The sequence below is a fragment of the Platichthys flesus genome, chromosome 2 (assembly GCF_949316205.1).
Source record: "Platichthys flesus chromosome 2, fPlaFle2.1, whole genome shotgun sequence".
Lineage (NCBI taxonomy): Eukaryota > Metazoa > Chordata > Actinopteri > Pleuronectiformes > Pleuronectidae > Platichthys > Platichthys flesus.
Window position 1 is genome coordinate 20,688,509 of NC_084946.1, and position 54,666 is coordinate 20,743,174.

General features: G+C 44.4%; 1 protein-coding gene across 1 annotated transcript; it reads right to left on the bottom strand.

Annotated features, from left to right (window-relative positions):
* Positions 1–388: 388 nt before the first annotated feature.
* On the bottom strand, positions 389–50,231 carry gli1 (GLI family zinc finger 1). The gene is made up of 13 exons (XM_062405495.1): positions 49,958–50,231; positions 13,562–13,672; positions 9,930–10,162; positions 9,595–9,696; positions 9,304–9,502; positions 8,467–8,635; positions 8,234–8,341; positions 7,721–7,861; positions 7,443–7,592; positions 7,055–7,219; positions 6,525–6,767; positions 6,071–6,377; positions 389–5,568 (listed from the first exon to the last, which is right to left on the bottom strand). The coding sequence occupies exons 2-13, from the start codon at positions 13,630–13,632 to the stop codon at positions 2,993–2,995; spliced, it is 4,464 nt and encodes a 1,487-aa protein (XP_062261479.1). The 5' UTR covers positions 13,633–13,672; positions 49,958–50,231; the 3' UTR covers positions 389–2,992.
* Between the last annotated feature and the right edge of the window lie 4,435 nt (positions 50,232–54,666).

The window sequence follows — 54,666 nt, forward strand, 5'->3', positions numbered from 1 at the left end:
CCCATCTCTTCCCCATATTTTTCAACTCACCCCACCGGTCGAGGCCGATTGCCGCCAACACTGATTCTAATTCTAGAGTTTTTTTCTTGTTTAATGGGATTTTTTTTATCCTCCACAGTTGCCAATGCTTGATCAAGGGAATTGTTGGGGTTCTCTGTAATTTTGCAAGCTCTCGACCTAAAGTGCCTTGAGAGAATGTGTGTTGTGATATGGGGCTATACAAATAAAACTAAACTGACCCGAATTGAAAAGAAACGTTGAAATTCACTATTCGCAGATATGGCTCCTGACCGAGCAGTAGCTGCAGTGACTGCTGTAATAACACCAAAAGACATCAACTTGCTTTGTGACAGAAAACATTAAAAAAAAAGACCGACAAACATTCTACATCCATCCCAAACTGAACATGTTTATTCATAGACTGGTAAAATATAGCACATTTGTATAAAAATGTAGAAAATTGTACACAAAATATAACACTTGGCTTTCGTCTATTATAGTTAATGCTACTATTATATCTTTCTGTCGCTAAAGGTTGATATTTTCTTTTGCCAGCAAAAAAGTCAGAGTGTAGGATGACAGCTATAAAAAAACAAAACGCACGCACAAACACACACACACACATAGAAGACGACATCCATCAAGTTCATTAATATAAAAGATGATTTTATACAAAACTTCTCATACATTCTAAAGAACAGCACTATCAGTCAGTGTTGCTTATTGCTAGTGTTAGTGTTGTGTTAACATCGACTATTTGTGCATCATTTTCTCAGGCATTTTAAGGTGTCTTTGGTAGAATGTACACTGTACCAACATGAATATATGTTCATTTCCTGCTAATGCTCATTAACACTTTGAAGAGACGCTACTGTTTCATTCTGATAAAGAGAGTATTTACGTGTCCTTATTGAGTCTGGCTGTGCTCGGATGTCGAATGACAATTTGTTATTCTTCTCAAAATGGGGTCCATGTGAATAGTTATGCGAGACAGAGACCTTCCCGCACTGTGCTGTAGTCAGTGCAAAGCCACAGTGTAAAATTAGTCCTCCTGCCAAGAGCTGCAGCCTTTAATTCATGTGATACAGCTCAACAGTCCCACAGAAGTACCTCGGCGTAGCCATCAAAATACGTGTTTCACTACAGTGGTAGCAACTGATTAAATTCCTCCGTCCTGATCCCACTGTCCTGAATTTTGCGATGCTGATTTTTTTTAAACTCCTCTTTGGGATTCGAGCCAAGGTGCAGCAGCACTGTACGGCGATTGGACCTCTCAGATAAAGGCATCGATTAGTGATCTGTTATCAACTACAAAATCAGCTGACTCGGGTTTCATTCCCCCAAAAAATAATCCGTCATCCTCAGCTGAGTCGTGTACGAGTCGTAGGTTTAGTTAATGTGGCGCGAAGGCAGTTCTGTTTGAGTATATCAGACATATTGTAACACAGAGGGGATTGTGGCACACATATAACATTTGAGCTTGACTCAGTAACCCCTATGTGTGCACCTTAGAAAGAGCAAGGCACTCTGTTTTTTCAGTCACATAACCACCACTGAAAAATGTACACAGCTGCTTAAGAAACACATACAGTAAACATGTGGAGTGCAAACTCTCTGTCTGGAAAAGGCAATTTACAACACAATCTGAACACTAAAGATTCAGAGTCCTGAGTGTCTGTGTGAGGGATATATTTGTGTGTGTCTGTATGTTTGCATGTGTGGGAATACGATGGCCCTGTTCAGACTTGGTACTAACATCCGCCCTGAGAGCTCTTACCCCAAGTGGATAACATTAAGTTCATCTGTTCACGACTGGTATATAACTTAGTCCTGAATGTGTCTCCTGTGACCACTTGAGATCACTCCCCCGGTCTATACACAAATGATCACGTACGTTATTTGTGCCCATGAAGACAAAATTATGACTTTTTACCCAGTGTGAGTTTACAGATGTGTCTATGTGTCTAAGCGAGCGAGATTGAAAGAGGTGATTGAAAGAGGTGTATCTCGTGATGCATTCAGGGACCTGCGCTGTCCACTCGTGATCGGATCCCTCGGTAGGGAAGTTAATACCAGGTCTGAACGGAGCCTGTGTGTGTGTGTCTGCATTTGTGCACGTGTGGGAATACTGATACGCCCCTAGTGCGTGTGAGTGTGACGTTCACGAGGAGGAAGAAATCTCTAGCAATGCGGATTAATATTTAATAGCACGGAGAAATAATTTCTCAATCACTAAAAAGTGTATCTCTCTCATCCGTCCGAACAGCTTCCTGAACGACTCCCATCTGAACGTTGGCCTTCAGAATCCAAGCAGTCCATCAGGAGACAGCAGAGGATTTATCCAAAGTCTCATTGTCATATACACAACATATATAAATGTATATAAAACCTATTTACACGTATCATTCTCTGCTCCACTGTTCGCCACAGCCCTATGTGACTGGAATGCCTGTTTGGAGAAAGTTCAGCATCAGTTTCATATCAGGCATAAAAAAAATACCAAGTACCAAGGCAGTGATGGAAGAATACAGCAAAGAGCGAAATGGACCAGGCACCTTTGGTTTTAAGGTTTAGGACGGGGATTCTTAAAAATGTTGAAACCTGTAATGGGACCACATTATTAGCTTGGTCACAACGTGTGACCAGCATGCATTACAGCATATTGTTATTCCTGTTACATTGGTATCCAGAAGCAACAGACCCCTCGACTGTTCAGGGCCCTGGATCGGAGAAGGGTTAACGTGTCGGGTTCATTTATGAAGGCTTATGGGGACGAATAAAACAGCCCAGACTGAGTCATTACATGAAATGTTCCATTCAAACGTTTGTCCGTCTCACCCCAACTGACCGTTCTCGCAACATACAAGAGAAAGTCACCATAAGCAACAGGACTTCGGAGTGTGCCACTCCAGGCCGTCTACTTTAAGACCTTGCCAAGGCCTCAGTTTGATTGTTAGTCAGAGTATATGCTGAGCTGCCAAGGAGTTGTCTTCTAAGACAGAGTGTTCAGGTATTTATTCTCCCCAGCCAGCGAGGTAAGCATGGATGTCATGTCACCAACAGCCATGTTGGACAATCCAGAGCCTGGGGCTAAGCTGACAGAAGTCTGAGGGGTGGTGAGGTGGGATGAGGCCTGAGAGGAAGATCCCAGAAGGGGATTGTTGACCGGGCTGAACGAGGAAGAGTCAGCATCATCGATGATGGAGGTGAAGTCTATGCGAGCATTGTCAAGGTCCAGGTTTTCTAAGGCATTGGAGATTGGGCCGGACTCAGTATAGGGAGCAGACTTAGTGCCACCTGTTGGATCCAGGTTGGATGTCATACTATGCTGCTGGTTGATACAAGGCCCGTTCTGGGGGTCCATGTGTTTGTCCATATCCATGTTGATCTGACCCGTGTAGTAGATGTTGTTGTTATTGGAAGGGGAGAAAATTTCGTTTTGCGGATGCTGCGGATGCTGCGGATGCTGGACTGGAGGAAGTCTGACCCCTCGTCTGGGGCTGGGAGTCGAGTGGACAGGGCTGAGGTGGGGTGGGCTGCCAAGGTATCCCACTCCTACCTGTGGCACGCTGTTCTGGCGGCTGAGGGATTTCCGTACCTGAGGCGGCCTGGGGACCACCATCTCCTGGGCATAGCACGAGCCTGGGAGACCTGTCAGCTGCTGTTCTTTAGGTGTCACAGAGCTGGGCCCTCGGCTGTGGGCTGGAGGACTCATGACCAGGTTCTGGTTGGGGTAGGAAGGATACGTCTGGTTGGAATAAAGGTTCTGGTTTTGGTGCTGTGGGCTGCGCTGCATCATCACTGCCTGGCCACTCATATCCATATTTTCGGACAGTGAAGGAGGTTTTATTCCACTCTGCTGCTGTTGTTGTTGCTGCTCTTGCTGCTGCCCCCACATGAGTGCTTGCTGGGACTCTACATAGTTCCTCACCATCATTTCCTTCACCTGCATCATGGGGGTTTCTGGCCTCTGCCCTTCCGAAAGAGCAGTTCCAGTGCAGCCCAAACTCAGGCCCCCTCTAGCGGGGTAAGAGTTTTGGGCCTGGCCTTGAAAGTCACAACTTGGATTGTTAGAGTTCCTCATCATAACCTGGGCTGTCGGTTGCGGGTAACCCTGAGACTGCTGGAGGAGCATCTGCTGCTGTTGGAGCTTCGCACTTTGACACGCATCTCTGCCTCCCATCCCAGGGTGGAACTGCTGCTCGGGCTTGATGGTGAGCTTGTGGGTTCCATCAGGGCTGTTATAGAGGCCTGTCTGATTATTGAAGTGGGCCGGTGTCTGTTGAGGCTGCAGGGTGGGGTCTGAATACTGTATTCCTCGCTGGTTCTGCAGAGGATGGCTGGAAGTTTGGACTTGGCTGTGGGCGTCACTCCAAGGGCCTCCAGCGTCACCACCCTGGCCGATGCTGGGATAATGAGGACCAGAGGGACTGAGCTGGCAAGTGCTCATACTGTACTCAGCCTGTTGGAGAAGTGCATTGGACATGCCCTCTGACTGAATCGGCCTTGCTTGGCCCATTGGATTTCCGCCAGCCCTTGAGGGGACTTCCCCTGCCGGATTTGGATAGTACCCCTGCATGTAAGCCTGGTCTGGGCAGCCCAGAGAGTCATGGCTTGGGGAGAGCTGGTTTGAAAGAGCAACTCCACCTCCAACTCCTCCAAGAGTTGGATGCTGTTGCTGGTATCCCATAAAGTTTCTTTCTCCAGGGGGCATCATCAGAGAACGATCTCTGGCATCAATAGGGGAGAGTTGGGGCTCCATACCCATAGACTCCATCATGACATTCTCGGTGATGCTTGGCGGCCGAGGGGAGTACAAGTGGCGGGAGAGACTGGTGTCAGAACCACGGTGCTGCAGTGCATTCCTTCTGCTCATCATGGCTACGTTATTAAGGCTATTGTAGCGTTTTGGTAGAGCCAGTGGATCCGCTATTGATCGAACCGGGTCACTGGCTCGTCTGTTGATGTTTCCTGGAGCCTGGTGTGGGTAGATAACACCAGTGCCATACTCTGTGTTGGCGCTGTGCCTACGTGGACCAGCTTGTTGGATGAACGGGGGCAGAGGCTGACCCTGGTACTCGCTCAAAACACCTCCTCTTCTGCCTGCAGTTACTGGCTGCTCCATGTTGGGTAAAGGAGTGGGTGGAGGTCCACCAGTCGCTGCAGCATATTTGGCCTTTAGGCTGTATTGCTGAGCGGGTGTTAAATTTGGAAGACCCGGCAATCCCCCTCCTCCACCAGGGCACGGAGCTCCCCTGCGGTTGGTCTCAGGAGAGAGGGCATCTCCCCCACTCTGCTCTTGGCCAAAGAGGTGACACTGTCCCCCTCCTGTTCCTCCCATCTGTGAGACCTCACTGGAGCGCCGGCTGGACAGGTAAGGAGACACCATGGAGGAGCGACGGCTGACAGTGTAGGCAGAGCTCAGACTGCTGGTGCCGCTTCCTCTCCTGTCGTTCGTGGGGCTTCCGATCGAAGTCCCACCTCCCAACTCGTGGTTAGACAGCTCCATGACACGTCGATTTGAAAGAAGCGGAGAAGGTGCACACATTCCTATATTCTCCCCAGGACCTGAAAATGGAGATCCAGGAGGAAAGGGCTTAGAGACAGTTCATCAATACAAACAATTTCTTTAATTTAATTTAACTTTAGTTTAATTATTAGATCCTATTGATTAAACCCTGGACCCTGTATCAGTCCGTTATTACCTCCACCAAGGAGGTTATGTTTTCATCTGCGTTTGTTTGTTTGCTATGAAAAAACGGTTACTACGAAATTTGGTGAGGGATGCAGTGTGGGTAAGGTAAGCATCCATACAATGTTAATGCAAATACAGTTCAGATTAGATCTCAGAAAAATAAGTATAGAAACCTGTAACTACTGATGTGTAACTAAGAAACGTATCATGGCCTTATTTTATTTCAGGAGACTGAGGGCCTTAGAGGAATTATGTGTCTACTGAGAGCAATTATAGTGTAAAGCAACCTTTTGCCCAGAGGAAAGATTTTAAGAAATTAACCCAAAGAATATATTCTAAAGAATACACCCACGATGGTAATATTACAAAACTGACCAGGAAGTGTTGGTAGCTTGTTGCCTGCACAGCGACTGGGAGGCGTGGGCCTGCGGATCTGCTTCAGCTTGTCAATCTTCAGGTTCTCCAGCCTCTTCAAAGCCTGCGATGACATTCCCATCGCTCCTCCCAGACCTCCTGCCTCCCCACCTCCACCTGCCACTCCGTCCTCCAGCGCTGTGAGATCCTCCAAGCTGCCGGCTGCATTCAGGTTCATCTCCACCCCGCTGTCATTGTTGTTGGCGCTCCCCAGTGGAGAACGTTCACTACTGCATGATGACTGACCTCCAGGACTTGGCTGGGATTTCTGAAATAAGTAACGTAAAGATAATTTCATTTACACTGTTTTCAATCCTTAAAATGGCAGAAATATTAAGTAAATGTGATCTGAGTCTTTTTTTAAATTTCTTATATTGAAAAAAACAGCAGGTCATTAATAAGACATTACACTGACCAGAGCCGTCTCAGGAGCCAGCAGTTTGCAGTCCTCCCTGCGTGTCTCCTCTTTCTCCAGCAGAAGTTCAGAGTTCTGGCCTCCAGGGGTCATAGCTGAGCCAGGGGGTCGAGGCCCCGTGTCTCCCCGATGCTTCTTGGTGATGTGGGCTTCGGGACCATGCACCGTCTTCACGTGTTTACGTAGAGAGCTCGGATCTGTGTACCGCTTAGTGCAGCCAGGGATTTTACATACGTACGGTTTCTGCAAGACATCAAAGTGTCAGTCAATACACAAAACTCTGCTTGTGTGAATAAATTGTAGCACACCATCATTTGTATAAATGCGTCTGAGAGTATTCATTGGACCATCAAACTATATACTGTAGCTACTAGTTCTATAGATGCTTAGTTATACCTCACATTGCGCATATGTTTGCAGCATGAATCTCACATAAAATTCGCCAGGGCAAAAACGGATATGAGCATTCAAGCTATCAGATTAAGATTCCAGATTAGTTTAAAGGTATGTGGGTTAGACTATAACTGTACCTCATTGGAGTGAGTCCGGTTCTGGTGCTTGGCGCGGTCCGAAGCGTTGGAGAAGGCCTTGTTGCAGCCTTCATGCTCACACACGTATGGTTTCTCCCCGGTGTGAGAGCGCAGGTGGGTCTTCAGATTTTCCAGGCGAGAGTAGGCCTTGTTACAGCCTTCAAACTAAAACATAAATATTACAAATAAGTTGTTTTGTAAGACAAGATGCAATAACGAAAAGAACAATAACACAACTAAGAACAACATAGACTGGTAAACTACCAATGACAGTTTCACCAAAAGGGTTTTATGTAAAGAAGATTGTTTTTCCCTCTTGCATCCCATCTTTATCATGAGTATGCGAATAACGATGCGTATCCCGATGGAAGCTAGGAGGCCGACTCACAGTGCACTTGTGTGGCTTCTCTCCCGTGTGTCTGCGCATGTGAACCACCAGCATGTACTGGGCTTTGAACGGCCTCTGTTCTCGGCTGCACTCCTGCCAGTGACACACAAACTCCTTCTTCTCGCCATGAATGTGCTCATTGTTGATGTGCTGCAGAGTAAACAGATACACAGGGAGACACGTTATTAATGATAGCGATATACATGTAACCTTGACCTCAAAGTTTTTCCCTTTGTTATTTCCCCAACCTGCAGGGCATATAGCTCCGTCTTTCTTACATGTACTAGCTGGTCTTGTGTGTCAAATTCCTTGATGCAGCTTTCCCAGTGACAGTTGGTTTCATAGATGGCCTCTGGCTCCGGTTTCCCGTCGTCTTTGTCCAAGTCATCTCTGCCGTCCAGGAGACCCATGAGCGGGTCCTGATGGGCACAAACAGAAAACAAGGGTTAAAAACAGCACTTTGCAAGCATATAACAAGTTTAACAATGTCCACACGGGGCCATATTTGCCTTATATTATATAATTCACATCAGCCAGTAGTGTTATCCGCTGCTGATGTGATGTCATGAGAGGTAATTTTCAAACTACAGCCTCTTAAACAAATGCGTCTGACCTGATCTCCTGCTGTGTTCTACAAAGTGACAGGTAAACTCTGGGAAATGTCCAGATTCAATTTGCTGCACATTTCCAACGGTTCATGTCTGAAAACAGCTTATTTGACTGATCTAAGGACAAAAGCTAAGATGTGATTGTGGGAAAACTCTTTCACAAGAGTGAGACTGTGTCTGTACCTGAGTTCCAGTGGAAGACGGACTGGCCACATCTCCCTCTGATCTCTCCTCCAGGCTCTTCATATTGATGCCATCCATCAAACTGCCCAGCCCTGGCTCCGTTTTCAGCTACAGAGCAACAAACGCATCATGTGGTTTAACATTATGCACAAATTGTTTTCGTTTGTTGAACTCACTCACTCAATGAACTGCTGTGGCTGCTGTGTGCAGGGAATGATTGAGAGCTGTCTTACGTGTCCATGCTTGGGCGTGACGTGCAGCCGAGGGTTGTGCGGAGGTAAGCGTGAAGCCTGGCAGGGACCTGGTGTGTGTCCCCCCAGATGCGTCCCCCCGCCTCCACCGTACATGCCTCCGTGTTGCCTGGATTGGCAGTTTATGTTGCTGGAATAACCCAGAGACGGACTGTGGAGGAACAGAAAAGACAAGATTAACAAAAGCTGAAGGAACCATGGAGGTATTCAAACAAATCTAAAATGTAAAAACCAGTGACCAGTTTTGCTGCCTGAGGTCGATGAGGGCATTTCTCATGATATGATGATGAATTCTTGTTTTCTAAAACTAATATTTAACTTTTAACCAACTGTTTACATGGTTTGCCTTTAGTATTTAATCAGTTTACCTCTATACATGTATTTATGTGTGTAAATACCTTCATCACCATAGTTGCTGAGCATTAAGCCAGTTAGCTACCAGCTTTCAGACTGGGACAAGCACGTTTGAAGTGGTGAATGACACAGACATTTAGATTTCTTCGTTATTTTATCTAATGCAGTTAACCTTCATTTGAAATCAGTTTTTTCTCCATCTGCGGTGGCTTAACTTATATTCACTTCTCATCAGATAATATAGAGTGTGATTGTGGATGAATGAGGCGAAAGGAGGTATCAAAAAACGCATAATGCATATTGTGAGGTTATAATAAAATCATGGATTTCGTTTTGCATCGATTAACATTCATACTAGAGCTCCTGAAGTCGAGTTGTTGATTGAGAGGATAAGAGAGAGTGATATCTGAATGACTTTTAAAATGCATTATTGAACCAAGCATACAGAATAGAGCAGTGTCTGACCTCATGGCGCTCACAGAGAGATGACCGTAGGAGCTGGCTCCGTTGGGGTTGCAGCGCGAGTTGACAAAGGCCACTAAGGAGTTGGGGGATGTCCGGATCACCGTCTGCAGGTCCACACTGGCGTCGGACAGGGGAGAGATGGACAGGGCTCTCTTTTTGCTCAGCTTCAGAATGGAGCGAGGTGTGGAGAACCTCGACCCTACAGGGCGACAAGAGCAGGACGCGTCGTTAATTTGAGAAGATGAAAAAAAAAACTTTTTACATATAAATTCAAAGAGAACGTTTCCTTACCGTCAACAGACCCAATGTGATCAGAGCCTGGCTGAACCTGGCAGAAGTTATGGTGAGAGGACATCATGTTGTTCTGGGTACAGTAGGGGGTGCTATTGCCACCTGTATGGCATTAAGGACAAGAGAGAAACAAGACAAATGGTTGCTTAGTCACAGAGCCAGTGCGCACATGTTCAAAATCTGTAAATTGATGAATGTGACGATTGGTTGAGCAGGAAAGAAGAATTGGTTAGTTTCTTCTTCTTCTCCCCCCCCCCTGTTTGGTATCTTTAAGTCCAGATCAGTAGCAGCTGTGAGGTTCACGAGGTGTAAAAGATACTCTGAGTGTGACTCACCCTCCGTGGGCGGCATGCCCCTGTGGCCCATCACGCTGTGGGGCGGTGGGGCCTGGGGGGGCCTCATGTATTGATCCATGCAGTGGCCGATCCCCTGTGCTGGTCCCGATCCATGAGTCATACTGGGAGTCATGGGATTATACATAGCTCGACAGTCCTGGGCAGGGCCGTTGTGGAGCGGAGCGCGCAGCGGAGACACATCGCTGTAGGGAGACTGGTCGGAGGGGACTAGGCTGCAAATACAAAGGAAAACACTTAAATTAGAAATTTATTCATATTGAAAAAAGAAACTTAAATCAATGTGGTAACATCATATTATTATTTATTTTAAGTGAAATTCCTTTAAAATTAACATATTTTTGACACTGACTTAAAGTTTTGGTTTTAAACTCTTCTTTAAGAGCAGAGAATGAGAAACACTTGATAAACAGCAAAACATTTTCCAAATCTGAGGAAGATCAATTATGTGTTAGAACTCCTCACTGTTTAATTCATGAGGAGTGTATCGATATATATTGGGCTTGTGGTGTATATATGCTTTTGGATATATACTTTCATATATACATTCGTGCTCTTTTTCTCTCCAGGGCTGCAGCAGAAGCAGCAGACCTAGTGATCTGTTTCTTTAATTTTCCTTTTCTGATGTGTCCGCTGGTTCAGGCTTTCTTTCTGTTAGCTTTAGTCTTGTATGTTGGTTTAGGGTAGAGGACGATCCCCAGATCCTACGACCCTTTGTGGGTGGGTCTGTGGGGTTTTCCTTTCTTTTGTTCATGGTGGCGGGCCCATCAGCCCTTTTGTTGAATTTGGTTGTGTTTGTTAATTCCTTTTATTTGGAATTTGGAATAAATGTATCTTTTTCTGGCTGCTAACTCTGACTTTTTAGTCATGTCTGACCTCTTTGGTTGAGCCTTTTTAAGGAGTTGAAATATGTGTATAGGTTGCAATGTCTTTGTAACATCTAGGTGACTGGCCTGGGTGTTTGTAGCCTGTACTGTGGGTAAACTTTGGGTATATTAGGCAACTTTGTGCACTCAGTGTTGGCAAATTTTGTGATGTTGCTGCAGTAGTTTGGTCAGCAGGTTGCAGTTATGAGGTTGTTTGGTGCAGCACTGTGTCCTGTAGCTGAATATTGACTCTGCATATTCCTCTCTCCCTCAGGATCAAAACCTTGTACTCGTACTTTAACGTAAAAAGGGAAGAAAGTTTAAATAAAGCAGTTAAAAGTTACTAAAAGGCAGAAAACACAAGTTAAGGACATATTCAGTGATGGTGCTGACACCTGAAATACAAAAGGGAATGTCTGATATGTGTTAGATAAATATAATTTTATATGGAAAAACCAAGATCATTTTGAATGAATGTTTGATTTGATTGCAATGCATTGTGGATATCACTTTAGAGAGATGTTGTGTGAAGCTGTATTTTACAACTTTATTGTCCCCTGTGGAAATTCTTTTTCACAGCAATGCCCAACAACTAACACACAACTGTGAAGGGCAGAAATGTGTAAATACGACACAATACCAGCTTCTGTAAATGCTGTTTAATTACTATTAAGTATTTGTAGGAGCAGGAACAGGTTTTGGAAGCAGTTTACCACCTGGGAAAAACCGCCCAGCCCAGAGGAGCTGGGGGGGGGGGGGGGGGGGTCTCTGTTGTGATGTCTCCTCCTCACCAGTAGAGGGTGTATAGCCCTTATCTTGCTCTACACTGTGGAAACTTGCTCATCTGGGTTTTTCCCCTCCAAAGTAGAAGTGAAGCCTCATTGGAACTTTCCAGTCTCCTCATGAATCTCAATGTATTCTCTGACCTCTCCTCATTCCCACTGCTTAGTTTCAGAATGGCTCTCCCCTGTTCCCCTCCTCTTTCTCTCTCTCTGCTCCTCTTTTTAAAAGGGACAGACTTCATCCATCCTCCTCCTTTCACTTCTCTAATTCTGTCACCACGACGTGTATTCCACACAGGAGCTTAATCTGCCCTCTCTAATCCACTGTGCCGGTTCCCCCCGCCGAATTTACCTCCCTCCTTTCTCTTTTCCCAATCATCCCCTCTGTTCTTCTCCACTCTCTCTCTCTCTCTCTCTCTCTCTCTCTCTCTCTCTCTCTCTCTCTCTCTTCCCCCCCCTCTCTATCTCCTCCTCTTCTCTCTCCCTCCTCCTCCTGCTCTTCTGTCCCTCTCTCTGTCCTGCACAGGCACCTTTCTCTCTCCACCGCTCCCTCTCTCTCTCTGGGTAACCTGAGTGGGGCGCGGGGCAGTCATGCAGAGCGCAACAGGGCCTGGTCAGCCTGTAATTAGCAGCTGTCAGAGAGGCCGAGTCCACCCGCAACCTGGGTGGCATGAGGGAAGGGAGGGTGGGGGGGAGGAGTGAGGGGCTGAGCTACAGGCCTGTGTCCACAACAATTGCTCCTGCGCCCTCGTAATATCCCCTGGTGTTAAAATAGGAACGGTTTCTGAAGGTGGATATAATTTGTGCTCCCTCGAGACGGGCTGCTCGGATGTGGGCCGAAAGATTGAGATGAGAAGTGGCAAGATCAGAGAGTTCAGTCATTTAGAAAATTCTTTCTTTTCGAAGGTGCATTAAGGAGATCAGCATCCTTGTTAGGTTTAAGACGGGAAACAAGCATGAACGGCTCGACTGGCTTTGTCCTGAGTTTACAAAAAAGAACACCTTCAAACACCTTCACTTGTGCATGAACTGAAACGTAATTATTAAATGGAACTCAGTAAATATGTGTGGTTGCCAGGTTTGATTCCTTCATTCCTGTGCACAGAGCAAAACCTGCACGGGCTCAGCGACCCTACATGGCAACCTGAGCTATTGCTGGAGATGCTGCACAGCAAAGTGCTGCAGGATGAATATACTGTCCAATCTCAAGACATATAAACTCCAACACTAAAATCTGCAGGCGCCTTCAGTTTGACCTTTCACAGACATTTTCATATAGTGCACATCGGCTGATACAAGTAATACACAGTACAAATACTAAGATAGAGATAACTTGGCAACATGTGATGTCATCAGCCCTTTCTGTCTGTTTGTTTACTGGATTTTAAGCAAGATCAAACAAAAACAACTGAACAGATCAACAGAACTCGGTCAAACGATGGGACCAAAAGAAGAACCCATTCAATTTGACTGTGGCATTATTAAAGGGGGGGGGGGGGGATCTGGGAATTTATTTTCTTAACAGTGCAAGATAGGTTGTTGTGTTTGATTTGTCTTTTGATGATTTCTCAGAGAATACCTCATGGATCTTGATGTAAAACTCGGCCGTTTTAGGGGACTATTATTTCTTGCCATGTGAAATTTGCTGCAGATCAAAATAAAAATCCAGATATAGTTGATTTAAATGTGGTTCATAAAGAGACTGTTGGGCCCTGTCGGAGGTATGAAGAAAATAAAATAAAAAGGAACACACTATTTGTATGTTTAGGGATCCATATTTTCTAACTCAGGAAGGAGCCAGGCTGTTTCCCCCCGTTTCAAGTCTTTATGCTTAACTAGAATTATCCCGTCCTTATTAACTCTCTCATTTATCTCTTAAATCATACATTTCTCTCTTATAAGATAGTTTCACTGAGAAATAAGGTGGTTAAAGTGCAGAGTAATGAGTGAGGACAGTAAGTCTTACCCTCTGGAGGGCTGGCTGGGTGAGGTCTCGTAGTGGTACAGCCCCTGGTGTGGCTGCATGTCCACTGGCATTGGAGCTCCGAGACCTGCTGCTCCCCCTTACTCCCTGGACCTGGGACACAGAGACGAGGACGCGGTCAGACCCAAACAAACCCGACCACACAGAACCAAACACCATCAGAGAGAAGAACGGCTGAGTAGACAAAAACAATTGTGGTTGGGGAAGAAATAAGAAAATATTGAATGTTAACAACAAATCCATCCAAGCACAACAGTTCAAGGGAAAAATAAACTTCTGAGTCATTTTGTTGATATAAACGATTTAATCTATTATGTGATAAAAAGAAGAAAATGTAGTAACATGAAATAAATAGAAGTAATTTATTAAAATCATTACAAATAGTTTTTTGAAAGACCTGAATTCATTACATTTTACTTAGAGTAAAAAACAAAAGACGAGATGTCAAAGTAGGGATTCGTTTCGGTATACGAATCTGACTTTGAGCATAAATAGCATTTAGATAAAACATCATATGGGTCATTTCTTGGCACTCTTCTTATAGTTACGTTTTTCATGTTTTAAAATACTTAGGTTAAACCCTCTAATCTCTCTTTTAAACTGAGTCCTCTCAAAGTGGCTCAAACGCTGCTGACAGACACTAAAAACCTGCCACAGCTGCTCATCCTGGACAGACCAGGGACACAAAAAGCTGGCTGTCGCCTTGAAGCTTAAAGGGCGAGCGGTGAGGAGATGCTTGAACCAACAATATTCAAACTGAGAGTAGAACAGAGCAGCTTCTTGTGTTGGGTGACTCCAGCTGAGGGATCCCACTAACAAGCACCTGGTCATTACATCCAACCACATCAGTGCAGGTACTACCTGCTGTCTGATCTGGGGCTTGTACGTGTTAACAGAGCTAATTAAGATGATGTCACAGCAAGCACAGACGGAGACGCTTAAAAATCTTTATTGCCAAAGGTAGAATACAAACAAAAAAATGGTTCCACATCTTCCCCTCTGATGCTACATTCTTTAGCTCTGCCCTTTAGTCCTTGTCATGCATGAGGAATCAAAATATCACATTGCTGTTGTTCATGTGACAAGTGTTCGAACCCTGTCTGGGAAAGCCGCCGTCGCCCTGCGGATGAAAGCTCCGTGGTCTCAGGGTGACAGGTTGCCAGGCCTGTTATGTAGTAGCACACAAGTGTTAAAAGGGCAGTAGGGACCTATTTAAGCCCACAAGCCACCAGAGGGATTTGGCATGCAAAGTTAGCCAGTGCCTTAATGACGTGGGCGGTCTGGGGTTAATGGCACATATTCAGCACCAGCTTCAGATGTGTGTATGATAATTAGCCGGAAGTGCTAAATAGAGATCTCGACGATCACCTCAGCTGTCCAGAACCAATAAATACCAAGAGAGAGGACTCCAGACAGCCTGACACACACACACACACACACACACACACACACACACACACCTGTCAGTCTCACCAGGGGGTACCATAATATTCCAGTGGCCACCAAGTCGACAGAGAATGTGTTTGTGTGTGCGTGTGTGGTGAAAATACAAGAAGCAGTTAGTACTGTGTAAGCCCCGCGGCAGGTGTGTATGAGAAAAGAGATTTGGAAACAAGTGTACCTGCTACTGTGTGTGTGTGTGTGTGTGTGTGTGTGTGTGTGTTTGTGTGTGTGTGTGCGTGTGTGTGTGACATGATAAATGGTTGTGTGTCTCAGATTAGAATTGAATAATGTCAGCAGCATATTTTTGGATAAATATGTTTGTGCGTACATGTGCAGGTGTCTCCTGGGAGCGATGCAGCAAGAGTGTGTTTGTGTGTTTTTGTGTGCTCCTACGGTTGTAGGTCTATGTCCACACTCACTCAACTGTGTTGTGTAATCAGTTTACAATCTTGAGTAAGTCAACAACAGTAAACCTGAGCTGCTCTGCCATCTTGAAATTCATTCTCAAGCAAATATACTTGTAGAGAGAAACATAATACCACCTGCCAAGATACAAACATACACAACATTAAGACATACTTCTTTTACAAATACAAGAAGTAAAGTGTGAAAAGGACACAACTTAATCTCGTAATACCAGAAATATTTAACAGAACATAGTAAAATAATATAGAATATTGAATATATTTGATTGAACATCTATGTATTTAATATTTCATAAGACCAGGGTGGTGATTTCATCCACATATAAATATTTACCATTTGAACTAACAAATATTGGTTGTACACATATTGCACACACGAATGAAACAAATGTGTGAATGTGTAAAATGCGTATAAAGTCTATGGTATAAAACTGCCTGTGTATGTGTACATGCTCTATATGTTGGGAAAAATGACTTCACCATGATGGATGATTTCATACATCCATGCTGCTGACACAGGTGTTGTGGCATCAGGCTATTTTAGGTCAATATTTTGTGAGAAACTCAAAGGGAGTCTGGTCCCTGGTGTAATTTGTGGTGCTGGGTTCGAGAGGGATGGGGCAGCATAAAAATTAAAAAGCCCCAAGGCCATAAAATCCCACGGCAAACTAAACAAGGCTGCTCCGAGCCGGGCAGGAGCCGGGGAGCCGACAGGAAGTGCAGCCACCTTCTACGACCAAAACCTCCAGCTTCACTAACCCCACAACATCATCACCAGCCCGTACAAATGAGACACACCTAAACACATCTAATGTTATACAGGCTGGACACCATCCACAGGAATCCAGTGGGAAAAACTCAGGAATAAAGAGTGAACAGGCTGAACAGGATCCACACAACATGAAGAGTAATTTAAAATAACTTCTGATTTTTAAATATACTGTAAGTGTACTATGTTTCCGAAGGGAGACAAACTCATGAAAGTTTTTTTTTTATATTTCTGGATTGTGAAATTAGCTGAGCTCAGTTCCTGGATACTTTTAAACAAGCTTAAGTCCTGACTGTCGTTTATCATCATACATTTCCATTCCAGTTTATACTTATCTAGTTACCAAACCAACACAGCTTTCCACCAGAAAATTAAATGTGTTTTTTTTATCTCCCTGATGGACTGTTGCACATTCCCTGTCAAGAGCCAACTACTGACGCTGTAAAAAAAAAAACACCATTCAGCAAAAGCTAAAACTAAACTACAACCAAAATACTCAGGCTTTTCTCTGAGGGGGTCAATCATGTACAGATTTATGTAACCTCTAAAAGAAGATGGATCACATTCCTCTTTCGAAGAAAAAGGTTTAATCCACAAACAATAAAACGCACATTGACTCAGTTTAATAGACTCAGACAGTCTGGAGCAGTCGAACATGCTCTGGCATGAGCAGGAGCTCCTGGTGGCTTAAAGTGGATAATGACTGAACTGACATTGTACCGACTGTAGGACTTTCACACATGAAGTGTCCTGACAATTTCCAGAGGGGTTGGACAGCAGAAAGTCTGGGACGGTCCAAATGGCTCACCTCATTGGTAGCTTATGGTAGCTAATGCTAGCAAACCTGCGACTGTTTCACTACATCGTTACGATATCATTAACGATTGTAGATGCTCAATTGTAATTAAGTCCTAGCACAAGTAGAAAAGAGTCTCCAAGTCAGTGAACTGCCTCTGTCATGTTACACAGAAAAATCCATCAAATTTACCGAAGTTTTTGGACTCAAGCTAACGTTAGCTGAAATGTTCATACTACACCAAGTAGCTGCTTTCAGACAAGCACGGAACTCTGCAGATCCTCCATATTGGAGGATGTGCATGTGAAGCGCAAACATCTCCGGCCGATAAAGCAGAGACATAGACGTAGAAGCCACAGAAGAGTTAATGCATCACTTCCTAGCTCTCCCTGATGCACCCGGCTGCTCCACCTCTATCTATCTATCACCTCTCTCCCGAATAATGTGGAGGATTTGATGCTGTTGTGAACGCGTCTGTGCAGAGAACTTCCTGTTGTGATGTGCATGTGTGAAGAGCAAATTGTGGGTAAAGTCCAGACCCAATTCTCCGAACTCCGAGCACATGCTATAATATCAACATTGACCCGGACGCCTCAGTGGCTTTGATCAGACGGCATCATTCCTTCTGATGGCCTTTGCTGTGAACTAAGTTCACATCTCAGGTGATAGTTTGTGTGTGCGATACACAAAGAGGCGCATTGTTTGGTTTTTACATCCTTTTGGCCATTTTGTGACGTTCCCATAAAGTCTGGGGCCTCCTCCTCCTCCTCCTCCTCCTCCTCCTCCCTCCAGAGAGGAGAAGACTTTTCCACAGGTCACCGGTCTCGACAGACAAAAGCGCCTGATCTGATCCGGCCCCAGCTCCACTCGGCCTCTGCACTGCTTCACTCTTGGGTGTAACATTAAACTGGGACTCACACATGCCGCCCCCCCCCCCCCCCCCCCCCCCCGCTCCCTCCCTAGCCAAAGGTAAAGAAGACCCTGTATTAACTGACGACCCCTCTCCTCTTAAGCCTCAGTTCTCCTCGACTCTCAGTAGGGAATGTGCATATGTGTATAACTTTACACACTCAACGCAAAACCAGACATGCTTTGGGGTACTTTGTGTAGTGTAAACACACATCTGGAAGTATTGTGTAAAGTGTCTCTCCCCTCCAGCCTTTCCATCGTTCCTTTTCTTTCATCCTCTCGTTCTTCCTCTTCCAGTCTCTCTGCCTTTATCACTATCTCTGACTATCTTCTGCTCGCTCTTCTCCTCCCCCTCCCCCCTTCTCCCTCTCTCCCTCAGCTCATTCCAGCTCTTGCGACCTCTCCCTCGCCCCTCCCCCTGCTGGCGGAGCTGCAGTCGAGGTGGGTGTTCTCTGGCTGTTATGACTTGAGAGACGATAATGGCAGCTATAATGTAGCCAGCCGTTCCTGATGTGGCTGGGCTTGTGGGAGATTCTGTTGTGTTAGGGCTGGAGACTGAGAGAGGGAGGGAGGGGGGGAGACGAAGGCGGGGCTCAGGCCCTCAGCCAACCACAGTCCAGATTCTACTTCATTTTCTTTTTTGTACCCCCCCCACCCAACTCTCTTCTGTCTTTCTCTCCTCACCCACTGACTTTTTTCGAGCCCAGTTGTTTTCGTTCAGTGGTAAACTTTGTTTTCAAATTCTGCCTTTGCTTTTGTAACCCCCCCAACCCCCCCACCCAACACAGACTACTCTTCCCCTCCTCCCCTGCTTTGCTCCCCCACCCTCCCTCCCTCCCCTGTGTTTTTTACCCCTTTTTACCCACACTGGGTGAATTCCTTACAGCTGCTGTAATGTGATGGGGGCCAGTGGTGTGACCACTGAAAGGCCACAGGGCCGGAGACATCACTGTAATGTACAATAAGCCCTATTCACTGACCTGCTGCAGCGGAGATTAATGTCATATCTACTTATGAGCAGCCATTTTGAGTTTGATCGGAGCCGCTTTAATCTCTCTTAAGTCTAAAACTGACATTTTCAAGAGGTACTGAACAGGAATAAGTACAACAAGTGAAGAAAATCAGTTGTTTAATACTTATATTTATTGATGTTGTATTGTATAAACAGGAATTTACTAGTGTCTAATGCACCTGAGATTCATGTTCTGATACTAGCTTTGTAAATGCCTCTGATACTGAAGAAATCTCTGATCCAACACCACAATTATATAAATTTCTACCATATAAAACTATTTCTTTTCCTGGAAATCACTTCTTCTTGTTCGCTCAAAATCAGAGCTAGTTAAACTGTCAGGAGGTGGAAGTATATGTTGGAATATTAAAACGTGCAAAAAAAGATTCATTATTTTTACTATGACTAAAACTGAGATTTTTTTTTAAAGCGTTCTGCCTGGTTTACAGCAAAACAGAGGATTACAGTTTGGGAATGGAGCATCACTTTAGCTATTTAAATGTAGACTTTGCATAATTGTAAAAATGTGTACAATATCAATACAGTTGCCTACTTCATATTGTCATATATATATGTAGAAAGGATTCTGTATTCTTACTGACTAGATCAGCAAACACTTCAGGAATATATAATCATGATCCATTGCAAGTGACCAATACAAACAGAGGAGGGGGGGCTAACTGTCTAGCCGCTTGTTTTTCCTTCATGACAGTTCATCTGTACCGGAAGTTATAGCAGAGATGGGTTAAGCAGATATGATGCAGTTAAAAGAATAAAAGGAAACCTCCCACTACCCTGAATAAGAAGGGAGATTTCTCTGGGTCTGTTGTTGGAAACATTTTGGATAAACATTCAATCTTTAATAAATTTAAAAACAAAATCTCCCGGTAATTCAAGTTGATCAATGTAGCAGATAATTAAAAGGAAATGTGATTTCTAGACAGTATGTGGCTCGCTCATATGACAATGACGCTAATGATCTTGGGTTCAAGAGTGAAAACTACAAACTTCTTTAATCCAGTAGTCGTGTTGAGAGAGGAGAATCCCTCAAGCCCTAAACTAATGTTTACTAGCCTGGTGCTGTGGTTTAATACAGTCAACACTGCAGCCCTGGTTTCAACCCGCTGGTTCACACCTCACATATCCCGTTCTGTAAACTGTGGGCTGAGGAAGCCGTGGTGCTGATGTCTCACTGCTGGGGTTCTCACCTTGTCGAAACGGCAGAATGAGACGTTGATCCCTTGTTGCTACACGGACGGAGTGACTGATGACAGACAGCGGGGCACCGGAGGGCTCGAGCGCGGCACCTTCCACTGAGCCGGGAGTCGAGCTCAACCGAGCGCGTTACACAAAAGTTTAAAGTTTATGTGACTTTTTGGATTTGTACATTTGAGGGATGACAGAAACTCAGAATCTTATTCAGCCCCATGAAACTTTACGCTGAGGGCGACAGGGAGAGGAACTGTGCAACCATTAAGAGTCAGACAGCAAGTGCAGTAACAGTTTTTTTTTATATAAAAGTGAGAAGCTCTCTCATTTTACTCATGTTGCTTTTGTTGCGTGTTGGCTGCGCAGACCTGATTACTGTTTTAGCTCCTTTTTCAACTGTTGACTTGATCCGTCGGTGACTTGATAGTGTTTGTTTTAGGATTAGGAGTGGTTCACCTCGCCGTGTTTTCATTTGCCTGTACAAGCGCCGTGTTGTGCCGCCAGCCACCGAGCGGCTTACTCCGAGGCAGTTGGACGTTTTTAACATTTGTCGGCCTCACCGATGCGTCTCTCAGGCGGACAGACGTGTGTGTTCGCAGCCCATGTGAGTGTCTCTGCCTTCAGCCGAACCTGCTGTTCCCTCGCTCCTCCACACGCCCACGTTTGCTCCGTCCTCTCTCCAGGCCACCCACCCGCCACCCTGCACATACCTGTGGTTTCCTGTACCCTGCTCCCCTCCTCTCCCCCCTCCTCTTTTCTTTACCTCAACTCTCTTCTCTCCCCCTCCACACACCTTACTCTCTCCTCTGTCTTGCATGTAACATCAAACTCTTGTCTTGTCTCCTACTTCTTCGACTTCTCCTGCATGTCAGCGTATCATGTACGCAACGCCCCGACCACAAATATTTCTTTGAACTCCTTTTAAGGAGGAGAGCCGGAGGAAACAAGGGGGAGGAAAGGGAGGGAGAGAGGGATGGATGGATAAAGCAGATGAGGAGAGCTTGATTCACACAGCTGGCTCCCAGCTGTAGGCCGAGGTAGCATGTAGCACAGCGCCATCTATAAACAACAAGGAGCCCAACCCCCATTTTCAAGAAAGAACGAACAGAGCTTTGTCATCGTAAATCCAGCCCAGCGCTCCTCTAGACCTTCACCGGTGCTCCCGAACGCCACCCAGCCGCTTGTTGCTCTGTTGCTCCCCATCCTCTCTGCAGCTTTACATCATTTTCTCTCCTGGCTTTTGTCCACTCTGCTCATCAGCTCTGAGGCCGGGCTGTCAGCGAGGCAGTTACAGTACAAATCCAGGTCTTGTAAATCTTCTCCAGTCAGTCAACTCCCTGACACAGGCACAAAGAAAAGGTCCTGAGCAGAAACTCGCTGCAGCGTCCTGATCCACACTGAAACAGCGAGGGACCCGCAGCAGTGAACAAAAACCAGATAATAATCTGTTTGGTTTATAGAAAGACCACAGTGATTATAAGAAAAATAATAATCCTAACAGTCTTGGGTGGGCAGGCGATATTTATAGCCGGCCGGCTGCTACTTATATTCCTTAGCTGTATAACACAGCTGGAAGCGAGGGAGGAGAGAGAGGCGGTGGAAAACTCATGAAGAAAAAGAGACAGAGGAAAGAGAGACACAGGGGCTCCAAGGGAGAGAGGGAGACAGAGAGAGAGAGAGAGAGAGTGTGTGCGGGGGCGGACATCCAATGCACGTGTGTGGCTGAGAGTGAGACACAATGAAAGGCTGAGAGAGAGAGAGAGAGAGAGAGACATGGATGGAGAGTACACGCCTGCATTTGTGTTGATGCGCGTGCGTGTGTTTGTATTCGGCGACACAGCTGCAGACGTCCTGCAGGCCGCCAGACGAGCGCCGTGACCACAGCTCCGAGAGCCTCTCACAGGGGGGACGCCAGGAGAGGCATGACTCAGACAGCACAGAGAGCACAGACCGGTCGGATCCATCAAGAGAGCAGCCATGTTGGATTTATTTTCATTACTTGGCTTTGGTTTCAGGGTCCCTTTACTGTGCAGCTGATCACTGAGGAGAAGGATGTGGATGGAAAGTAAAGCAGTATCTGATGAATAGACTTAAAGGAAAGGTCAAAGGTCAGAAAGGTAGACAAGTGTCATTACAAATGTTTAAAAAAAAGTAAATTGATGTAGAAGAAATCAAACAGACAGAAAAAAAACATATTCTTCATCCCAAATATCAATTATTGTGTTCTCTGAGAATTACCCAGCTTAAAAATATACTTTATATGCACGTATGTCAAGTATGTCATCTTTAGTTTGGGTTTCTGTTTTTCTCCAATAGGAACACAAAAATGTAAAATATATGTCAACCTTCTTTCTATGTCAGAGTTAAATGTTGACTTAATAAAAATTGAAATTGGAGCTAAAGCCACAAAGAAAACCTGTGTACTCCTGATAAATGAAACTCAAGTGGAAATCATTAGTTTGATACAAATCTGTTTTTTCTGCCAAGCAAACCAGCCTCTGTCTCTGTGTGTGTTTTTATCTCTTCTTCTCCTCAGCATGTAAACTGTACTTAAATTTGTCCGAGCAGCTGAACACACATGTGCAGACTTGTCTCCATCACTTTACTGTTATAGGACTAAACGTGCACACCTGTGTGTGTTTGTGTGTTCCTCCTCGATAAGGTTCATTGTACTACACGGTGTTATATCATCACTTCCATGCTCGTTCTTTCTTCCAGCCTCTCTCTCTCTCTCTCTCTCTCTCTCTCTCTCTCAATCTGTTCCCATTTTCTACAATAACCTTTTCTTTCCAAATGTTTCAAGTTTTCATTTTGATGTCTTTAAACAACTTAAACATGCAAATCAAGACTTTGTTCATGCTTGAATTTGTCTCAGCCCACCACTCATCTCCCCTGTGCACCTGAGGGATCTGCAGTAAACTAGAACTCACAGCAGAACTGATGACGGCTGCGATCTGACGACAAATCTGATGATGCAACACAGCAGGGACGGAAAAATGATGTGCTCCCTTTTCATTCTGTTGCCATTCAGTTACACAAACCTCATCAATTTGCACCGCGAAACAAATTACAGAGTGTGTTTGGATCATACACACTCAGACACACTGTGAAATTTGCACTTCTCCTGTGTGGTCCGCCTCGGAGCTGCTGACTTCATAACTAATATATCGCAGGCGTTTAGTTTAATACCCAGATGTTGGTAGGGGCAAGGCATCCGGGCTGCGTTAGCTTTTAATTGGCTGGGATCCATGTGACTCAGGGACACACACACACACACACACACGCACGCACGCACGCTCGCACACACACACAGTTTCCCTAAACAATGAAAAGGTTGTCCGAGCTCTAGCAGAGCACCAGTCTCAGGGAGAGGCGAGTCGTGGCTGTCCTGAGGACTCTACAAACTAAACAAATGCAACACACACCCATGCACATACACCGAGCAGCGGCCATGATATCTGCCGAGGAGATTGTTACAGCATGGAATAAAGAGATGCACGTTGGGGAACGACAGAGTGAAACAAAGGGAGGGATGGTCGGATCTAAAGAAGACGAATCGCACAATGATAAGCTGCTATATTAAATTTCTTGGACACAACAAATTGCACAGTAAGCGAGGTAATTGTTTGTGTGTGTTTGAGTATGTGTGTGAGAGAGAGAGAGAGAGAGGGAGGGAGAGAGAGAGGGAGGGAGGGAGGGAGGGAGGGAGAGAGAGAGAGAGAGAGAGAGAGAGAGAGAGAGAGAGAGAGAGAGAGAGAGAGAGAGAGAGAGAGAGAGAGAGAGAGAGAGAGAGAGAGCGCGAGAGTGAGAGTGAGAGTGAGAGAGAGAGAGCATCTTCCCACTGGGGCTGTAATTAAGTGGCATTAACATAACTAAAAGGCAACAAATCAGCTAATCAGTGAATTGGATGGGTGAGGATCTGAAAACACACACATGCACACACACACTAAGGCTTATAATTGTCTACAGTTTTGCTCTCAAATAAACAGACGCACAAAGCAGTGAGATCAAAAACACATGAGGAATGTCAACAATCTAAACTGCGGCTCATTTAAATTGATTGTGAAAATCCTTAATTTGGGAATTTCACTAGATTTTCTCATTCCAAGCCTCGAGACCACACACACACACACACACACACACACACACACACAAAGACTCCTCCAGTTTTGTCACTTATTGTAAGTCACTGAAGTGTGAGCGCCGCACATTAGGCCCAATAACAAGACTTCAGTCTGACCTGGAGCAGTCCCTCAGACTCCTCTTTGGAGCAGCCACTTGTTGAATGCACGCGAGTCCTCCACCACTTGTTTGGAACACACAACTCGCCAGAAAAACAAAAGGAGGGAGAACATGTTTTTTTGGCTGCCATATTTCTTTCTAAGTCTTTGCTATACTTCAGCTTTTTACTGGCTCGTGTTTGTCACTAGAGTGTGCATCGGGAAAAAATGTGAACAGTGAATGATTATTTGCGTGAAAGTAAATATCATGAACAATGCAAACTGGTTTCTGAATTTTGTCATTGCAGCATATCTGGTACTCCCACACGCTCCTGGACACATGTTAGATGAAACATGTGTTTTTCTAAATGGGCCTGTTTCCTGATCAAAGATATCAAAGCTCACGCGATATGAAAATGAGGGAAATAACGGTTTAATGGGTTTCACAACTAATAGGGCAACATAGCCATGTGTTCAACTTTAGTCCACATGAGAACAAACACCAGAACCATCGATGAGCCTCCAGTAAATACATCCATATGCTGTGTATTCATAATGCATGTCAGTTTTATCAAGTATGATCCAAAGTTTCAACCCGAGGACATCTGCGATTCCGAAGTTTAGACAACAAAAGCACTTTGCTTTAAATTAGGGAAAGACCATACATGTGGTTAACCAATGTTGGCTTTGGTTTGTACATGTTGTGACTGATTTCTTTTTCTGTATAAAATCAGACCACAAGAGCTGTGAGTTCCCAAACCATAACCGTTCAAAAGTTGAATAATCTGCAGTCGCATGTGGACGCTCTACTGGGAGACTGTAAACAAATGTGTTGTTTTGCTAAATCGTTCAGACGATTTTTGCCAGATTCCTCATCACGTTGATAGAAAACTTAGTCCGGTTGTATCTGCCATTTGCCGCAACTGCACAAACATAATTCTTAGGAGAGGCTATTGCTACGTTTCTGATATAAAAGGCAAATTGACAACCTGTGGCAAATGTTTCTTAAATGGATTTGATGTGTTTTTGTAGGTCTTACGGATATGTGCAGTAATGTAGACATAACTGTGTTGGTTTACAATGAAAACTGCACAGGATACGTTTATCCTATGTGACGTTTAAAGTGAGAATCAGAGGTCAGAGTTCTCTACTTGTAATAATACGCTTTTCAGCTGGATCCAGAAATGGTTCCCACATCAGACTTTTTTTTCTTCTTCTGTGAATCATAAACCTGCTGGTCACAGCTCTGGAATAAGTGATGTAATTGGAGGGGAAGTAACAGATAAAAGCAAAGAGTTCCAGTCAAACACTTCCCACACAAAGCACATCGATTGAAAATCTTAATAAACACCAAAAGCAACGCAAAAAACTGTAGCACAGCGAAATGAGAGAACGAACTGGAGGATATCCCTACGTCTTCATGTTGGTGTATATAACATGTTTGTAACACACGAAAAGCACAGACTAAATACGTTTGGTGCCACCGATGATTACAAATGACGTAAACTGATAAACAGGCCTTTAAACTTTATTCTCATCTTGTCCTCTGACAGAAAACAATATTATAATCCTGATGAAATGGAATCACATCCTATTTGTATTCTGAAATGCATGATTTTCTTTGTTTGCAGAAAATTAAACAAACAAGCAGAAAACCACTAACTCCTCCTACTCAATATAAATGTCCACACACAATCAGTGTTAATCATTATCACTGATTTCTGTTTAAATTCAGTCACATTATCACTGATTTCCGTTTAAATTCAGTCACAGTCTGATAACGTTGTTCCAGTGTCTGTCAAACGCTGCGGTTTTCATCAGCAACTGCACGAGTTGTTTTGCAACCACAGAGGTTTTCTGCCATGTGTGCATGTAAAACACTGATCCTATCTCATGCATGAGGAAGGGGCTCCCTTTCACTGCGTCTCAGCCCCGAATTCCACTCTGTATCTCCATGCAGTGTTCAGTGATGCGCAGAGGGCACACACACACACACACACACACACACACACACACACACACACACACACACACACACACACACATACACTCACAAATAAACACTTACTCTCTCTATAAAACAGTGTCAAGCATATAAAGGGAAGTTGTACACAGTTTGCACTTATTTACATGTGAACTGTCAAATATGAACTGACCAGAGATGTAGCCAACACAAAAAGACAACACACACACACGACACACACAAGCAAAACAGACACACAGGGAAAGAGAGTGCAGACGACGGCCTGATGACCCAGAGGACCTGATGTGACATAACACAAAAGAAAAGGCACAGTTACGTCACCAGATAGTGAATGGCTCACTAAAGACACACACACACACACACACACAAACACACACACACACACACAACACATTCACAGACAGCTGTGACAGTTTTGGAACTACAACTACTAAGGACTTAACGGTCGAGCGTTACATTCTCCACTGACTTTAATGACGACAGCATATATGATTACATAACTCTGCATTGATTCCGTGTCTGAGTTACCCACATCACTACTTTCCAAGTTGTAAATACTGTTCACATTAATATCCAAATCGTCACAATCCAAAAAGTAGCTGCAAATATGCTTTTTCAGAACGTCTGGTCAGATGATTCCATTCAGAATCCCTCTCCGTCCCTATATTCCTGACGTGGGATGTGTTGCACTGAGCCTGAACATTCCTGCAACAGCGAGACCATCCGACATTCAACTATGTTCCAGGAGACTGAATGAAACGCTTATAATCTGATTTAAATTACTTTTCATCTCAAAATGAAAAAGTTGATGTTTGAGTAAATGTGTCATGGCAAACGGAAGCTTCCTCAGAAGTAGACTCCCGTATCAAATGATGTGTTTAGTTAAATATAAGAGACAATATGCCATTTTAAATGTCCTATGCTTTCTTCTCAATCAGAATTACTCGTTTCACATTTAGAATACACCTTTACCTTAATAATTATTGTTATTAAAAATAGGTTAGTACACTGTTCTCAGGTGGATGCACAATATGTTATTTTGACTAAATACACACACATAGACCCTGTCTCTCTCAATTATTGAGAACTCTTTCTAAACTTTATAAACTCTGAACTTTTCAACCTGACGTCGGGGAAATTAAAGACAAAAAAAAGTAGAGAACACACGTTTACCAGCGTTTCCTGTAGAGAGAGAGAGAGAGAGAGACTAAAGAGGTAAAGTGATTCAGATGAGATGGAAAAAATCTGGCGGCAGTAACGTTGCTGTGCAGCGAGTGACTCAGAGTCTGTGTGTGGTATTCATGCCCTCCTTTCTCTGTTACAAAGGAGGAGTGGGGGGAATGAGACGGGATAGAAAGAAAGAGAGAAAGACGGGGACGGAGAGGTGGAGAAAATGAGGGGTGACAAAGAGGAACAACGGAAGAACAAGAAGAGAGTGGATGGAAGAGGAGGACCAGAAAAAGGAGGAGAGAGAGAGAGAGAGAGAGAGAGAGAGAGAGAGAGAGAGAGAGAGAGAGAGAGAGAGAGAGAGAGAGCGCTGAGCGGTACTATGCTTGAGCAGTCCTTTTGACTGACAAGAGAAGGATTGGGGAGCCATTGTTGAGATCCCATTCCTCACTGTACCGGCCGACCTTATCAATTCAGGGTCATCCGGAACAATGCCGAACGCTCCCTTAAGTTCTCGCTCGTTCAGTGATGAGGCCGGTGTGGCACACAGAGAACACAGGTGTGAACACAGGGGTCATGAAGAAGTACGATAACCTCTGCACTCGTGTGTTAATGGAAAAAAAGAAACTGTAATTTATTGCTTAGTTCCCACTTTGGCAAAACTTTTGACCTCTTTCTTCATGGGGTTCATTAAAATGTTTCACTTCTTTTATCTATTGGATTTGGAGCCCTCTGGTTGAAGGTTAAGAACAAAGGATGTTCCACTTTGTTAAGGCCCATGAGACTAATTGTGAATTTTAAATATGGGCTTTCCAAATAACATTTCATCGATTGATTATGGAATATTGTATTATTATATTATATATTATATATTTTGTATATTGATGCAGTTTAGCCTCGTACAGTGATTAATACAATGAAAGTATTGCCAAATTAGGAAATCATCAAAATGTCATGAAACAGTGACATCACAGGTGAATAACCACCGGAATTTGAGGATTTAATCGTGAGAATAGAAACAGTCAAATCCCTGTTCATACAGTAACACGTCCCACACGTAAAATCCCCTCATGAATTTTGGATCAAACCCTGAATCTGTTATCATTCCTTCATACACTGTAAAAGATTTATCCTCCAGGCCGACTCGAGTGAAAAAGAAAAAAGTCCACCTGTGCGACGAAGAGAAAGAAAAACCCTCTTCTCGGGTCACCAGACGTTTTTTATTCATTACCAGCTATAAAGCCTGACAAAGAGAAGCCTTCTAGCCCTTCATCTGCCTCTTCACTCCCTCGCTCCCTCTCTCCCCATCGACTCTTCACAGAGAACAGAGAAGGGGGAATCATTCAGTGGCTGAAAAGGTTAAAGTCTAGCCGGGGCCTGGAGCTCCTGCGTCTGCCGGGGGCACCTGAAGAGGGGCAAACATTTACAGGCAAAGAAAAGAGAGGGAGAGGGAAAAAAATCAACAGCTTGCCCGAGAGCTGCGGGGTCCACGGTGAGTGGCGGTGTAGGGCCCTTGGAGAGTTTGTCTTGTAATTGAGTCAATTGTTGACCCCTGTGTTCGGTCGGCCTCGGCAAAACTTGGGGAGGGAAAGGCCAGGCCGAATAATTAATGTCCTCTCTCCTTCTCTCCCTCTCGCTTTCCATCTATCCATCTTCTTCTTCTCTTTACACCCCTCCCTTCACCTTCCCTTCTTCTCCGTTGTCTCTGGGGATAATTGTGCCGTGAGTCAAAGGCAGTCATTTCGGGTGGGGGGCTGTTCAGGGATCTGCTGAGGCTTACACTCTTCCTTTCACCCCAAATCTTTCTTACACTCCCCTCCCACCCCCTCCAGCACTCGCCCTCGCTTCTCTCCTGCATTCTCCTCCTTTTTCATTCCTCCTTTTGTTTGCACCGTGGGATGAATTTTAATCACTCCGCTCTCTACCTCCGATCCCAGTTCCCCCCTCAGTCTTTCCCCCAGTCTGGCCGCTCATTCCCTGTTTCCAACGTGTATACATCCCTCGGTCTCTCCTTACCACTCCTCCGCCGATCAGCCCCTGAAAACCAGATATAGCCCTTTGATGACGAGAGGAAGGGATATTTGTCACTCCAGGTTTAGCACGGGCCAAAAGTCTTTTAACGGGGACAGGGGCAGGCGAGAGAGAGAGGAGGAGAGAGAAGGCGAGAATAACAAAAAGAGGGAGTTTTAGGGAGGGAGAGGGGACGTGGCAGGACAAAGAGAGAAGGGTTGCATTCTGTTTGTGGAGAGCGATCATTTTTAAATGCCCCCTTCATTGGAGAACACTTTGTTTGCACAAGGGCTCTAGTGTGGTGCTCCTATTGTGGCGACTTATCCCGAGGGACAGTGTGAGCCAGGGACACTGTTGTCATTCACATTTCACACATTTACTAATTAGCAAGTGCCCTTAACAAGGATAGAAATGCATTAATACAACCCTAAGTGAGAGTAAATGGAAATGATCACGAGAGGAGCGAGTTTAATATCGACTGAGAGATTAGCAGGTAAAAGAATAGTCGCAGAAGCTGAAAGCCACTGCAGCCGACACAAAGGTGTCCTGAGCAGCCAGACGGGGACACCTAATGATATTTTTTATTTTTTTACAAGGTCCCACAGTCCTTCCTCATTTCCTCTCCGCAGACCACAAGCGGTCAGCAGGAACATTTGTCCCGGGCTTACTGCTCGCACCAGCTGAAAAGATTTACAACAGACACGAGAGGCTCAGACAACTCCTCAGGTCTTTATGGTGATGCCAGGCTATGGAGGCGCAATAAATTATGGAACAAGTTCATTAACACACACACGGTCGACTCGTGACCCCTGTGGCATGATCTCATGTACAGTGTGTTTGCAGTGGGGGAGAAGCAACTTAAGTCTTTTACAAATACAGGGCACTGATTTCCATTTCCCTCTGCCTCCATTTTTTAAACTTCTACTCCATTACACTTCAGAAGGATGTTTTTTTTTACTTTATCAATAATTATCCTAATATAATAGTCGATATTTGTTGAAAATGTTTGGCCTTATTGTCATTCTCTGCTCATAAAAAGCACTTCAGGAGGAGCAAATATATTTGTCTACTTTCTGGACCTTTTCGTAAACTCTGCTTTTAATTTGACAGGAACACAGCGAGTCGGGGGATGAACGGCTCAACCAGCCCAGGACTGGAAACAAGAAGAAGCTGTTCCAGGCATTTGTTCCCATGTGGTATGTGTTAAAGCCATCCAGATATCCATTTGACCTCTGTCTGTTCTTTAAGGTTAAGTGAGGATACAGTGTGTTTTGCAGATCTGTAAATAAATCATTTAAAAAAAAAACCATCTCCTAATATATTGAATTTTTTAGGATTAAAGCACTCTGCGACCGCTAATCTGATAAACCAATCCTTATAACACAATAAAGGGGAAATTTTGAAAGGCAATTGGACATAATGTGTGCTTTTATTTCTATTTTGCTGATAATACACTTGGAATTTAAAAAGCTGAACTTTTATTTATAGAACTTTTTTAATTATAGATCCTTTATAAATACTCCATTGTGGCAACTCACTGCTACTGATTCTCAAATCAAGTCTCGGAATACTTCTGTCATACTTCCGTGTGTTGTGTGTGTTTATGTGCACTAAGATATCCAGACGCAGATATCTGTTCACCTCTGTGTGGTATAACCTGGAGAGTGATAAGCACCAGACACACACACACGCACACGCCCACACAGACACACACACACACACACACAGACACACTCTCCTCTGTTGTAACGCAGTGAGAGTTGAATCCTCACTGCCTCCCTCTCTCCCCTCCTCACTATCCGCAGCCCTCCTTGTGGAGTGTTTGTTAGGAAATCCTGAACAAACCGCAGCTGTTTGTTCTCTCTTTGTCAATGACGGGTTTTTATAGACTTCTACTATTGACAATTGCGCGACTCCTGTTGGCCTCACACAAGCTGGATAACGCTGTGCAAATAGGTGTATGTACACACACACACATTCACAGTCTGTCTGAAAACACGCTCACAACCTGCGTCCGATTCACCCCCGTGCACACTGTGTGGGGAATTGATACAAAAGAGAATTATTCAATTCAATCACTGCAAATAGATGTAAAAGCTACAGTAAAACAAAAAAAGTACAAAACTATAGTTGTTGTTACGCTGCCACACAAGACAGCACGTTTCTGGTTGCACTGGAATTGCACTGCAGAGATTTTGTACCATTCAACTATAAGAGCATCTGTGAGGTTGAACACTGACTTTTGGGCGATGACGCCTGAATCACAAGCTACATCTACACTTCTATGCTTTCTTTTGAAAAAGAAAACAATCTCCATACCGCAGCAGCGTTCTGGCTCCATATCAGCTTTAATCCCCCCCCCCCCCCCATACCAACATGCCTGAAAACACAGATATTCACGGGACCACTTGTGTACACTGGATATGCTGAAGCCAGTGTACACAGGACGTTAACAGCAGTTGGTTGTTAGTTGCAGAAGGAGCTATGCAACAAATAAGTATAGACATAGTCTGCAGAGTTCAGATTTTCTCTTCTTTGTGTTTTAATTTCCAGCAGACTCGGGCACAGGAAGTGCAGTGCTGCCTCCCGCCGGCTAAAAACACATTTGGTCTTTGCCAGCAGAGACGATGTGCGTGTTTATTTGCACACGGAGCAGGGAGGTGAGATCCGACTCCACCGGTCATTCTGAGCACATGTGGAGACACATTCTGCTGCCAGGTGTGAACTGACATACTCCGAGCTTGTGATCGGCTCACCCCGGACGCATGTTAATGTCAGGTATGAACGGGGCCTCAGAGCAGAAAATAGAGCTGAAAGGGGGAGATGAAGAGACCCAGGGTGCAAGACAGCGACAGAAAGAGAGAGGGAGATGAGAATTAAAAAAACGGGAGCGGAGCAGAACCTCTCTGTCAATGGAGGAGATCATGGATGCCAGTAGGGGGCTCAGCCTTCAGCACAATGGACCTCCAGCTGAGCCAAGACCCCTAATACCCATACTCCTATTTCACACATCTTTTCAAAGCACCCACACAAGCCACATCCTCCTCCCCCTGCCCCGATACTCTGGCCGTGCAGCGTGATTGCAGCTGGGTGACAATAGCGAGAAAACTCTCAGTGGTGCAACTAGGGGCCATCCGGGGACTCACGCGGGGGCCATCAGGGGCCATCAGGACACCTTGTCTTTGTGTATTGGAAGACAATGGCAACATTTCAGGAACAGTAGTAAAAGCTTCCTCTGTCCTGGCAGGGAGCTGCTAAGAATGACAGGGGCATCAAGTGTCGGTGATAAATGGGTCATTATCATCTGATCTAAGGTGAAGTGTGGAGCTGATAATGAGTCTCTGTGTCAAAATCACAGTTGCCAGCCTGTTGTTCTGCCTCTCGAATGACTTTTGCAAGTGCCCGAGGACAATTGGTGTTAGTCAAAGTGAAGCTGCCTCCGAGCTAAAGGTGTTTCTGACGACAAACCACCCAGATCATGGAAGTAAATACAAATAAAACTGCTTCAGGCTCAACTTCTACAAGGCTAAACCATTTAGAAAGTAGTGATTACTGTAAAATAATAATCATAATTTGGGTGATTTCCTTACTATTATCAAATCTGCTACTAAAACATTAAAATAAATTATTGCTGACGGTACTTATTAGAGTTCTTTGAGTGTTCTGGGTGTGATCTGGACCGTGCAATGACAGAGACATGCAAACATTTCTCTTCTGCCAAAAAACATCTTTAAAAAAAAAAAAAATGAATCAACGGGAGTGGGGAGGAAAAATATACCTCAACATCCTGGGCAGCTCAGAGGGAATTCTGGCTCAGGACCAACAACTAGGAAACGGTTGAAGAAGGCCGGACTTTGTGGAGCACTAGTGTATGGTGCATAGTGATGGGTGTTAGGTAACCAAAAAAATGGTTTACATTGGCAGATGTGGCAAGTTTGTGAATAAAGTCTGTTTTTCTTTTACATCAAGCCGTCAGGATACCGTAAGAATTCTAATTTGATATGGGAAGGCATTTTCTTCCCCTGCAAATTGGGTTGTGTTTAATTTTGTTTGTGTGTTAATTAGCAGGATTCTGCAAAAACGACTGGACAGATTACTGCAAAGCTCTAACTTGTAATACGTTTGACATTGTTAGATAGATGGTGCAGACCCACATTCAAATCTGGGTCTAGTGATTTTTATACGTGGTTTCATAAGGGGACTGTAGGGCCTTGCGTTCTCTGACTGCCATTTTTGTTTCTAATAAAGTTAACAGTATAAAAAAAATGTCCAGTTTCATTTCCAAGGAGCTCATGGCATCAGTATCCTTAGAGCAACTCACCCTCAGTCACCTATAGCTGAGCTCCACCAGCCTATCAACCCAGCTACTGACCCCCCCCCCCCCCCCCCTCCATTTACAAGGCCCTTCAGTGGTCGGCCGGTTGCTAGACAATGTGCTTGGTTACGCGGGTTATGTAAAGACCCTCCTGCACACAAAAGCCGATGTGGGCGCCTGTTATGTGCAGCTCTTCAGAGCCCCGGGTCAGTTAGCAGAAGAGCTCTGGCGCTAACACTCCAAGTTAAAAACGTTTGCTCTTCAGCGTGTTTACTGAGAGGAGAGGAAGAGGAGAGGAGAAACCAGTGAATTATCTTCCACTTGCTAATTTTACTTCCCCCCCCCCCAGCTCCCAAACTCCACTTGGCTGAGGTTAAACCAACTCTCTTGTTGACCTGAGGGTGTAGTACAGTTTGTGTAAGGAAAAGTGAGCGTGTGAAAGTATATGCATGGGTTCCTATTGAGGTTCAACAATCCACAACTTGATTCAGACCTCGGACTTTGATTTGTGAGCCACACAGCCGACTAAAATGTTTCCACACTAACTTCAAACTTTCACTGCATGTGTGATCAGTCAATCAGGAACGGACCAGAATAGTTATGTGGCGTATGCAGATATAAGATTATAAAAATACAAGACTTAAGGAAAAAATGAAAACATATATGTTAGCAAGTTGCAGTACGCACATGGACAGTAGGGGCAGTGTAGAGGCATTTCTAGTTGGTTTTAGTTCTATAGTGGAATACTCAGACACGCGTAGTACACAACAAGTAGGTGAACAACTGCGCTTACGTCATATCAGGTCGTCCATGTGAACACGTTTTCTAATACCATAAAATATATCTACGGCCTAAGACAACACAACAATGCTGTCAGATTAGCACAAAGGGTAAAATGTTATTTTTAAGTCATATTAAAATAGCTGTAATAAATGTATTTGTTATAAGCATTTATTTTGTTTAGAAAAAATAGGATGAGTTTTATAAATAATATTTTCGGTTGTCGAGGAAAATCACCCCCTGCTCTATATATCTCTTTACCCCATAAATTATGAATCTCATGAATATCTGTTAAAATGCTTCTAGCAGGTGTAAAATAAACGTTGAATACAGTAAACCTTCAATCGGAGAAGCACAACATGTGTCTGTGTGCACATGGTGACAACAGACACCGAGAGGCCTCCAGGCATCGACATGGTGGTAAACCACACACCTCAGACGCACCACCAGTCTGCTCTGATGGTCAACCAGCAGGGGAAGACGTGCTCAGGTGAAACTGAGCCGCTGCATGTGTTAACACTTCAAAGTGGAGACACACGGAAAAACACATAGATCATGTTTTTATACCACAAACTGTGGAACAAACATGTGAACAGCCAAAGTACATTTTTAACATTTATCAGTTCATCAGGAATTGGCGGATTAAGTAGCGTAAGGTCACTTAGAAACCAACTACCATCATTTTACTATTAGCTCTAAATATTGTTTTTTCACCTCTAACAATTTTTTTTTTGCCAATAGACATTTTTTATGATTCATGTACATATTTTGATAATTTATTTACCTGTTACACCGGATCCTTTTTTTTAAATCAAAGATGTGTCATGATGTAGTTTAAACGATCTCAACACATCAAAGGCAGAACAATGACTTCACAACTCTGGGAATCGGACCTTCCGAGGAGCATGTGACTGCACAGAGAGAAAACAACTCTAATAAATATTATCTGATGGGAAAACTGCCTCTTCAGAATGTCAAGTCTTAGCAAATATAAAATCCCCATTTTCATTTCCTCTCCGTCTCCTGAAAACTCCATCTGTGAGCTGTTGTCTACTTTTTTCGAGAGAACACACACACACACTTTTCCTGTGTTTATCTCTAGCTGAATGTTTGACACTAATAAATAGCACCGGTGATTTGCAAGTATCGCGTTTACTTACAGTTTATTTGTCCTTTGCAACAAGAGATGGTGAATGTTTTGCAGAGCCTTTTACATTACGGAGACTTTCCGCTGCCATCCCCGAGACAAAGCTCAGAGGCAAAGTTGTGTTTAGGCATCCTGAGGTGAACCTGGTCGGCGGTGAACTCCTGCTAATTGAATTTTTCACCACGTCCTAGACAGCTACCTCCACCCACAGAGAGAAAGCCCTTGTATCTCTGCACATCTTAACACACACACTACCACAAACACACACACACACACACAGGAAGACGACCAATAGACACATGGGCCCTTACATGCGTGCACTCACTCTGACACCCAGTCATCCTCGCACAAACTAAGTCTGACAAGCCGGAACATGTGTGACAGAGCTCATTGGGTGGAAGCAGACATCCCTGTGCCCCGAGGCTTGGCTCTATCCCACAGGAAGCTGGAGTGTGAGCTGGGACGCACAAGACATGGTGGGGCTGGTGGGAGGGGGTCGAGGGGTGGAGGGGTGGGACTCGGCTCGCCATCAGCTGTAACTGTTATGCTCGTGTTTTCAAGTTACTTAAATACTGATTATATGAAATAGATGTGCAAAAAATGCATGAGACGGGCGTCTGACATGTAGGTCACACTATCCAGAGTTAAATTTTTTTTTTTTCCACTGAAAATCTTGAATCTTACATAATCTGAAAACCAATGGATTCCTTACGTTTGCCCCAAGGGCCAAATCACATTGAGACGTGCATTTAACAAATGAAAGAATAAATTCTTGGTGTTGCAAATCAAGCAGCTAATTGCACACCCTCATTTATATATTGGTTCTCTAAATAAGACGTTTTTCATCAAGACCCGTCCCCTGTTTCGGTTTCCATGTAATGGATTCTTCCCAAACCGATATTGTATCCGTCAGCAGTTTTTGTGTAATCTTGTATAAAAAATACCCTCCTTGGTAGAGTTAATAAAATGAAACCTTGCCTAAAAACAATATATACTTAAAATATATAGACATTTAGTGATTTACCAATGAGGTTATGTTTCATGAAATTCTTTATAGGTATAAACGAAGGAATTCCGAATTTTGGCAAGGACTAAGAAGCAGAGTCCCTTCTTAGTCCTTTTTGGCCGGAGGGGCTTCTGTTAAAAAAAGGCTCAATGAACTTGCTCTCTCAAACTTCTTCAAGCCCAACGATTCACATTTATACCAATCACATCACAGAACTCTGACACATGCAGCATAACAAGGGACCTAAAACTTTTGGTTATCATCAACAACTTACTTCCTTGCTCAACCTCCCCATCTGGGGCCGCTCGCCCACTGTAAGCCCGAGCACATGCACACAACACTTAACATTCACACGGACACATTGACATGCACTAAACGCACAAGTGCTCACCACATTTCTGCTCCACAGCTGCTCGAGAAGACAAGCGTCGATAAATAACTCCTCTGGGATCCTGTGGGTTTGCAGAGTTTGAAACTTTGAACATCCAGCGATTGTTCCCAGCAGCATAACAAATTTCCGTTCTTTTCCAAAATGAAGTGCTGCTCTGACCACACTGAGGACACAGAGACAGTATGAATCTGTCCACCTGTCAGCACACCAGGGCTCCTTAATGGACTACAGGTGCCAGCTACTAAGGGCCAATAAAGAGGTGCAGAGCAACTGCCTGTCCCGGCCTGAATGGGAAGAGCAAGAACAGAGTGATGGACAAGAGAAGGTGGAACTGCTGGGGAAATAATCAGCTGCCGGGAAAGTCCAACAAAGTCACAACCTGCTGCAGAGTCATCACATCGGGAGACGGAGTGGTTTTGTGTTCATGGAAAGGCTCCATCCCATTGAGGATCGGGGTTAGATCAATGGATGAGAACAGAGTACAAGGTCCGACCATAAATGGTGCCATATGCCAAAACATATGAGTTACATATTTGCCAATAAACTCCAAACATAAATTTAAACATCAATCTACTGATAAAATTAAACAAAAACTATAACCTAATCTTAGCCCACTTTAACCAATATGTGACCATATGCAACAGAAAACTGTAAATTCTGAATGTCTGTTAATATTTGTAAAAAAGTATATTGAGAGCTTCATGTATCATTTGTACTACAATGTAAATCAACTGTACTGCAAACACTTTTGAAGTTGTGTCCTGGTAGAATAACGTTAACTTCCTCAACTTCATCACTTGAATATTCAGAAGGATTTTTTTGTAACAGGTGGAATTGTAATTTCCACATCTTCTGCCTTAAAGCACATCAAATATAATCATAAAATTATTATAAAAGTAGAGGTCAGATATCGCAGTGTACGTGTACTGGTGTGTATTGGTTTTTGTGTTCTTACAACTAGAAATGTGCATTTCTCTAATTTCCTAATCACTTAATGCCGGCAGTTTTATCTAGGGACCCACTGGAACGAGGCCTACGAACACTTTATAAAGTCTCTTTTAATGTGTGTTTTAATCATTGGACATTTTAAACGGGTTTATAGACCTTATAAAAGTACAATAGCACTCAGTAGAATTAATACCTCCCACATGAAAATTGAAAAGATCTTGATATGAATTTGTATCTGCACCAAATTGCAAAAACACTAAATATCGGTCCCCTAAAAATTCTCTGAGAAATCAAGGGAAAGAAAAAAAATGAAGGATCTTCATGGGTTCTCCCTTTGGCCCCTGAGTAGTTTTTGCGTCACACTGCTGACTGACAATTAAAAACGCAGACAAAAACGAACCCTCTTTGGCGGAGGTAGTAAAGAAAGTACTATACACCCTGGCAGAGTTTCTCATCCATTCATTCTTACAGTTTCCCTTTTCTTGTGGTGGAACTGGGGCTTTTTTCCCATGATGCACTGTGGCAAAAGGCAGGGAACCACCCTGCATAGGTCGCCAGTCCGTCACAGAGCGAACACTCAGCGCTGGCGGCTCTGTGTGAAAAGAAGAGTGAGCGTGGATCCCTGTTGACCCTCTGTGTATTCAGCCGAGTCTGGTCCCATAAGCCGGGCATAAATGCCCAGCGTGGTACCTCCGTGCTCCCCGTGGTCCAGAGAGCGAGCGGCTCCCTCTCACAGCCTCACTCCTTTCACTGTACCCTGGCCTCTCTCACCCGCAGAAACACACTGTCTCTCCCCCGCCACTTACTCTTCCGTTGTCTCACGCTCTGCCCAAACTTCTGGGAGCAGGTGCACTACTGTCGCAGCTCCTGTCCCACAGCCCCCACGATCATGAAGACAGCGACATGGACAAGAGGAGCATCGGAAGAAAGAAGTACAGGAGGAGGAGGAGGAGGAGGAGGAGGAGGAGGAGGAGGAGGACAACAACTCCGGACCTGAAAAAACAACAGCTGCGACAGACGCATTGTCATTCCAACATTTGTTTCATGCTGAGTGCAGCAGCAGGTCAGTTCACGGCATGGGAACCGCAGAACTAATCCCGTTTTGCATCCTCGCTTGCACCGTACTGCATCCACAACGTTCAGCATGAGTAAAACCGTATTTAGAGGAGTGTTTATTTTGCAGCGCTGCAACTATTATTAGATTATTCAACAGAGTCAGCGTGCAGAAAGATAAGCAGCCGCCATTACAATAATCGAATCATGGTTCACTTTTTTCCAGCTCCTTTCAGCCTCTTAAATGTAATGATTGATAAATGAATTAAAGGTTTGTAAACTGAATATCTTTGGACTGTTGGTTGGACAGAAAGAGAGTTGAAGGTGTCACTATGGGAAATTATGATGTATTTCACTATTTTGGGGTATTTGTTCCCTCATCACTCACTTCATTTAAGGAGAGGCATCAACTTGATTTCACATTGGAGTATCTCCAACAATGTTCCACACATTTGGGTCTTGATGTTGACTGAAGAAAAAATGATCAGAGAGTTGGGGGGAGGGGTGGCGACTGGGTAGAGCAGTCAGGCAGATGGACATGATGAATGTTCAGCTGCAGAAGTCACATGTTTGACATGTGTACATCAGTGTCAGATGTCAAGTTAACATCTTCACGTCATTTCATATTTAATATTTTTATTGTTTTTTTCTGCTTTGCATCTTTCAAATGATAGATAAGCTCCAACTCGCTTGACTCAGACATTTGCCTTTTCCCATACAGCCCCTCTTGATAGTTTGAGCATAATATCAGGAGTTCAGTGTATGTCTGGAAGCAACTTCAGTTAATGTGAACCTATCTGAACTCTACGAATAAAAAAAACTGCGATCCGATCATTTGGTGTATCCAGTCTGGCTAATAGGCATTTTAAATGTGTTGACTTTCTCTCCTATGGTGCTGGGACCCAGTGGTGACCACACATTCCACAGGAACAGAAGCTCCCCTCAGCAGAGCACGCGTGGTGTGAAACTCGCCACGGCCATCGCACCTGCAGCCGTCCAGTCACAACACGTAGGTGAGCCCAACTCCTGCTCCTCTCTCCTGGGGAAATGACCAGCAGGGAGCTTTGTGTGTGGCCCAAAACACTGGCTATGCTGACAAGTGACGTGACAACAAACTGTCCTCAGTGTTTGACTGACAGCTGCTCTGCACCGTCACTTCGAGAGGAACATTTACTCAAAGGACAATCACACGTTCGTGGAAATACAAAACACTATGTGGCTTTTTCACCTTGGTCCTCTCCTATACGCAGGAGGCCATGTTTCATGTTTCACCCCACACGCTGTAATCATGCGTGTCTAAAGTCCTTCTTTTACTGGTTCTCTTTTTGTTAGTTATTCGCGAACAGGAAATGTCGCCCCTCCTCGTGTAATTAATGGGGACAATTATGTAATTGACGAGTGGTCTGCAGTTCGCTGCAAACAGGACCAGATGTCCCACGAGGTCTGCCAGTCGAGGACCTGTGTAGTCCTGATCACTTACAGTGGGGTCAGCGCCCGTACCAAGACCCGACTTGCCCCCGCGCTGGTACCCAGACCCTCTTTTCTTTCTCTTGTAAATAAAGACTTAATGGTTTACAAGCCTTCCAATAACCGTAATACCTTCAGAGGGAATTAGCCGCCAGACACACGGGCTGGAGGGAACCGAGGCTGCTGGGAAGAAGAGGAAGAGGAAGAAGAAGAGGAAGAAGCAACACACCCACATGCATTTCTCTTCTTTACATAAGTAGAGGATTTTTTTTGTCTTGAGTTTTTTCTTAAAGATACACATTTCTTGTGATTTAAGCCGTTTTCATGCAATTACTTGTTTACTGCCCTCTTCTTGTTGTAGTGTATGTGGTGTGTGTATGTGTGTGTGTGTGTGTGTGTGTGTGTGTGTGTGTGTGTGTGTGTGTGGGGATGTATCAGCACATAATCATGGTGAACCAAACTCTAAATTTCAAGTTAAGATTACTGCTCTGCTGAAAGCTGATTTACATGCTGCTGATGTCATCGCTCTCTGTGCAGTCGGGCCTGTGCTGCCGCTGCTGAGGCAGAAAGAAACCTCCCTGTCTTCAGAAGTTTGAGAAACTCAACACTACACAGGTCCTTCAGTGCAGCAGGACCCGACAGGGGGAAGAACTCAAACAGATGGAAATTGTTTAATTAAACAAGGCTAATTCAGACTTTATGTAAGAACAGTCGAGGAAGGAAGAAGATTGGGGTTAGTTGCCAAAATCTGCTGCCAACCGAGCACTGGTTCCTACACAGCCGGTATCTACTGGACTCAATCACAGTGTCTTTATTTCCTGAGCTATGTGCTGAAATAGTTGTCCGGCTTACAGGCAACACAAACATCCTCTACGTGTCTAGTTTACACATTCATACATGGCTCAGGCAGCACGTAATGTTAGCCTGCAGTAAGTCACTAGCGACCTCAAACTCAAGTCGACACAACAACAAAATGGCTCGACAACGTGGCTGTGTCAAGTGAAAGGATTCAGACACCGGGACGAGCTGCCGAAAGTTATATTATTTTGTTGCGTAAATTTGTTTGCAGAGTTTTGCGTGTATTTATATTTTTATAGTTATGTAAACTTTCAACTATTAAGAGTAAGTTTGTTAAATTTCAACTTGCATCGATAAAAAAAGTCTTTGTTATCGTCAAACATCTTTTTTGTAAGGAAAAGGTTCTGGCACCATTTAGGCACCGGTACCATTTGAAAGCATCCATTTAGCACTGATATCGGTAAAAACCCAAACGATACTAAACCCTGAAGAGGATTTTTCACATTTGCTGGGCCTCTCCGTCCTGAGCAGCTTATATATATCGAGGCCTGAATCTCCACCGTGGACAAACCGGTCTCGATGGCTGCTTGTTGAGTGAGCTGCTCTCCTTCATCCTAAACATCAGGGAATCTATTCGAAGGCTAGATGTGGGCCCGGATCTTTCTCATGCTGAGCAAAACAAACAGTCATTGCTGGCACGAAATACAGAGGAGCCAGAATTACGTCTTATCTGATCCAAGTTTTTGGGTTGAGACGTGAATTGGCTTTGTCGCTCCTCAAGTACAAACTACTTCTGAGAGGAAATCAGTTTAGCCCTGGAATTTCATCAAACTTAATATAAAGTGTCATAGTTGGAGAAAAGAAGAAAAAAGAAACTGGAAAATACCATGATAATTTCGTGCTTATGAGAACTTCTGTGTGTTGCAGCTTCCAGCCACATTCCAGTGCTAAAAAACAAGAAAGGCGTCATTAAAGTGAGAAACACTATCTCGCACGAGCGCTGAGGTTGCTCAACAGGCGAGGTTCAGTCGGCCAGGCCAGGGGCAGGCAGTCAGCGAGCCAGTCGGGAAGACTTGAGTTGTAAATGTGTTCCAGCAGGAAAAGCCAAGCTGCACAGCGAGGCGAGCAGTCTGGAGTCGGCAACTTTCCCCTGCTCCAGCTAGCGCACCGCCCTCCCTGCAGCCCACCCAAGAAGCAGCCCATGGGCATAAATTTGAGAGCCTGACTCGCTGCGGATTTAAAACAATCTGGATCTCTCTCTCCCTCCCTCTCTCTCCCTCCCTCCCTCCCTCCCTCTCTCTCTCTCTCTCTCTTACTCACTCCTCCACATACACTATGAAATGTTTCTCTCATTCACCCTTTTTACTCTCTTTTGCTCTGTTCGACTTTCCACCAAATTCCACTGTTAATGAAAATGGAAAGTTCTTTCTCATACTCTGCCAGCAATGTTATTTTTCTAACAGCTTAATTAAGTTTGCAAATATGCAGCAAATGCCGTGGAACTGCACTTTTTCTGTGAAACTGTACAGTGCTGTTCCTAAAGGATTCCCCCGGCGTCGCCACCGTAAATCAGGCAGCACAGCTTTGTCGAGCGAAGTTAATTATATCTTACATCTTCCAATAGTTTGCCGAGGGGAATTATTTTCTCGATAACAACTTTGATACAAAGACGACTTGCTAGTTTCCGTGTATGTTTTATTGCAGCGGACCACCGGGAGAACAGCTGTAAACAATATTTGATGCGGCAGAAGAAAAGACGTCCAGTTGGTTCACTTCAGTTTGGGCGATCACAAAAACCGACTAAACAAGCCAACCTCATCACTTCTGTTAATCACGTCCTGTAGAGTTTGGTTTTTGAGTTGAGGATTTATTTGTTTGTTTCTGCTCGGAAAGAAATTCAACAGACAAAGGTGCATGTTTCTCTGAATCACCAGCGAGTCCGTGACGAGCCTGATGGAAGCGGCGTGTGGACTGAACGTCAAGTCGGTTCCGCTGTAGTAAATATGAGTCTGTTTGACTGAGGGCGCCGTGACCTTTGACCCACAGCAGATTGATGTCAGTGTATCGGTGACGGCTCGGCCTGCATTTGGCCTGCAACCGTAGTAAGTCCTGCCACGCTGCTACGTCCATGCATGCGGACCGACTTCCTGTCGGGGCATCCGATCTGGTTAACGTGGCACCAGCAAGCCAGCAAGGCAGCTTCTCACCACTGTCCCTTACCTCACAGGGCAGGGGAACCAGAATAGAAGGAAGACTAAGGAAGAGCCGGAGGAGAAAGAATGACAGAGCTGAGAGAAAACGAAGGAGGGATATTTATAGAGACGTGGAAGAGAAGTAACAGAAGGAGGCGCGGGAGACAAAGAGAAATAAATGTCCTCTTTCTTTGTAGGTCTAGAAGAAAACACAGCTCCTTTTTCATAAATATACAGAATGAGGCAACAATACAACTGTGGTTTGGGTCATCCTTTGTTTAAAATGTTGTTTTTTCTAACACATTGACGTCCCCACTCAGACATCAAAACATCTATGGTTGAGCTGAGCTTAACTCCGTTTACTCCCTTTTCTAGTCCTGATTAGTTTTTAGAGAGTTTATGATCGTGATAATCTGCCTGTACTCTTTTTCTCTTTTTGACCTTGACTAGATCTCAACATGGTCACAGCGTTACCATTAATTCAGTCAGGTACTAAGTCTGGGTTTAAAAACTCAATACCTTTTGAGTTCCTTTGGAATAGTGAAAATTGTCAGAAATCCAAACTTGGGCTCAAACGCTCGGACAAAGTCCTGTCACCTTTTCTTTGACCAGATATTTTCTGATCCAAATCTAAGTTATATTTTTAAAAATATATTTTGGTTCAGCTAAAGTTATTTATTCTTAACAGTCTATTGTTAAAGCAGGAAGAAAAAAGGGGTAAACTTGTTAATATAGGACAAAGTAGTGCTTAGAAGACGCAGGCAAAGAAGTCAACTTGGAAAGATGATTAGAAGAAAGTAGTTCCCATATATGTGAAAGATAAACTCCAGAAACATTTGCTGGAGACAGGTCTGAAAACCGATTTTAGTAAAGCTGAGTTGATACCAAAACTCCTGCCATGAGCCTTCAAGTGCAGTTACATGTTGATGACTGCTGCATGATTGGTTCATAAATGTCATTCTGGTAAATATCTATACCGCCGGTATATATATTAAGGATAGTGTGGTATGTGAAGCTGAGGGTAGCCAGTGAACATCTGCCAAGCCAAGATGTTCAGGCTGCTATCTCATCTCAGATAAGAGCGTTGTTGTCCAGAAGCCTCATCATAAACACACGCAACATGAAAATGCCTCTTAACTCTCCCTCTGTCTCTCTCTCTCCCTCTCTCTCGCTCCATGGACGTCAGAAATCATCATTCCAGCAGGAAGATGTAACGGCTTATTACATAAAATGGCGCCGGAAATTGTGTGACTGACGTGCACACTGCTAAACAGGCGTACACTCGCTTCTTCACAGGCGGATATTAAAATAAGAGATTGCGGTGTTGCTGGAGAGGGAACAGAGAAGAAGGAGTTATTTAACGTTTCACCCAGATTGTTTCATTCCCTTCGCTGTGTTGCAAAACCTCATTGCATCACAGCCACATTAGATCACCTGTCACAGAGATCTTCCCCCGCTCAGCATCAGAGAAACCTCAGGCCGACAGCTTTGAGTTGTCTCCCTCCTCCGGTGACGTCCACCAGGTAGACGTCACAGGAGGAGGGAGACGTCCAGACACCGTGTTTCTACTACACCGATGATGGCAGCACCCGAACGCACCGTGCCTATGGCAACCTGGTGAAATAATAAACACCGCCTCCTCTTCGCTTTCGGCCCGCCAGGACGGCACGCCGTGACTCATCGGTGGCTGAGAACACACACATTGAAACAAACACATGGCCAAACACACACACACACACACACACACTCAGTCCTGCACACATGTACCTCCATAGAGCTGAAAGAAACTTGCAAGAATCTAAATACTCAGTGATTTAACCTGCAGGCATAAACACACACAAACGCACACTTGCAAACAAATCAACTATTCAGTCAGCAGGGGATTTCAATCCTATACAACAAATTGATCCAGTCATCATTCAGGCCCATATTAGAACTGCAGCAGTCATCTTTTCAACTTGATATCTGAATTTCCAGATCCACCTTCATCTGTTTTCTGCGACTAAAGTTTCGCCCTGATCATCCACAGCTGATCCACAACATCTTTAATACAAAATGTAGATACGTTTGAGTCCCATTAAAGAAGGATTAAGCCACAGATAAACACCAAACTGCCACAACACACGAGACAGGCTGTTGCTACGTTGTCGTGTAACAGTGGGAAATGAAAAAGTAACAGTGTGGGTTGTTTGTGAATACGAACACTGCTCACAGTCTCACCTGGTTCCTATTAGCACCAGTCTGATTTCTAATGTCAACCACATGAAACGATCGCTAACAGTAAGCATGCCTTACTGCTACACACACACACACACAAACACACACACACACAAACACACACTCAAATATATCAAAAACTGCCACCCTCATTCAAAGAAGGAAGAGGGACAATGGGTAATGGCTCAAACCTACATCACACACACATACACATATGTTCCCTCAGGCAGCGGCTAACACTGAAACACTGCATTTACTGTCAAGTACAACCTCCAGCTCCCTTTGTGCTGCCTGTTGTGCCACACACGACCTTCTCATCTGGTGTTATTGCAGGGGGTTGAACCACTGTGGGCTCAGGCTTTACACCCATGCATCCATACAGTAGCCTGTATATGTTTAAGGTTTAAACGGCATATTAACATAGCAAAAATATCTCCATCCAGACGGGTGTTTTAAGTCCATGTCTGAAATTGTCTCCATCAGTGCGCTAGGGACACCGGACTGACGACGAGGTGGAACTGTTACTGGTGTAAACGTATTGTTAGAGACATGTTGCATTTGCTGCTGGTGAACCAGTCAGATAGCAAAGAAGGCTTTTTCCAGTGCATGCTTCAACGCAGCCCTGGAGTTTTCCAAGTTTGCCAAACTTCTCAGTTTTTTTGCCGTTCAAAAACCCCAGATGAGTGTGGACTCCAGGTGTCCACGCAGCAACACTGATGGGTTTTAAATCTTAATCGTAGAAGTGTGGATGCAGCCCCAGCCATGAACTCAGGAACTTTGTGGAGTCTTGGTCCAGATAAGTGGGGAGAGTGGTTCCTCCTGAATTCCACCAAACCACACCACGCATTTCCATTTGCATGCATTTTCCAGTACAGTGGTAAGGTGTGATGTCCTGACTGAAGTCAACCCTCCGTCTCATCGCATCAAAGCCAGACTTACACTGAGGTAAAGTGAGACCTCCTCAGATGGAGAAACTTCAAGTCGGCAGCCGACCTAATAAACTTTACACGTTCTAATGAGGGAACAGCTGAGAGACTCTGCGGCACAATGAAAATACAACTTCCTGAGACACGTGCATTTCCAAAATTAGATAACAGCTGCAACTTGCAAATTGATTCATCCATCCAGCATTTTGCTCTGATGGAAAAAAGCGTAACAGTGGAAATAGAAACCTGTTGTCCGATACAACTGGTGGGAAAACGCCAAGTGACCACGAACAATCATATTTCCCCTGACTACAACATTAGCCTTTTCTATTATGTGTGCCCTTTGGCTAATGCAATTCAAGTGTCTAATGCCTTTGCCCTCTTGTGTCAGGGCACTTCTTAATAACACCCCCTTCCTCAATTCCTCTGCTTCATTTCAGCATCCGTTCAGGTTTGAAATGTTGTCCAATGGAGATGGTGTTCCTCCACATGGGATCGCGTGAAATCATCGGTGTGGTGTGACTGAGCACTGAATAAAGACTATTTTGCATACATGTTGATTGTGGCTTCTCGTGGGGACATTCAGACGACTCCAATGGGATGAAGTTTGGCCCAGTAATAACCAAAACAACCGTGACCAAAATCAATTCACTCTGGTCTCCGGGAACCATCACCAGTTCAATGAACGACAACACACACACACTCAAAGTGAATAAAGCTTTGCGGCGATACAAACTCACTCGCTGAACCAAAATAACCTTCAAATACCAGAGACCCTGACATGAGCAAGATGAGGTCTCTCCGTGTGCCTTGAAGTACGGGGGGGGGGAACTGGGAGATAAAGGGAGAGAAGACTAGCAGGGGATAAAGACTGAGAAGGAGTGAGTGTGTCTGTGTGTGTGTGTGTGTCTTCGCTCATGTGTCCTTTGGAGCATCCCCAGGCCTCTTCTCTGCGGCCGGAGCTGCCGATCGGCCCGGCACTGGGAGCCTACGTGGTTTTAGCCGGGGCCGGCACAGACAGACAGCTGCTATTAAACCCTGATTGTTTCAGGTTCACAGGGTGTGAAAGGGCCTGATTGAGGGGCTGTGATCCCAGTGAGGGTGGTCTTTCGCTCCCCCCCCACCTCCCTGTCTCCCTCCCCCCCCTAGCCTCCCTCTTTCTGGAAGGTGGGAGGAGGGTGTTTAGGAGGAGGGGGAGGAGTGTTTGGTGGGTGGGGGGGTCTGCAGGCATCACGTGACGCGTGTTTCATGCTGAGCAGACCAAAATGGAATCTGGACAAAAACACACCACTTGTTGCTGCCTGCCTCTGAGGACGTGCGTGTCACGTGACCTGCGGGCGGCGGTGCCAGCACAGAAATTAAACACGCCGTCCAGATAATTAATGCCAGAGGAGGAGTCCGTGTTCAGATGTTCCCACATTCATGCATTCAACTAACGACTCTCATCAGATTAACCGAAGAGCACCAATTAGACACACAATCCAAATTGTCCCTGTTTTTACCGACCTCAAAGACGGAGGAATCCATCACACCGAATTGAACTGTATTCGGCCTGATAGGGACTTATCACTGCTCTGATATGGCCGTGATAAGGCAGATCAGTCCTCTGTTGTGACTGGCTGTTAAGAGGGACGGTTGCTTCCTGTATGGTCTATTTGTTTAAGGGCATTCCCATTAAGGAGCCTTTTGGCCTTAACACACTTGATAAAGAGCAGGGAGGGCGAGGAAGCTCCCCTGCAGAGCCTTTCACGTGTGGCCAGAGGACAAGTGCACGCTCCTCGCTCTGCCCCACATGTTTTCACCTTGACAGGAGCCTCTCTGCAATTGATTACATTCAAGAAGCCAAATCTATTCACCACTTTAAATTGTAGCTTGATTATATAACGGGACAAAATGTTGCAAACTGGTTTTCGCATTCACATAAAGTCATTCTTTATGCATAACTCGCCAAGTTACGTGACATAAACGAGCTATAACCAACTTTCAGAAAATAGCATCACCTCAGACTTTATTTCTTTCTTCAATTTCCGATGCATTAAATTTCAAAGATAAACATAATGTGATAGTTTAATCACAATGTTGTCTTTCCCTCTCATGTTTTTTGGAGATCTACTTAAGACCCTTGTAATTACACTCTTTCAATGTGTGTGTTTGTGTGCGTGTGTGTGTGTGTGTGTGCGTCTGTGCAAATACTGTTTAGGAAAGTTGTAGGTCTATGTGCTTAGCACTTCTCAATGTCACTTTGGAATATATAAGTGTTTGGCTTCTCCATTGAATCCAGTGTTGACGCTCTTCAGTCCAGGGCCACTACATGAAGCCTGCAGCAGCCTAATCTTTGCACATTAACAGCTACAGTCACCTCTTACTCAGACAATTAGACCCAATAATCTGTCGCAGATTAGAGGTAGATTACGGAAAGAAAGACTTTGATATAAATCAAAAATAATCAGCCAAAACATTTCAATAAGGTCAAACATTGATCGTGCAGTTTGTGTGTTATTTACAGGAGCTTTTCACTCCTGGAGCCTCGACCCCACAGTCCTCTGTGGGGCTGTTGTTGTTGTTTGGTGGGTGTCCTGACAGAAACTCACATTTGGAAAAGATATTGGCACCTCAGGCATTCCAGGTTACAAGAAACAGCTGTTCTTGGGGCGGCCTTGCCACCATTATGTGTGCCAGAGGCTTTTCAAATGTGCTGGGTGTCAGACCCCCAAAAATGAAAGACTCAAACCTGAAGACGGAGGAGAAGACGGAGGAGATGGAGGAGGTGGAGGTGGACAGACTTGCATTTTATGAGCTGTAATCTAGTCTGATTAATTTAACTTCCACGTGGACAGAAATAAGTGGACGATTTGCACTGAGGAGGATTCAAATGAGTCCACGAAATCAGAAAGGCTGAACTTAGTGGAAAGGTTACGCTACAGAATGAGTGGATTTTGGAGTGTTTGGAGGAAATGAAAAGCCCAATTAGTCAATGCGTAAAAAAGTTACGCACCATCACCTGGGGAGATGCAGCCAACGGAGCACTCCAAGAACACATTAGAAAGTTTTCTCTGCTTCAGAAAGTAGACAAGTAATTCATAGAAACCCAAGCATTGACACCCAGCTCCACAGACAGGCTGGATACTCGATACTTTCTATGGGATCGGTCGTGATTTCAGGAGCGAACACAAATCATCATCAGCGCTTCTTACCTCAGGTTGACGCGGGGATAGTCAGCATTAAACTTTGAGACGTGGTCCCAAACACGCACTGTCCCGGGCTGGAGGAACTCAGCGGGTCCCAGGACTGGGAGAGACTGGGTTTCCAGTAAAGCCTCCCCTCTTTCTCCCCTCTCTCTCTCTCCCCTCTTTTCTTTCTGGCACACGCACTCGGATGGAGATGGTCCGGCTTCTTCCTCGCAGGCGCTGTTATCCTGTTTCAGAATCGCTTCTCCATGGCCTTTCCCCTCACATTCACTTCACGCAGACGGACGGTGACAAAACTGAACCCCATGTTCGGCCGTGGAGTCCCGCAAAGCGCCCTGGAGTTTGGCTGCACAGCCAATGCGGGAATGCGCACCCCCTTCTCCTCCCTCCCTCCCCCTCCCTCCCTTTCTCCACAGTCTGTGGACCACCCCGAAACAGGAAGTTCACTTTTTGTTTTTCTTAAGAAGAAGCTCCACGCTGCTGCAGTTTTCCCCTCAAACCCAACACGCCCCACGTTCTCCCCTCGCAGTGATAGGTTTCTTACTTGTTTCTCTTAGTGCGTAATTGTGAGAACATTTCTTGCGCCCGGATGAGTTATTTAAAGACATGCATGTGTGAATAAAACACTCGTAGGGACATGGCTGCGACCATATATAAAGATCGCCGTTATCTAGTCATTGGGATAATGTATCTATAAATTTTTTTGTTTACTTGAATGGTGTAACTTCATAGCAGCCTGTGGGACAGCGTGTGTGGCAGCAGCAGCTCGGTGTGTGTGTGTGCGTGAGTATGCGTGCGTGTGTGTGTGTGTGTGTGGATGCTGCGGATTGCTGCGCCTCGGTCCTCCACAAAACCAGGACCGGATCTCAGGCTCAGGAGGGTCCAACACAACTGTGTGTTCGTCATTAGGATGTCAGTCAGGGGCCAGAAAACGTGTACAAGTACACACAACAACAGTACTGCGTGTTCTTCATTCATTAATAGAATATTTCAGTCATATTCCTGTTGAAATGTTCTGATCATGTCAGCATCACTTCCACTGCGTCAAATGTCTGACATTCCCACAATAATTTTAAAAACACAAATAGAAAAGGTTGAATGCACGACGCTTCCACGTACACTTTTGATTGTGTCCTTTCTAATTTTGCCAAAGTTAAAACCGCTTTTTATTGTTTACACACTAACCTAGTGCATGGGTCGTCAAGGCAACTGCTGTGTGTCAATACTACAAAATGCTTTGAAAACGACAGGACATTATAAAAAGACTAAGATGTCTATTTGTCTACATGACGCTACTATACTCCACATGTTTTTAATTCTAAAATTGCTTATTCCAAGCATGACCTTATTCAGGTTAAGGTGATCAAAAAGTGCTGATCATATATCTGTGCATCATTCAGACTATTGTCTTAAGGGGCTGCATATCAGAATATTGGCATTTGTGTAAATAGGTCTATGGTTATGATTTGAAAAGAGACAGCTGTTGATGCTTTAAGTAGCATCTACGTTTTAGAGTCTAAATGTCTGCTCTGAAAAAAGCCTTGTTTCATTTATTGAGATCAATAACAGCCGCGGTCTGATGTTGTTTTCCCTCCTGCTGTTTGCTGTTGTGTGTGTTGTGTTGGAGCCACAGTGCAAATGATGGCACATGCCACTCTCTCCGTTGTTGCTGCACTGCAAGTTAATAAATCAGTGAATTAGCGCCCTCTTGCTTGTTTTGCACTGCCTCAATGACTAATTGCCTGTGGTCGCTTGACTCAAATTCAGGCTCGTCCCAAGGTGAGGTAGTGTACTTTATGGTGTGTTGTGAAATACAATGTCTGTGTTATTCATCACTCATTCTCTGATTTGTTGTGTTTGCACTAAGCTGCTGTTTAAGTTTTAATATTGGCCCATGATATGAATGTTCCCAGGAAATCTTCAAAGTAAAATGTAAAGGTGTCACCAAGAGATGTGGTTAATAATTGTAAAAGTTCCACAGTTACAGTTTCTGCAGTTTGAGGTGATGAAAGCAGTGAAGTAGCCTCCACACGCAGAGCAAATGACGAGCAAACGTCTTTCAGCCAAACAGCTCAGTTAGAATCAGGTAATAAATCTACAGGCATGAAGGGGTTCCAGTTTAAATTAGCCATGAGTCAAAGTCTGAGCAGTTGGTGACCTGAACCGCGGCTGGAGTCCATTGAGAACATAAGGCCAGTGGTTAAACCAGATTTTGTCAATGAAAGTCTTGGGCTATAGTCCTGGTATAGCTGCTGCAGGAGTAAAGCAGGAGAGTCCTGGATGTAAATCAGTGCACAGATGCTGGAACCATTTGCTTCCTCTGACTGCACAGAGAATCCAACACAGGCGTCACTCCAGATTATCAATGGGGAGGGATTACACAGGTGAAGCAGCAAATCCCTAGTCTATGTATGGACGGATTTATTGGATTGTGTAAGAAATTTAGTTTAGCTTTTTGCCAAAACTGTGAATTGTTTTTCTATTGTGAGAAAAGGTGAATGGGAGAGAATTCCTAGTTACAGTTTAGTAGATTACAGTCAGGGTCAGGACTGTAAGTAAGTCAGAGCAAACGCTTTCAGCCAAGTGAAGGTGAAAGCTGTAAATGAGATGTTTCTCGGGTCTGTTGCCTAATCAAAGTATGACAAAACCTATCATTGAATTGTCAGAAACCATTGGGTGGTGTTTGTGATTACTGAATAGATATACATTTCTGTATCCTTATATGTGGCAGTGTCTTTACTCAACAGTCAAAAGAAAGTGTTGCGTGGCTGCAGGGTGAAGGAGTGTCTAGGCTCAGAGTATTTAAGGCCACTGGAGGATTCACAGGAACATGCATGTTAGGCGAATGAGAAGGAGAGAAAGCATCTGTCACTAAGAGGCTCGTGGGGCAGCTGGACACCATTCCCCTGTGCTGCAAAATCCACAAAATCTTTTACAGGATTTGTTTTTCCGTTGCAGATGGTCCTTTGCACATGCACGTTCTTTCCATTGGTCCAGGGTCTGACAGTGCTGCAGCTCTGCAGGTACTGCATTTGGGCTCTCTGTAGCTTCACCTCAGGCCCTTACACACGGAGGAGAGAGTAAGAGGAGAGACTGCAGGGGATGAACGATGCACAAGGACGAGCAGGTCTGCATGGATGTTGTATATCTTCAGTCTCGGCTGGTGCACAGTTAGGAGTTGCACAGAGATTCCATGTGAGTAAAAGGATGCAAAGTGGATGTAGTGGACCTGCTATAATATATATATAAATATATATATTTTGCAGGGATGCTTGATATTGGCATATTGTATTTAAGACGTATATACTGTATGAGGCAGTGGTTGCAATGGATCAATGCAGCGGTGGTCTAGTGGTAGAAACTTGGACTGTGGGCAGAGAAGGTCTCTGGTTCGTCTCTGGTTCGACTCCACGGAGAGACAACAAAAGACGAACCTGGATTGAACTGTCCAAAAATCCAAGAGTCTCCCTACCCTGTCTAGTGCCCCTGAGCAAGGCACCTTACTCCCCCAACATCTGCTCCCCGAGCGCCGTACATGGTCGCTCACTGCTCTGTGTGTCCTGCACCAGATGGGTCAAAAGCAGAGATTAAATTTCCCTACCTGCATGAGTGTGCCTTTGCTTGTCTGTGCATGTGTTTGGGATGAATAAATGGATCTTAATCTTAATCTTAATTAATCTTAATACTACATCATGTTCTAGTATCTCTACCATGCAGTCGAATTGTGAGTTATAGAAAAGGTCAATAGTTTATTCAATCAACAGATTAGTTGGTATCAACAGAAGGCAGGCAGCTGTAAATAATCATATTTTGCATAACAGATATAGATTAAGGTCAAGGACAACTAACCCCAGTTAAAGAGGCTTGAAGGATATGAAATAGATGTATTTAATATGCAATAAAATATGTCTGTAGAGCTATGCACCAAAGTTATCAAAAATGCATTATGTCCACTCAGAAATAATTTTTTATTGTTAATGTTTGCTTGGTGGAAATACCCCAGAGTTAGAAAAGGTCAGGAAGTAATCACGAGAATCTAACTGTATAATGCTAATTAATTGAAAATTGCATGGATTTAATTAGAAAATCCTTGATTTCCATCCCTGTATCTAATTTTCCAGACAAGGGGGGAATGTTACAATAATCACTAAACGAGTTAAATCATACATATGGCCTGTAGTTTGGAATATATGTCAATACTGATGCTTCATGCTTCATGCAATTAAGATTAAGATTAAGAGATTCGTTTATTTATACCAAACACATACACAGACATGCACAACACACTCATGCAATGGTAGGTAAATTTATCCTCTGCATTTAACCCATCTGGTGCAGGACACCCAGAGCAGTGAGCGACCATGTACAGCGCCCGGGGAGCAGATGTTGGGGGAGTTAGGTGCCTTGCTCAGGGGCACTAGACAGGGTAGGGAGAATTCTCTTGGATTTTTGGACAGATCAATCCAGGTTCGTCTTTTGTTGTCTCTCCGTGGAGTCGAACCAGAGACGAACCAGAGCCCTTTTCTGCCCATAGTCCAAGTTTCTACGACAGTTTGTTTTTTGGAATTCCCGAAGTGAACTCACATTACTATCACAAAAATCCATTTACCTGTCATTCAATGAAGAAGATCTTGATTGGTTATCATGTACATTACAGGGAACTTTTTCATCAAGGAAAAAAACTATACTGTTTAAACATAACATTTTCCTCCAAG

Excerpts from the sequence above, each read along its gene's own strand:
- gli1 (XM_062405495.1), bottom strand. The coding sequence starts at position 13,632 with ATGCCAGTGGACATGCAGCCACACCAGGGGCTGTACCACTACGAGACC. Across the intron at positions 10,163-13,561 it reads CCCAGCCAGCCCTCCAGAGG|CCTAGTCCCCTCCGACCAGT; the intron begins GTAAGACTTACT and ends TTGTATTTGCAG. Across the intron at positions 7,593-7,720 it reads CACAAGACCAGCTAGTACAT|CACATCAACAATGAGCACAT; the intron begins GTAAGAAAGACG and ends TTTACTCTGCAG.